This window comes from Triticum urartu, chromosome 7A, assembly GCF_056163025.1.
Source record: "Triticum urartu cultivar PI428250 chromosome 7A, HENAU_Tu73, whole genome shotgun sequence".
Lineage (NCBI taxonomy): Eukaryota > Viridiplantae > Streptophyta > Magnoliopsida > Poales > Poaceae > Triticum > Triticum urartu.
The window spans coordinates 83,455,803-83,526,567 of NC_141879.1; the positions used below are offsets into that span (position 1 = coordinate 83,455,803).

At 42.9% G+C, this 70,765-nt stretch overlaps 5 protein-coding genes and 1 non-coding gene across 9 annotated transcripts; 2 read left to right on the plus strand and 4 right to left on the minus strand.

Moving 5' to 3' along the window:
• The first annotated feature begins 5,020 nt into the window (after positions 1-5,020).
• LOC147958044 (uncharacterized) lies at positions 5,021-6,704 on the plus strand. Its single transcript, XM_087536788.1, has 3 exons — positions 5,021-5,532; positions 5,732-5,961; positions 6,060-6,704. Exons 1-3 carry the CDS (start codon positions 5,220-5,222, stop codon positions 6,702-6,704), a joined length of 1,188 nt encoding a protein of 395 aa, XP_087392914.1. The 5' UTR covers positions 5,021-5,219.
• A 3,296-nt stretch (positions 6,705-10,000) lies between these two features.
• Positions 10,001-18,642, minus strand: LOC125532101 (ABC transporter G family member 45). Its single transcript, XM_087531931.1, has 22 exons — positions 18,569-18,642; positions 18,325-18,424; positions 16,938-17,026; positions 16,637-16,721; positions 16,372-16,528; positions 16,140-16,198; positions 16,008-16,058; positions 15,844-15,934; positions 14,751-15,052; positions 13,563-14,161; positions 13,306-13,466; positions 13,104-13,207; positions 12,821-12,980; positions 12,575-12,741; positions 12,153-12,485; positions 11,771-12,061; positions 11,500-11,583; positions 11,299-11,432; positions 10,955-11,182; positions 10,690-10,861; positions 10,362-10,616; positions 10,001-10,270 (listed from the first exon to the last, which is right to left on the minus strand). Exons 1-22 carry the CDS (start codon positions 18,640-18,642, stop codon positions 10,001-10,003), a joined length of 3,966 nt encoding a protein of 1,321 aa, XP_087388057.1.
• A 6,682-nt stretch (positions 18,643-25,324) lies between these two features.
• LOC125518715 (DNA repair protein RadA-like protein) lies at positions 25,325-34,973 on the plus strand. 4 transcript variants are annotated; one of them, XM_048683544.2, is made up of 16 exons: positions 25,325-26,166; positions 26,295-26,350; positions 27,611-27,669; positions 27,861-27,932; positions 28,086-28,169; positions 28,400-28,507; positions 28,857-28,919; positions 29,014-29,094; positions 30,307-30,372; positions 31,332-31,487; positions 32,030-32,107; positions 32,344-32,382; positions 32,763-32,845; positions 33,059-33,131; positions 33,376-33,463; positions 34,507-34,645. In XM_048683544.2, exons 1-15 carry the CDS (start codon positions 25,439-25,441, stop codon positions 33,457-33,459), a joined length of 1,830 nt encoding a protein of 609 aa, XP_048539501.2. In that variant the 5' UTR covers positions 25,325-25,438; the 3' UTR covers positions 33,460-33,463; positions 34,507-34,645. The 4 variants fall into 4 exon arrangements, 3 of the variants coding, with proteins under 3 accessions (XP_048539501.2, XP_048539502.2, XP_048539500.2); XR_015611416.1 differs by having other exon boundaries at positions 25,326-26,166; positions 33,373-33,463; positions 34,507-34,541; XM_048683545.2 differs by lacking the exons at positions 33,376-33,463; positions 34,507-34,645 and adding an exon at positions 33,209-33,366 and having other exon boundaries at positions 25,326-26,166.
• Positions 34,974-35,818: 845 nt separating this feature from the next.
• Positions 35,819-35,972, minus strand: LOC125526070 (U4 spliceosomal RNA). The gene has a single exon (XR_007291538.2). It is a non-coding gene; the product is annotated as a U4 spliceosomal RNA (small nuclear RNA).
• A 545-nt stretch (positions 35,973-36,517) lies between these two features.
• LOC125518716 (ATP-dependent 6-phosphofructokinase 6-like) lies at positions 36,518-41,211 on the minus strand. Its single transcript, XM_087536471.1, has 14 exons — positions 40,795-41,211; positions 40,278-40,324; positions 40,147-40,186; positions 39,968-40,030; positions 39,750-39,887; positions 39,145-39,303; positions 38,942-38,995; positions 38,646-38,714; positions 38,427-38,556; positions 37,832-37,872; positions 37,497-37,718; positions 37,321-37,366; positions 37,092-37,246; positions 36,518-37,000 (listed from the first exon to the last, which is right to left on the minus strand). The coding sequence occupies exons 1-14, from the start codon at positions 40,900-40,902 to the stop codon at positions 36,788-36,790; spliced, it is 1,485 nt and encodes a 494-aa protein (XP_087392597.1). The 5' UTR covers positions 40,903-41,211; the 3' UTR covers positions 36,518-36,787.
• A 2,383-nt stretch (positions 41,212-43,594) lies between these two features.
• LOC125522701 (uncharacterized) lies at positions 43,595-44,512 on the minus strand. The gene has a single exon (XM_048687742.2). The coding sequence runs from the start codon at positions 44,464-44,466 to the stop codon at positions 43,714-43,716; it is 753 nt and encodes a 250-aa protein (XP_048543699.2). The 5' UTR covers positions 44,467-44,512; the 3' UTR covers positions 43,595-43,713.
• Positions 44,513-70,765: the final 26,253 nt, after the last annotated feature.

Sequence of the window (70,765 nt, forward strand, 5' to 3'; positions counted from 1 at the left end):
CCACCGCGCACCGCCCCGCCCCGGCCCCGTGCCTGAGCCGCCGCCGCCCCGCGCCACCCCCGTCACGGGCGGCCCCGCACCGCCCCGACCCCGTCCCGAGCCGTCGCCGCACCGCCGCCCGCGCCGCCCCCATCCCGAGTCGCTGGCCGTCCCACACCGCCCCGCCCCCGTCTCGAGCCGCCGCCGCCCGACCGCACTGCACCGCCCGGCCCTACCCCGCCGCCGCCCTGCCCCTCATCGTCGTGAGTTTTTTTTTCTTATGTTTTTTAGATTTAGTTTACGTTTGTTTAGGTTAGGTTAATTAGGTTAATTTAGTTTAGGTTAGTTTAGGTTATTTAGGTTAGTTTAGTTTATTTTAGGTTACATTTAGTTTATAGTTTTGTTTAGGGTTTTTTCCTGTTTTTAAGAATAATCAAGAAAGATGAAAGAAAAAGAAAAAGAAGAAGAAGAAGAAGAAGGAGAAGAAAAAAGAACAATAAGTAGTAAAAGAAGAAGATGATGAAAAAAAGAAGTAGAAGTTGAATATGAAAAAAAGAAGTAGGAAAAGGGGGCGCCCGGGGACGAGCGGGTTAATTAGGGGGTTCCTCGGTGTCGATGGAACCCTAAATAGCAAGTATATCGTCGGTGCGAGATACATGTGGCCGTCGGTGTCGAACACTACATTCATGTCCCACAAGTGACGCCGACGTCCGACGTCTCAAAGCAACTGTTCTCGGCGTCGATGGCGGTCGAACACCATCGCGAATTTGTATGGCAGCCTCTGCGATGACGATTGAAAGGCAATTGTTGAAACTTGAAACACCTAAACTGAATCAGGTTGGTTTGGTTGTTTGAAATTTCAAAACTTGGCTTTAATCCTCATCGCAGAGGCTGCAAGACAAATTCGCGATGGTGTTCGACCGTCATCGGCAACCAGAACTATTGTTGCGGGACGCCGGGCGCCGACTTCACTTGTGGAATGTGGATCTAGTGTTCAACGTCGAGTGCCACATGTATCTCGCACCGATGATACTTGCTATTTAGGGTTCCATCGACGCCAAGGACCCCCTAACCTGCTCGTCCTGTTGTCAATATTTAGTTAGGTCAACTGAAGAAACAAAATTGCTATGTTACTCATCTTTGGATTTAAATGTGCAGTTATTTCGTCGCTGCGAGGGTCTAGTGTTCGACGAGCTTCGCCCCTGCGTTCGTTGGTGAGCATAAATGACATCTCCTGATGAAACTTGCTAGCTATATGTGTCAATCATCAGTATGCGTAACCACTATGCGTCTCCCGTTCGAAAGGGTTCCATCTATAAATATGCATGCATTTGCATATTTATAATCATGATTCTTTCGAATTGTCCAACATTATCCATGGACAGCCCGAGTATGTGTAGATTGGGTTCTTTTTCCCATATGCTCTGCTCCGGATCCGATGCAGAATTTCGTCAGTGCCTCCCTGTTGTTCTCCGGGTACACATCCTCTCTGCTTATTGCCGAGGCGTGTATCAGGAGAACAGCGGGGAGGTGCTGCCAAAATTTTGCGTCGGATCCGGAGTAGAGCATGGGAAAACAAACTCAATCTACACATACTCGGATGGGATTAGGACCTATCTTTACCTATTAGCGTGTAGGTTGCATGGACGTAATAAAACTGACAAACTCCATTAACTGATGGATATGGTTTGCTTAATTATGTATATATTTCTTGTGTGCCCAGTAGGAAGTCAATATGAGTGATCGTGCATGGATGTACACCGGTTACACTAGTCAGAAAGTTTGGACCGAGGAATGGTTAACAAAAACCAAGGGGTTTGTTAGAGCCGCATTTGCAAATGGCCAGGAATTAAGCTGGTGCCCCTGTGCCTGTTGCGACAACTATAAAAAGAGGGACAAGCTTGAAATGAGTAAAGACCTGCAGAAGTTTGGTTTTACGCCTGGTTACACGGTCTGGACATTACATGGTGAGTCTGCCTAACATGCCAGAGCCGAGGTGGTTCATCGTCGCACCGACGAGCATGGTACCGGGACCGCAGACATGGTGCAAGACTTTGACGATGCTTGGGACTCGGACGAGGAGATGGAGGAATCTGCAAAGGCCTTCACTGAAATGTTGGAGTCCTCAAAACATCCTCTCCACGAGCACACTGAGCTTTGTCAGCTGGATGCCATCTCACAAATAATGGCTTTGAAGGCTCAATTCAACTTTGGCAGAGAATGCTACGACGCGATGATGACAATATTGACGATTTCTACCCAAAGGCCATGTGCTACCTCCATACCTATACCAGTCAGACAAAATCCTTCGTGCTCTTAATATGCCCTATGAGAAGATACATGCCTGTGAGAAAGGACGTGTCTTATTTAGGCTTCAGTATGAGGACTTGAACTATTTATATTTCCTTATATCATGATAAATGTTTGTTATTCATGCTAGAATTGTATTAACCGGAAACTTAGTACATGTGTGAATACATAGACAAACAAAGTGTCACTAGTTTGCCTCTACTTGACTAGCTCGTTGAATCAATTATGGTTATGTTTCCTGACCATAGACATGAGTTATCATTTGATTAACAGGATCACATCATTAGAGAATGATGTGATTGACTTGACCCATCCATTAGCTTAGCACGATGATCGTTTAGTTTGTTGCTTTTGTTTTCTCCATAACTATACATGTTCCTATGACTATGAGATCATGCAACTCCCGAATACCGGAGGAACACTTTGTGTGCTACCAAACGTCACAACGTAACTGGGTGATTATAAAGGTGTTGTACAAGTGTCTCCGATGGTATTTGTTGAGTTGACATGGATCAAGATTGGGATTTGTCACTTCGATTGTCGGAGATGTATCTCTGGGCCCTCTCGGTAATGTACATCACTATAAGCCTTGCAAGCAATGTAGCTAATGAGTTAGTTACGGGATGTAGCATTACGGAACGAGTAAAGAGACTTGACGGTAACGAGATTGAACTAGGTATTGAGATACCGATGATCGAATCTCGGGCAAGTAACATACCGATGACAAAGGGAACAACGTATACCGTTATGCGGTTTGACCGATAAAGATCTTCATAGAATATGTAGGAACCAAGATGAGCATCCAGGTTTTGCTATTGGTTATTGACCGGAGACATGTCTCGGTCATGTCTACATAGTTATCGAACCCGTAGGGTCCGCACGCTTAATGTTCGGTGACGATCGGTATTACGTGTTTATGTGTTTTGATGTACCGAAGGTAGTTCGGAGTCCCGGATTTGATCACGGACATAACGAGGAGTCTAGAAATGGTCGAGACGTAAAGATCGATATATTGGAAGCCTATGTTTGGACATCGGAATGGTTCCGAGTGAAAATGGGAGTATACCGGAGCGCATGGAGGTTACCGGAACCCCCCGGGGGGTATATGGGCCTTATTGGGGGGAAAGAGCAAAGGAGGGGGCGCCCCCCCCCCCCCAAGCCCAATCTGAATTGGGAGCCCCCCCTTTCCTTCCTCCTCCCTCCTCCTTCCTTCTCTCCTAAATCCAACAAGGCAAGAGGGGAATCCTACTCCCGGTGGGAGTAGGACTCCCCTTGGGGCGCGCCTAGGAGGCCGCCCCCTCCCCTTCCTCCACTCCTTTATATACAGGGGAGGGGGGCACCCCATAGACACACAATTGATCATTGATCTTTTAGCCGTGTGCGGTGCCCCCCTTCACCATAATCCACCTCGGTAATATCGTAGCGGTGCTTAGGCGAAACCCTGTTTCCGTAGAAACATCATCACCGTCCTCACGCCGTCGTGCTGACGAAACTCTCTCTCGAAGCTCTACTAGATCATGAGTTCGCGGAACGTCACCAAGCCGAACGTGTGCAGATCGCGGAGGTGTCGTACCTTCGGTGCTAGATCGGTCGATCGTGAAGACGTACAACTACGTCAACCGCGTTGTCATAACGCTTCCGCTTACGGTCTACGAGGGTACGTAGACAGTACTCTCCCCTCTCGTTGCTATGCATCACCATGATTTTGCGTGTGCGTAGGAATTTTTTTGAAATTACTGCGTTCCCCAACAGTACTTGACATTGGTTTTTCCGAGGACCAAAATGCTCTCTCTCTCTCTCTCTCTCTCTCTTTCTCTTCTCCTTAATTGTTGTGTCATGCCATTTTTTCGCTTATGTGGCATGATTAGCACATGTACATCATGAAGCACTGGTAAGCTATAACCCTTCCCTCTCTCTTATTAATTATTACTCCCTCCGTTTCATAATATAAGAGTGTTTTGGACACCAACACGAAGAAGTGAGTGTAACACATCAGCAAAACATCTATGAAACCGTGCTAAGAAATCTGCATACAAAAATTCCCTCGATGAAGTGAGCCTTTCCATTAGCGCTTACAAAATTCCCTAATAATCTCACCGTAGCCCTCGGTCCCGCCTACATCACTCGCACCCAAACTCCATCTCGCCTTGAACTGTGAGAAGAACACAATGATCATTGGTTAATCTCATTTCAGGGCTCAGCCAAAAGAAGAGGACGAAGAAATTGGTTTCAAACAGCTTTTTTTTCGTGTATATATAAAAATTCAATTCACGGCAGCTCAACCTATCAGGCCAAAGGTTTGCCAAATTCTAACCGGGCTCTGTTTCCCGAGGCTCCCGAATCACAGGCCCAGCAGCCCACCTTTGTCGTCTTTGTCGGTTTGGATCTCTCTCCGCCTCCTTTCCTCTTCGCCGCCGAGTGTACGGGAGACTAGGCGAAGCCGCCACCGCCGCGTGGTGTATAAATACCCACCGAGCAGAACACGGCGGCGATCGAGGCGAGTACCAGAGCAAAGATCGCGGAGAGGAGATGGCGATGGAGGGAGGCGAATCGAGCTCCACTCCCGAGCAGCAGCAGATCGAGGTCCTGTGCGTGGAGATGGAGGAGCTGGCGTCTTTCCTGAGGGCCAAGATCGAACCAGCAGCAGCCGCGCTCCGCCGCCGCAGCAGCAACGAGCCGGCGGCGGCGCCGGGGACGGACATCTCGGATCGCATCTCGGAGGCGCGGTACGCCGTATCCAAGGTCAGATCGGGGATGGCCACGCTCCTGCGGGGACCAGCAGCTGCATGCGAGTTCGTTCCGAACCCCGCTGGCGCTGACCATCAACCGGAGGAGGGGGAGGAGGAGGACATGACCCCCGAGACGACCAAGTATTAAAGGATGCTCGAGAGCGAGGTCGAGCTGGAGGAGAACGGGCGGAGGACATAGCGATGTATGCCCGGTTCTGCAAGGAGCTGCTAGAGATGGAGTACGGCCTTCGAGAGCTCCGGGAGCAGAATGAGAGGGACGACATTAAAAGGCAGCGCGAAGTGGACGCCACCATCCGCTTGTCGCGTCGGGGCCAACAGGAAGAGGAGGATGAAGAGGAAGCTGAGGAGGAGGAGGAAGAGGAAGAGGATGAAGACCTCACGGAATCAGCCGAGGAGATGGCCATGGAGATGGAGGCGGAGGAGAAGTTGTTTGCTTTGGAACGTAAAGGCTGGGAGTCTGCATGGGGAGACGAAAACGACTTCGAAGACGCGAGTAAGTAAAACATATTCCCTCTGAGACACTTACTTTGGAACGGAGAGAATATATTCCTTTGCTTTCTTCATTCAATCCTCCATTGTACTTCTTATGTAAACTAATATAAGATCTTTTAGATCACTAAAGATGGTATAAAGTAATTCATGTTGGAACATGTCTAACGCTTGGATTGATTTGGTTGCTTTATGTCCTGCAGCCGTGCTGAGTCCTATGCACTTTACACACTGCACGCCAGGATTGATCCCATATGCTGCTAGGACCGCGAGCACCCTGCAGATCTACTCCGTCAAGATTATCGGAGCAGGTAGGAAGTTGGAGTGGCCACTCAATGTGTATGGGGTCGTCGCTGCCCGAGACGCCGTGGACTACAACCGCAACATCCTCTTCTCTCGGTGGAGGGACGACTACCAAAAACTCACTCCAGAGGTGTGCACCGTGTCCCTGTTTTTTCTCTTCGTTCCACCTTTCTTTTTCTTTTTCATTGTGCTCAACTATACACATGATTATGATGATGATCCCTGCAGGATCCATTTTTGTGCTTGACTGGTCCGTCCCATGCGATTGTGGCCATGGAATGTGCCGATTTGGAAGTCCAGCTGAAAGTAAAGGGTGAAACAAGGTCTAGTGATAGAGCATTGATCACCCGTCGGTCCACTTACTCCAGTGGTTACCATCAAGGTTTAGAGACCATGCTCTTCAGCAACTGCTTTTGCACGGTAGAGTTAAGCTTAGAGCGGCTTACGGAAACTGTCCAGGCTACTATCTTGAGTGTCCGTGTTGACGAAGAGGGGCCATGGCCTTTTGAACATGGCGGACGGATTATGTGCTCCTCACCACCACACGAAGTTAAGGACCCCCTATCCAAGCAAGTTGTTCTGGTTGATTCTCATAGTTGTGAAGGTGGAGAAATGCCAATGGGCACAGCTAGTTACATTGATCTGTCAAGGCGTGTTGTTTCTATAAAATTGGAAGAGAGCCTGCAATTTGCCATACAAGCCTACTCGCAGTCTGGCGCTATTGCTAGACAAAGTAGTGTCACGTTCAGGACCAAATATTGCAATGTTAGCCGAGGTATATGCAAGATTGGTGACTCGGTGGTGGAGATTACTATTGCTTGGTCCCATATTGTTAGGCGCAAGAGGGGAATCCACTTAGCAGGTCATGTTTGATGCTTCCTGTATTGTGTTGATGTTTTTTTTTCGAAAGGGTATTGTGTTGATGTTATGGACTATGATACCCTTTACCCAGTTGTATCTGTTTTTGCCTCACATGTGGTTTACGAAGCTGCGGAAACTTCTTTTTTGTAGTAGTAGTATCGATTAGCTAAATGACCAATGTTACCTGAATATTTTTGTGTATGTGTATTATAATTTCTTACTATGCTGTGTGAAGTAGATTCAGCAGCCATGTTGTACAAATAGTCTGTGTTTTGTACTTTTCTTATTATATGTCACTCATGCTATATTCTGTCTACCATAATACTTGATTTCCCATAACATCCATCCATTCTTGTAAAGCCAAAACCAAATAAATGGCTATGGTCGAACCTGAGCTCCATCAAGGTGCTCTCAATGTTTTACAACTCCCCAGCCACCCGAAACATTGTCTCCGACATCAACTTTTCCAGGGCTTTCAGTGGTCAACTTGTTTCACTTGTCCTTCGCAGCAGAAAGGAACCTGTTTGACTTGTCCCTGCCTGAAAAGATATACTAAGAAAAGGGCCCATGAGTAAGAGTTGATAGACCAAGGAAACAGCATGAACATGGAGCCACGAGATCAGCTTGTTCCATGTCTGACCTGGCCTCCATGATGAATTATACCTGGTTTCTAGCGTAAGATGCAGGAGCATCCCTACCAGCTGTTTCCTCTATCTCATCAGCTGACATTTGATCAACACGGTTGCCCAACACATGCTGACAGAGAATCTCTAGTCCTGGTTGTTTTGCTCAATCTCTTCAATTGCTTAAGTTCTGCGAATTATAGAGTCACAAAGCGGAGTAGAAGATATCATTTTTTTTAGGGAAAAGTATATTTCTCATCCCTCAACTCTTACAAAAGTTTAGAAATAGTCTCTAAACTTCAAAACCAGCAAAATATAGTCCCTCAACTTTCAAAAGCAGATAAGTTCTCTTGAAATGGGCTTTCGCCCCGCTTTATAAATAAAGCAATGATCCCGAAAATCCAAATCCGAACATCACCATACAAATGACGGATGGGGCCATAGCACAATCATGCCCAAGTAAATAAAAGAGAAATAAGAAAAAAGCCACCTAATGGCGAGTGCCAACGGGCACTATGCCGATGATAAGCGACGCACCGAAGCCAGGATTCAAAAGCAGATAAGTTTAGTCGCTGGTGTCACCTCATGTGGTTTCTTTGCTGACCAGGAGTGGTTTTTGATTAAAACAGGACATGCCATGTGCGGGTCCCACTTGTCATTGCCAGGGAGAAAGAAATAATAGCTAAACATAAAAGTAAGGTGGGTGGGCTGCTAGCCCTTGCGTATTCCTGTCGCCGTGGTGCGGGTTCGACCCTGTGTCTCACACTTCTCTCTTAACTAGCTAGTATGATGCCCGTGCATTGCACGGAACATCAAGATGCATATTTTTATAAAACACCTATTGTGATTGACCCATGCGGAAGTAATCCCATGTGTAAAAACTAATGACATCTCGAGAAAGATGAGAGATAAGGTGAGGAGGAGTGAGGTGTGGTGGTGATCGGTGGTCGGACTGAGCGGAGGCATGGGGATGGACGACACTGACAGCGGCCACCATGCCAGATTGTTCCAGAGGCTTCCTTTTTTAATTGCTCAACAATTAGGTTGTGGGAGATAAGGATGAACGAGGAAATGCCTTATCTGTAAATATGGAGAGAGGTGCGAGTATCTTTTTGCAAAATTGTCATAGTTTGCTTTCTATCCGTCAGTTATAGATCGGACGGTCTATATTGTAAGATGGCAGGCACACCATTATCATCAACTCGGTTTTTTTATAAGAAATAAAGACTAAAAAGCCACAGGGGTAAATGAATGGATTATGATGAGCTGCAAAACATATACTATTGTGAATAAAGTAAGGACCAAATAAATTGTATGACTTGTCTGGTTGTCCCTGCCTGGATAAATATATACTCAAAAAGGAACAATGACTAGAGCTGACGACCAAGGAAAACACATTTGATGGACCGCCGAGGCACGGCATGAACGTGGAGCCATGCAATTTAAGCGTCACTGGTAAAGTTAGGATACTCGCACGGAGTACATCAACAGACGACAACACAGCTAGCCGTCAGTGTTTTCACAAAGAAATTAAAATTTCACACGGTGCAAAGTTCTAGGGTTATGAGAAGTCGGCTTTTCCCCGGGTCAAGTCAGAATTGTGATGGTTTCGTACAATTCACTAAGATCAAGTGAACGCTCTGAACCGTGGTCATGAAATTCTCCTCTCCTATAGAATATAATTTGTAATTTGCAATTAGATTAAAGCCTCAAACAGATCTTCAGCCATTTGTTGTATACATTAAAATTGAGGTCTCGAGGCCAATAAGCTAACAGTTTTTTGGTTTTCGAGATAGCCGACCGCTCTTTTTTTTTGCCAAGCAGTCAATAAGCTAACAGTATACTTCTATTATTTAAAGAAAAACAGTATACTTCTACTTGTGGATTAGAGATTTTGCAATTTGTTTTTATGAAGTGCTCTCATTTCTTCCTCTTGCCCTTGGTGTATACATCCCAGAAAACGACGAAACATGAGGGTGGTGGAGAGCGATGGATGCCGGCGGCCAAACCCTAACAACGGTGCACTGCCCCCGAGTATGAGAGCAAAGATGTGAATAATGGGTTGAACCAACCACTTGCTCGCGTTCAAACTAGTAACTCTTCCGATCATGTCCGTTGCCCTGTGGGATTTGTTTGGTCCCTTTGACCAAAAAAATACTAGCACTCACGTGTGGGAGTAGTATCGATTGATCAGGTTCCTCGGATCAGCTCAATGAATGCCTCATACCGATCTGCTCGTATCTTAAAAGTTATCTTTTTCTAGGAGGCCTATTTTCTGCTATTATTTCTCTAAATACATGCATGTTTGATTGACTTTCATTCACGCTTTTATCACTCCATATTTGCTATCGTTGATATTATGTCTAGAAATTCCAATTTCCCTCATTTATATCAGGGAGGTGCTCCACTGTTTTTCCTACTTTGGTATGATGTTCTATTTTATCTTATAGACGTTTCTCCGAGACCCAAGTTAAATCCAACCATTTCTTTAGTTCTTCAAATAATCCTTTCAGTTCGATTCACATGTCCACTCTGATCATTTAATCTACAAATATTAGCTACAAGCAGAATACACAAACATATCACCCAAAAAAATTTCTATAGATATTAATAATTATGTACCATCTATATACAGTACATACACTTTTAATGGTGCCCCATAATGATCCACAAATTTTAAAACGACTATCTTTTTTGAAACTTGATATACTTGATGCCAACACAGAAGATAAAACAGAAGAACATGCTTAGCACAAAGTGAAGAGCTGTGACTAGGGGAAAGTAGCCATTTTCAAGGCCTAAGTACTCCTCCAAAAACTTCATCACTGGTTGGTCTGGCTGGCCCAACACACGGATTAGTTCCGTGTGGTCGCCGAGCTGTGAAGACACAAGCCCATATAGGGTCCATGCTGCTGGATCGGCCCAGTACATCCACCTCCACCACATGGGCATCGCCTGTAAAAGTGAGTGGCAATGCGTCATATACGCTAACATCCATTCTTCTATCAAAATTTCTAAGAGAGAAAGAATTGAAGGAATCAATTACCTTCCGTGTAATGATGAAGCCCGAGAAGAAATTCCATATCATGAAGATGAGGAAGGATAGCCCAGCAGCTATCTCTGGACTAGGTGTCAGTGCAACAGCCATCATCCCGTAGAGTGTGTAGTCCATGAAGCTTAGTATCATGTACATGACAAACCATATGAATTTTTCAAATGTCATCTGGAACCCTACCATTGGGTACACAATTGCTGAGAAAATGAGTGGTTGAATAACAATGTAAGGAATTTCAGCTGCTACCTGTGCAAGAAGATCCATTATGTGTGTTAGTTACATTCCCAAGTGATGGAAGGTGTTTTACCAATTGACTTACCTGACCAATTACAAACGCCATTGAGGAGTACATGCCAGAAGCTTTTTCTCTATAGAAAACAACTCTCTCCATCGCCACGACTGGTTGTAAACTATTGCAGTTCATGAAACCGAGAAATAGGGCTGATCCATATCCAATTCCCAGTATGTTGAACACATCTTGCTCCACCTTACTGTTGTGAAGAAGATAGCTGGTAAATATTCTATGTCTGGTGAACTTTTCATTTTAGATTTGACACAACTAGTGACCATGCATGCGTACTTACATTGTTGACCCAATTTGCCAGAACACAACGCCAAACATGATTGAGATTGCAAATGTATTTAGAAAGCGAAATATATTTAGCTCTGAGTTTTTTCTGTAAGAGCAATATTGTTTCCATATACATGTCATGCATTGAGTTTTAGTGTCTCGCCAATATTTGGATGTGAATTGTAGATCTTCCTGGTTTGTATTTGGTTTGCTCAGCTCATCAACCAAAGCCATGTTCTCCCTGTGGATAGATACACAAGCCAGAGAAATACAATGTGATCATTTGCCTTCAAAATTTCCAGATGACAAATACAATATTTAAACAGCAAATTTATAGGCATGCATGTAATAGCTTACTTATATAAGTTGGAGTTCTCATAAATTTGTACGTAGTCCACTCCAATTGTACACTCCATGGCATGTGAGCTAATGTCTAACACCCATGAAGCTGGATTTTGACCATCCTTGATTCTAGGAACAGCGGGAATAACCTAAAAAGAGGCCATTTAGTTTTTCTCTCTATCTTATGAATGATAAGTTCGTCTCAACCTATCTCACCTCGAAATATTTTGTCAAATTTCTAGATAGTGATCCTAGAGAACCGCTATAAATGAGTTGACCTCCTTGTTTCATAAGTAGCAGCTGTGATTAGTGAGAAAAAATCAATCATTGTACTAAATAAATTTTTGCATGGAATAAATGATTAGCTTAATTTTAAGAAATGTTTTGTCCAATGAACCCCTATAAAAGAGACATCCCTACTCTATATATTGGGTGTGGTTGTCATTCTTTCTGGTAGCACTAGACATGTGCACAACAACTAACATACCTCGTCAAAAGATTCGAATAAATGAATGTTCGGTTGATGAATTGTGCAAACAATAGTGCGCCCAGTGTCCACCAACTTTCGTACTGTATGCAAGACAATTGCTGCAGCACGAGCATCTAAACCAGTTGTTGGCTCATCCATGAACATAATAGAAGGGCTTGCCACAAGCTCCACCGCTATTGTAAGTCTTTTTCGTTGCTCGGCTGATAGACCTGTCACCCCAGGAATGCCCACCATTGCATTCCTCAAGCTGTTTAGCTCTACTAGTTCCATAATTTCTTCCACAAACATCTAGCAAAGTTTAAAACATGAAACTGTGAGAACATGTTTGCAAATCATGGTGCTAGTTTTTCTGTAATAATAAAAGTAATAAATATCTTACATCTCGTTGATAAGGTTTCACATATGAAGGTAGGCGAAGGTATGCAGAGAATAGAAGTGACTCATAGACTGTCAAGTGAGGAGAGTGTATGTCGGTTTGCTCACAATAACCAGTAATCCTTGAGCATGTATCTCGCTGTTTTTGGTAGCCGCCTATGTTAATAGTACCTTCGATGTAACCTCCGGTTTTTCTTCCTGCCAAAACATCAAGTAATGTTGTTTTCCCAGCACCAGTGATCCCCATCAACGCTGTTAGGACTCCTGGTCTGAATGAGCCACTAACATCTCGTAACAGCTGAAGCCTTGTTTCGGTTGCTCCATATTTTTTCATCTCCTGTCATAAAATTGGCATATCTAAGATAAAAAGAGAGCAAAATAAGTTTTCATAACTAACATAAAATTGACATACAAGGGAGGGATTACTTTAGGCATGTCAACAAAATAGTTGATTTTTTTAAATACAAAACACAGCGGTTGGAACGGGATGCTAGCTTGATCAGTTGAAGCCTTCCCACCAACTATTACTTGACCGTCGTACTCCAAAGATTGTCTCCCTTGTGACTTGATATTACCTTGGTGCTTGTGTGGAGCTGCAAATAGTTTGATGAGATATTTATCCTTGTTTTTTCTCCGTGAAGCATAAGATGTAACTTTGTTCAATGTACTTACAGTTTAAGAACTCTAATGCCAATATGCTCAGGATGTTGAAGATTAGTGCAAATCCAAATAAAACTACTACACAAATCCAATACCATTGCCATTCACCGAGCAAACCCCTGACCTTCAGAATAGCTTCTCCAATAGTCTTAGCATTTTCAAAATGGAACTCCTGTAATAAGACATGATTTAGAAAAATAGTAGACAGTGGAACACAGAGATATTGTGTCTCATGACATACAATAATTGTTTATGTTGTAGTGTTATATGCTGCTAGTATATCGTTCCTTCTTACCTTAGCCCATCTTTTGTCAAGATATTCGTTCAAAGCTAGAGCATTGAGGGCGTAGGTGAATGGGGAAGCCCAATAACCCCAACTCAACCATGGTTGGAGGTCATCTGCGTTTTGAATGGAAAATAGGTAAATTCCATCTCTGGCCTTGAAATGATGAGAATGTTATTACGTTGTTGCGCTATTCAGTGGTAGATAATCTAACCTTTTGATATGATGAAGCCTCCAAGTATGAAGATTGCAACTAGAGCTTGCGTCCCTAGTATATTTGATACTATTGGTGTTCTTCCAATGGTCGCTAAAAAGCGATAAAGACCTAGTGACATTTGATGCATCGCAAAAAACACTAGTAATTGCTGAAATAACCTGCCACAAAATTGAAGGCCTCAGTTAGTGAGTAGTTATTTCCTTATTGGATAGCATTTGAATGATGATGAATGATGTTGAAATTTTTGTATATACCTAATGGGAGAAGGTGCATAGCCAATTGCATAGTAGGTTGGGAAGGTCCAAAGACTTGACTCCATTAGTGATATAGGTAGACTGATAAGGAAAACTGAGCAAACAACAGCCCATCCTGGTAATGCTAATGACTCCCTTTGTTTATAGAATATCGGGAGTCTCTTTGTGGTCATTGCAAGTTCGATCATGCTGTTGAAGTTTATGACAGCTATACCCATAAAGAGAGCACCCAAGTACTTTACTCCCTCAAAAACTGTATCTGGGCTCGTTTCTGTCCGAAGGAAAAGTGTTGCAATGACAAAAGCTAGAAAAATGATTTGTATAGCCTTGAACATATGAACCGGACAATTTCTTTTAAATAGGAGTACTTCCCTTGAGAGGCAAGCTCTGAAAACATTCCGCTTTGATATGCCTGGATTGTTATATGCTTGAAATTCTTCCTTGCCCTGTTCGATGTCGTAATTCTTGCACTGCTTATCTTCCAGAGATTGAGGAAGGTCATATGCTTTGAAGCAATTTACGAAATTTTCAATGGTATGATTTTGATATTCACTCACATCACCGCTCCAGTACTGCTTTTGATACTTTTTTAAGGTAACCTATCCAATGCAAATAGTACATTATTTATCATGTTGAGTAGTTGGAGAAATTGATCTCGTGCTTACTCTAAATGATACATTAGACTATAAAGTGCTTTACTATTGATTCCAATCACCGTGTGTGAACAAGCGGACAAGACTTCTTGTGCATTAGAATTCGGTAAATAAAAAACACTGGCATGCAGTTCAACTTAATAAATGTCACTCTACTATTTCCCTATGCTAAAGAAACAATCTAGTGCTCTTCCTAATATTGTTTCGTCTTTTTGTATGTTTCTTTCAATGGAACACCATGTCAACTAAATTATCTTCGCTTCATTTTTTCGTGCGATGTTTGGTTATGTTAATCACATAACAATGCTTAATCCATACACGTCTATACTCATAGTATATTTATTTTCTATTGATGACCTTATGGCTATATAATTAGAAATGGCAAGATATTTGTACTATGTGTTTTCTCTACCTAGTGAACTAATGGTCTACGATACAATTCCAATATAGCTTTCCGATCATTTGAAGCTCATGCAAGGCAAGTACTTGTAACGAATATGATTTATAACCAGTTATGAAATGTATCATGATTTACCTCTTGAAGGAAGTCAGCTACATTCTTCCTGCTAGGGCAGGTAAATCCAATGTTGTTGAAAAAGTCAATAACATTTTGTCGAGCGCCATGGTAAACAATATCACCCTCACAGAGAAGGATTATGTCATCAAACAATTCTAATATCTCTGGAGATGGTTGTAACAAGGAGATAACCATTGTAAGATCCATGAGATGTGCCATTTGTCCAAGAAATGTCATAATCTCAAATGTGGTAGAGCTATCCAGGCCTGTTGATATGTCATCCATAAAGAAGCACCTTGCACGACCAACTAGCATCTCTCCTGGATCATTAAAAGGAAGGTAATTAGAAAGATTGCTAGTGAGATACATATATATAATGAATTACAATATGTACATGCAACCTACTTAACCCGAGCATACCCAGGACCAGGCTTTTGCAAAGCCTACCATGGTAATCATGTGGCCCAAAAACAGACGTTTGCATTGTAAAAGGCACTCAAACCATTTTTTGGAATAAACATGAGTTAATGTGCCTATTTAAAAATATTTTTTCACAACTTTTGGTATTTTGGGGCCGGTTTTGGCAGAAATCATAGCTCAAGCCCATGCACACCCCCTCGAAATTTCAGGTCGGGCTGCCCATGACCAGGCATAGTACAAACCATGTGGCACAATATAATTTTCCAACGATTGTAGACATGTAAATTTTATCTCTGCAATGTTCTTTCCTTCATCAACATAATAGAGTTAAATGTACCTTTAATTATATTATTCTCTTTGCAATATTTTGGGCCATGTTGTCCCACAACATAGGTAGGGTATGCAATTCTTCATGTCATTTTTGCAACAAGCACCTAATGTGCTAAATATCGCTTACTTTTTAGTGTGTTGTACAATTGATTGCAAACAACTATATTATATTTCATTAGTAGAAATAAATCTTCTAGGATCACAATCTCCGAGGACAAGAATAATATTGCCATATTGGTCAGACAAAAGATCCTTTAGACTGAAGTTACTCAATTGCATAGAGTGGTATGGAAGTTAAAGCAAATAGTTTATCAGAGTGGAACAGAAGATCATGTGTGTATTTAAAAAAAGTAAGACTTGCCTAATGTGGTTCTCTTCTTTTGCCCCCCAGAAATCCCTCTTCGGAGCTCATCCCCTATTATGGTGTCAGCACAGTTCGACAATCCAAGAATCTATGTGTAGTATAATTTTTAAGTTATTGTTAGATAATATAATTCTAAATATCATAAGATGAAATAAATATACCTTCATAATATAGTTTGTTTTCAGGTTGCTTCCTTCTCCAAACTTGGTTGCCTATGCAAAAGACACCTTGTATGTTATTCAATAAAATGATGACAACTTCACAAATATTTTAGTCATAAAAGTGAGTGATACCTTAGAAAATAGCTCATCATCCACTGGAGCAGTCCTTCGCACTTCATCTTGTAGCATCTCTAAATTGATGGGCATGTCAAGTAGGAGCAATGAATTTGTGCGTATTTCGCATGGAAATTGATATTATTTATTATTGAAACATGGCTACTGCCTGATGGTGTCAGTTAAATCAAGAGATTATTTGTTTTTGCCTAATTTAGCGTAAGCAATAGAAGAAACACAAGGGGCACACCAAAGTCGTTGCTGGAACCCATCATGTTGGAAGAGAAATTAAGTGTCTCTCTCACTGTCATCTCAGCATGGTGAAGATCATACTGGCTAACATAAGCACGCATGTAGTGAGGTGTAGAGGAAATTGATTCTCCATTGTACATTACTTTCCCTTGGAACTGCCAAAATGATATTAAAACATGATATTATTTAAAACCTTGCTTGCAAACCATTTGCAACAGATGTAACATAGCATAATATATTATGTACTTTTTTTAGCCTGATACCTTCAAAGAGGGGTCTAATTTTCCAGCCAGTGCTCTTAAAAAGGTTGTTTTTCCTGATCCAGGTGCTCCCACAACAAGAGTCATCCTAAATATAAATAGAAAGGAAAGCTTCAGGTATAATGAAATAATGTACTTCCCTTCATAGATATTCAATAGGACCTCAGGACATCGCCTCCTCGATGACGCAAAAGGTTGTCCACGGCTCAATGAGAATGAGTGCACTATGCTTACTCCTTCTAGCCATGATGAAACTTATTTGTAACATAAAATGTGCCATGGAAAAAGAATTATGTAGCTTTACCTTGATGATCTTATTGTGCCACTTGCCGTGTTGAGAATTTTGATTCCCGTCCTCTGTGTGCCACAAAGGTATGCAGATTCTAGAATTTCCTACGCAAGAAAGAGATTTTCGCCCATACATAAACTTTTCAATGAGGATACAAGAGGATATTGTCATTAACTAGTGAGCACCATACAAACCAGCAATAGGAAAATACATTTGTGAACATAGCTGCAAGCGCACCCGGCTAGCTATTTGATAAAATCCGCAGAACATTATTGTACATACTTTTGTGTTTTCTATGGCCCTTTTTCACTGACAATGGGCTTCGTAAGCTATATTTTTTTGGCGCTGTTGTTTATGTTCTTCAATTTGGTATGCTTGCTGTTCTCTTCTAGATTCTGGTCAAGCTCATGTGACTGGGTGTATGTTGTGGAATATGCGATACATTCGTTGCCATGCAATGATGGCAATGAACAATTTCTATCAAATCCACGTCACACTGTATAGCTATAGATGAATAACAGAACACATATATGGTGTATATAATTATGAATTTTAGCACTTCGGTGGTTGGGTTACGAGCCAACTTGACATGTACATATAGGAATAGGAATCGGCAAGCAGATACAACCACTACGCCATTGCCATTCGACTAGTCTATCAGAGTATCATACGGAGTCAGGTCCAGTAGGCGCAGGATGCGCTAAGCCATTCGATCTTCCTACTGGTGGTCCACCATAGAGCTCCTATGTAGCCATTTGTTTTCTCTCTTAAATAATTTGTTTCTTTTTATCTCATGACTTTTTATGCGATCGGAAAACGAATGAGATCAGAAAGATAGGCGGACGACTTGACCATAAGGTGGGATGTTTCCCTGAGCAGTAAGCAACGGATCTCCCTTAAGAGGATTTATGCGGGTGCCTGGGTACCGACCCCATTGTTTTGGCTTTCAATTTTGAATCTTGTATATCTTTTGAACCAAAAGTCTAAATGAAATTTTGTTTGCACATTCATTTTCCTAGTGAAGAGGACTTTTAAATAAGATCACTTCTGAATACATTTTGACATGTTTTTAAAACTTCACCAAGTTTCAACTGGTAAAACTTTTTTTTGCGGGAGTGCAACTGGTGAAACTTGATATGAACGAACGAAAAAATTACCAAGTTTCAGGAACTAAAACTTAAAACTTGGTATTTCTCGTGTGGAATCCAATGATTTTGCGGATTCAGAAGCAATCGTGCTGCTGGGCACGGCTGAGCTGGTGTGTGCCCCTACACCCGTGTGCCTCTGCGAATTTCGGTGTACATATATGTATGCCATGTTGAGCTAAATTTGTAAATAAGCATATGGGGGTGGTTTGCCGGGCATGCATGCGTGCATCGTTAAAAGGCGTAACCGTACCCACCTTGGCAGCGCCGACGCCCGGCAGTGCAGGCACGACGGCGTGGACACTGACGTCGTCGAACTGGACCTCCACCTTCCCCGGAGCTCCGCCGCATCCCGACCTACGCACGCACACAGCTCCGCTTTCATTAATCTGCATGCATTATACGTAGGAAGTACGGAGTACACACTAGCATATACTGTATGTACATGCAAATGCAACCATGCATGCAAGCACATAAAATCGTAAAAGAGCGTATATGTACCGTAGCCTGGCCTCCCGGAGAATGCGAAGGAACTCTCGGTTCTCTGCATGCGTCAATGGAGGCACCTCCGCCATTGTTGCCGCCCGCAAGTATGTGACTGTGCGTATACCGAGCAACCATGATGTGTATATATACACATTTAAAACGGACGCTTCCACTTTGAGCGTAAACCTCAGGAAATGCTAGCGAGTAGTACGTAAAAATATACTTATAATAAACACGCATGACTCGCATTGCTCTGTATTCTAAGCGCCCAACCAACCATGCATATGGGCTAATATTTAAGAAGCAAAGACCTCTACCTACACGATCAACAAAATGATTCAGTCGAATGTTAGTGGTGCTTATGATACGTATAAAATGGGTATGGGTTGATGTATTTCAGTATTTGTGCTGAAGTAATGGGTGCATGTACTATTTAAAACATACAGTTACATGAATTCACGTAAAAAACGATAGTTATAGGTATATCAACGATCGACCCACGTTGTACAACCTACACATAGTGCTAATACGTTCGCTAGAAAAATCTTAATCGGTTGGCTAAGAGATTCTGCAAGCGACGTGCGTTGAGGAGCCATACTAACCGGCCTGGTGATCGCGTCTACTTTTTTTAACACAGTAGAGATGTAAGCGCTCATATAAACGCGCATACACTCACTCCAATGAACGCACACATGCACACCCTATTCCTATGAACACCTTCGTCGACAGGAACGCCTTCTCCCACTGAATGCGCATCGCCGGAAATCCTGAAATAAATCCAGGAATAAATGCAAGTACCAGGACTTGAACCCTGATGGGCTGGAAATACCATAGTCCCTCTAACCATCCAACCACAGGTTGGTTCGCCGCGTCTACTTTAATTATTAGCTGATGCATGCGCCACATGGGCTATACGCTGTGCAATTGTTCTCCGCGGGACACTGCGATCTAGACAAACCTGCATAACAAAACGCCAGACCTGAAGAACCAAATCTGGGGACACGCCATCTTTCACACACCTCCCGGCGATACAAAGAAGCATCACCGGAACGAGGGCGAGGTGGGTGTACCTTATTGCATGCCGATAGTGACACCATTGTCTCGCCACCGCCAACGGAGACAACTCTAAATTTATTCCTAACCCTACCATCACTCGAACAAAGCCCCGGTGTCCCCCTCTCTTCATCTAGCGGCAGATGGAGGGAGAGGTGGCCCTCAGACTCGTGGGGAGCAGTGGCGGAGCTACACTCAAAAGCTTGGGCGGGCCAGTCTGAAGAGAAACCTAATATTTTTGATAATTATGACCCACATCTACCCTTACCCCAGCCTGGTGCAGCAAAATTTGGACGGGCCATGGCCCTTTTTGCTACAATGTAGCTCCGCCAGTGGTGGGGAGTATGGTCAATCGGGCTCACCGCTCTCCTAAGTGAGGGGGAGAGGAGAAAAGAATGACCCAACACTTTAACATCCTAACAAATTAAAGAATTTAACGTCCATTTGATTTTCCTTGCTCCACCATGCAAACCAGTTCATCATTTTCATTAACAATACGTACCTCCTCATAAATCTCTGGCCTTACGAGAACATTCGTGTTTGGGGTTGATTTTGCCACATTCGCAAGTTGACCAGAATTTGTTATGTCTATAACTTGTTGCAAGCAAGTTGCATTAATCGTATCAGCCTTTGTTACGATCAATGAATCGTCAATGAAATGTAAATGAGGTACTCCCTCTGAATGAGAATACACTGATTTTTAAGTCTTCGATTTGACTAGTGGAACATGAGTTTTATTCCATAAAAACTATATCTATAGATACATTGTCAAATGAAGTTTCTAAACATATATTTGTTGTCGCATATCATACATATTTTATTAGTTAAACTGATTATCTAAAACCCCGTGTCCAGCTTATATTCCCATCTAGAGGGAGTACTGAGTGTGCATTTCTGCAGACTCTGATACCTTCAAAGCCACCAACTTCTTCTTCCTGCATTAACAAACTAGACAAGCCTTCCGCATATGGCAACGAAGTGACAAGGGATGGCAAAATCCCCTAGTTGGATGGAAACCATCTGCCACCTGAGAATTGAGCCAAATTAAGTTTAACCTTACCATTCCTGCTAAAGGAGCCAGCTGATCAGAACATCTTTACCCTTCCAAGAATAGAACCCGCGTTTGTTGCACTGGAGCTTGCCTCGTCCAATGCTATCAAGTCGCCATGCAAACCCTAGTCCACAACGGGACATGTCACCCAGCTCAAGCCTATCACATGAGACGAGAGCCAAATGATCGTCATGAACAAGGAGAAAACCCATGGTCGCGATACCACTGAGAGGAGGGAAAACCTTAGACTTACGTCGGGGAAAACAAATATGTAAACTCTTTTTTATGATGCATACTAATATGGGTTTATATACCTTTTTTAGAAAACTCCACTCGAACTTATGGGTTTATATACCTAGATCCGCCAATACATCTATCGTACTCAATTCAGCGTAAGCTAGTTTCTTCTTTCTTTGAAAGCCTATTGGCGCTTTAGCCCGGGCGCAGCTATGCCTCACTTTATGCGAGACGGTACCTTGGCTCGCCTATAGGGAGCTAGTAGTGGATCGGCCCAGCAACCATGTGGGATTGTCATGCCGATGTCACGCACGTTTCCTTTTTCTGTTTTACACTTGTTTATATTTTGGAAATATTAAATACATATATTACAGAAAATTAGTTTTGTTAGTTTTTTACAATGTTCATCATACGTTAAAACATGCACATGCATTGTAAAACAATGCTCAACTTTTAGAAAATATCTGTACCATCAAAAAAATGTATGCGACTATCAGTAAATGTTCCAAGTTCTAAAAATGTGTTTGACATTTTTCTAAATGTTATACAGTGTAAATTAATTTTCATGTAATTCAATATAAAATCATACCATTCAAAAAAATCATTACATTCAACGTTTGAATTTTTTTAGCATGCATTCAAGAAATACTTAACAACATTAATCATGTGTTTAAAAAATATTAAACATGTACATAAGATGTTTTAGATGTATAGAAAAAACATACAATGTGTATGAAAAAAGTAGATATCAAAACATATATTTAAAAAACTATTAATCATGTCCTTAAAAAATGGTAAACGTGTACAAAAAATGTTTGTGATGTATATGAAAAATGTATGATGTGTATGAAAGACATGTGTTAAAAAATTTAAACAAGAAAAATAAGAAGATGAAAAATACCAAAAAACACAGACAAAAAAAAAATAAATCCGATGCAAAATAGTGAAACCCCAATAAAGAAAACCACAAACATAAAACTCACGCGACAGCTACCGTCCGGTTCCAGCCCAGTAAGTCCGCGCCAGAAGCGAGACCTCGCAGCGGGCGAGAAATAACTCTGGCGCTTCAGGTCGAAAAGATACACGTTCTGCGGGCCCAACCAACCGACGGCAGGTGTAAGAGCCGAAACCCCCCGTCGGGACCTCCTACATTTTTCTTTCCAAATAATAACATTCACGCGCGTGGCATTTTTACACATCGCTCACACGCCTTAATCCATGTTGCTTCTGTTTTTGCACGAATCCTAAATAAATCTGTTAAAATATGAGTGCCACGTGGCATCATCGTGTGCGTGGGAGTTGGAAAATTCGCCCACACGTCCCGCAGCATGCGGTTTGCCAGCTGCGCTGACCTAGTCCACGTGCGCGTGGGCGAACTGCTTTTCGTTCACACAATACTCATATGTTGTTGGATGGCAACTGCAGTTGCATGTAGGTGGCAACTAGGTAAACACACATGGTAACTATGATTCGTTGCTAGACGGCAACTGCAGTTGCGTGTACATGGCAACCAGATAAACACACATGATAACTGTGATTAACCATACATAACAACTATGATTGGACCACACGTGACAACTAGATAAACACACGTGGCAACTATTGTTTAACCATGTGTGGCAAGTAGTTAATCAGACACGGTAACTATGGTTTGATTACACACGGCAACTAACATAAATTCGACATAGCAACTATAGTTAACCAAAACAGAAAGAGTTGTCATACTTTTACAACTACATTTGCCATCCCTGACAACTACATTTGTCATTCCGGATGGCAACTAAATCGTCATCCTGCGGGTACCTAACGTAGCTGCCTAGAACGTGGAGGCACATTTACTTCATGCCACACATGTGGGGTGGGAATGAATAGTATTTGTTGGACGTATGGCACGAAATAGCTTCGTCTAAATGTGTGAACAATTCTAATACTCGCCCACACATAACCCGTGTAGGTTGCCTCCTACTCACACCACACATGATATGTGAGCGAATATTTAGTATACCACACATGTAGTTTTTTTTTTGTGGCGATAGACGCGGCGGAAACCAGTGAAGTGGGCACCCCCTCCCCATGTGCGAGGCAGCGCATGTGCTGGGCGGGAAGCTACCTTGTTTTTCTATTTTCTTATTTTTTTCTGTTTTAACTTTTTTCCTTTATAAAATAATTCAGGATTTAAAAAAGTTATGATTTTGGAAAAGATGTTCATGGATTCAAAAAATGTCCATGACTTAAAAAATATTCCGGAAATGATAAATGCTCATAGATTCAAAAAAACATGAGTTTCTAGAAAATGTTGACAATATTCAAAAATTGTTCGAAAATTTCAGAAAAAAATCTTCACAAACTTATAAAAATGTTTCCAATTCTCTAAATATTCATGAACAGAAATAATATTAGTAAAAAATGATTCTGAATTTCAAAAATTGATCCTAAACATATATGGAATTTCAAAAAATGATCCTAAACATATATGGAATTTCAAAAATTGTTCGTGAATTTGAAAATGTTGAAGATTTTTTAAAAAATTCACAGTTCATACAATGTTCATGAATTTAAAAATACTCATGATTTCAATACAATGTTCATGATTGCAAAATATGTTCACAAGTTTGAAATATGTTCGCAAAAATTTAAAAAAGAAAAAGCAAAAGAAAAATAAAAGAATAAAAAGGAAAATAAAAAGGAAAGGAAAAAACAAAAAAAGGGAAAAAGAAAGAAAAAGATGAAAGGAAGACAAAAACCCGGTCCAGGGTTGGTTCTAGAACCTTCCAACTACCGGTCAAGATAAAATTCAGAAATGGGCTGGCCCATACGAATAGCGGGTGAGGGGTTACGCGCTAGGTCACTAGAACCGGCGGAATAGAAGTGGACGGGTCGGGTCGTAAGGATATCTTCAACGACAACCTAACCAGACACCGCATTTGTGATTTGTCCCCTATAAAAAAATTGCGGAGAAGGGGGATCAGTCCACGTTCCTCATCTCTGGCCCGTCGTGAGCCCCGAAAAATGAAGCTTTGCCTCCTCTGCAGTCATAAGCGTCAAGAAGTCAAGTTATCCGCCTCCGTGTCACCGACCAGCGGCTAATCGGCCGACGATGTTGAGGCCGCCAAGATTAGCTTCAACAGGAAGGGAGGAACGGTGGCCTTCATGTGATACAAGCTTAGGAGACCTCTTGTGCGTTACTCTTCCTTATTGCCGACGACGCTCGTGGACGTGCCGACTTCTTGGTCGTGGCGGTGGGACGCGGCCGAGCTGGCGACCTAGTCTTCGTCCTCACTCTTGCCAAACACTTTTATCTACTGCCTCGTCCATCTCCTTGTAGGCGGCCTCTAAATCCGCCTGGTATTGGTGGTAGCGCCAGCGCTCACGGCGGATGTCGTAGGCAAAGTGATAGGACTCGAGCAGAGCCTCCTGCTCGGGCACGTCCACGTCCGGCGCAAATAGGCGTGCCGACAGTGAGTAGCTCCTCCGTCCGTCGCTGCTCGTCGAGGAGGCAGAGGTTGTAGGCATGGTCGGCCTGCGCTTGCCACAATGTGACCTTCAGGTCCTCCAGCACGATGTCCATGTAGCGAGCACGGGCCTTGCCCATGGTGATGCCGACATTGGCCGGCGCAGACAGTGGCACCGGCTCGTCGTCAACCGCCTCTGCCATTGGCGCGTCCGCAACGCCGGCCTCTGGTGAGCTCGTCCGTCTAGCGCCCTGCCAACCAGCAGTAATGGCGACGATCTCCTTCTTCTGTTCGAACGAGAGGCCGTCCCATAGGGCTTTGGAGCTCGAGGAGGTCATGGCGGGTATGGCGCGGTGAGGGATAAAGAGCGGAGGAGGGTGGATGGATGCGGTTGTGTTTGCCGACCTGTGGGGGTTAAATAGCGGGCATAGGGCATGCCAGATGGCGAGGTCCTTAATGGTGGGCGGCAGACGGACGGACGAGTGGCACCGGAGTAGGTTTCTCGGCAACCACGCACGCTTAATGGAGGGAGGTGGACGAACTGGTGCTGTTTGAATGCAAAGAGACGGAGTGTGCATCAGGACGCAACAACACTTAGTCGGCGCGACACTTCAATGCCGGCTCTAGTGATAGGTCACCTCCGCTCTGGGCCGGCATGGATGTGATGCTGACCAAAGTCGGGCGAAACGTAGCCGGGGAGAGAGAGAGGGTTTTTTGGTGCGCCAGGTTAGTTAGACGCGCGCGTGGCAGTTGTCCGGAAGCCCGTAAAGCCCCCTAGTTTGTCTCCGATTTGCGAGAAAAGGTTTATCTGGACCTTCGAGCGGACCGATGCAGAACCGCATAGTAAAACACGTCTAAACCGCGCGGTGAGACGGTTGCGGGCGTTTTCGTGGATCGGCGTTCGAGATGTCCTAAGTAGTTATACGAAAGTAAAATGAAATTACGGGGAATATAATAGTGTTCCCCTTTGTGAAATTTCTTTCCCTTCGCCCGCCGCTCCCCCTCCTCCACTTTCCCCGCCGGCGCGCCGTGTTTCCGCCCCCAAACCCCCTCAAAACCCTGCGAAAACCTCCTACGTCCCCTTCCCCTTCCATGCTCCGCACCACCGCCGCGATGCTCCCGTCCCCCTCCTCCCTCCGCGCGTTCCTGCGCCTCTCCAGCCGCGGCCCCCTCCCCCTCCCCCGCTTCCGCCCGCTCCCGAGCCCCGCGCTCCTCCCCCACCTCCGCCCCCTCTCCTCCTCGCCCAAGCCCGCCCGCGACCCCCTCGCCCCGCCGGAGCCGCTCTCCTCGGCCTTCGCCGCCGCCGCCGCCAACCCCGAGGCCCCCGCCGACTCCGACCCCGACTCCGACTCCTCCTGGGGCGTCTTCGACCCCGTCGCCGGCCGCATCGTCCTGCAGGCGCACCCGCCCCCTACCCCTCCCCCTTCCAGCTCCGACCGGGAGGAGGACGAGGATGAGGAGGAGGTGGTGGAGGTGAAGCGGAAGGCGAGGCCGAGCGGCGGGAGGCGCGAGCCCAGGTGGGCGGACGTGGCCACCGCGAGGAGGGCCGCGGGGAAGGGCGGCAAGGCGCCGAGGGTCTCGTACGTCTGCAGCAACTGCGGGGACGGCTTCTCGCAGTGGTGGGGCACCTGCCGCGGCTGCCAGGCCGTGGGGACCCTCACCAAGTTCTTCCCGGGGGCCGCCGACTCCGCCGACGCCGACGCCGAGGGGTCGCACCACGCCGGCCGCTCCTGGATTCGGCAGAAGAGCAAGGAGATGGTGCCCAAGAAGCTCCGGGAAGTCACCAAGGGGTTTGACCAGGCGGGCTGGCGCATACCGCTGTAAGGTTCCTCGCCCTCAGTCTGAATTTGGAGGAATGCTGGCTTCCTTGTTTTTAGTTCTCTGAACTGCCGTGTAGATAAATTGTGTCAAAATGTTCAGATTGATGAATTATTTGTTTACTCACCAGGCCAGGGACCTTTGGAAATGAAATTTCTCGGGTGCTTGGAGGTGGCGTCGTTCCTGGTAAAACATCACTCTAACGTCTTTGGTACTGGTTGAAAGGAAACTTGGTGTAGGATCAGTCAAGGGATCGTATCTGTATAGATTCAGAACTGTGACATACTGACATCCATCATGCAGTTCTACCAAAACTTTCAGATTGCTTAGGATACCCATGTCTCATCAAATACGGTGTCAGTCAGATAATGCTTTTCAATATACATGTTATTTTGCCTCTCAAAATTGGCCTCAGAGTGAAGCTGACCGTAACACATAGTGAAAATAGACTACCGAGCACTGCCATGTGCTCATAAGCTCTTAGCTCTCTACTTTTACATTCTTTCCATTCCGAGACTATTTTTATCTTGCAATATTGCTTGATTTGGCTTGGAACGCGCATCTTCTGCCTACATGTTGCACCTGGTCTAGATTCTTGCTGTTCCATTCTTCTTACTCAGTTTGTCTGCTGAAATAAGTTTCAAGTTTCAGATAACATGTTGGACATGAATATTCAGTAGTTACTGATAGACATAACCCTATATTTTGCCCCTGCTTGCTCTAAGCCTCTAACCTGGACGCTGTCTGCATACACGATGTGCCACATTGGCACATCCCCATGGGTCCTCCAAACCAGCCACAGCCTCCCCTTTCCTTCCACTCCCTGTATATTTCAGCCACAACCCCTCAACTGAATCTCCTCCCCATCTTTTTGAGTCCAGAATCAGGTACCTACCTCTGCTCCTGCACATTTTCATTCATACGAGAATGCAAATTAATGGTTCATGTGTGTTTGCAAACGATGGCTACCAGCCTACCACTACAATTATATTTAAATCTTGGGAAAACAATGAAACTTTATGTTTCAACTCAGTTTGTAGCTAATGCCCTGACTTTTTCCATGGATCAGATGCTGGCTTTAGTCGTTCCAATTTGTGGTTTTCGTCATGGTCTGAATTGAATATAAGCACTAGGGGTTGGTAATTTATTACCAGAAGGATGTTGTAGTTCTATGTGATTTTTGGTTGTAGATCGCCAGATTGTAACTAATGAAAGATTGTTGTGAAACCCAAGCAACATAAAAGTTCCATACGGTTTTTGTGTGAGCTTGAGCCCACTACATTTGCTTCCGATCTCGTGTCATTCCATTTTTATATTACATTGAATCATTGACCATGTCCAGGAAAAACTGCACCTCATGTGTTGCATGAAGCTTTCTGTGTTTCATGGCATCACTGCATTACCTACTGTTTTTCATTGTTGGCCATCACACATGTGCTTTTGCAGGCTCCTTGGTTTTAGTAGGTGGGGATCCAGGTGTTGGCAAAAGTACATTGATGCTACAGGTAAAGATACACATCTGGCTATTAATTGTTACATTGGCATGCCTTTTCCTGTGTTTTCAACCCATTAATTCCCTGCATGCGGTTATCTACTTATACTTGTGAATTTTAAAGTTGATGTAATTACTCTACATTTTGGGATTTCTGCACCTAATTATTTAACTTTGGAATCTGACAACATTTTTTCTATGTAGCTTGCTTCTATTGTATCTGAAGGTTCCGAGGACCATGGGTCTTCTCCTGTTGTGTATGTGTCCGGTGAGGAGGTTGGTTATAGCCTTGTCCAATCTCCATCATCTGCACGTTCTAACTGTTTTGTGTTATTGTTGACAAAAACTCCATGGACTGATCCATATGACACTCTTATGATTAGCTATTATCCTGAACATTTTTTGATTAAATTGTGACTTTATCCGCAGAGCATTGAGCAAATTGCAAATAGGGCTGACCGGATGAGTATCAAGTCTAAAGATTTGTATCTATACTCTAGTACAGATATTGAGGTAATATTATTTATCTGGCATCATTTATGTACTCATTTTCTTAGGTTCATTGACCTTTGTTTTAAGGAAACACAAACATGCTAGAATAAGACGTTTCATATTTCATATCTTGTGATTTGAGATTTTTTACCAGCTGAAAATCAAATAATTTTTATCTTGGCCTCTTGGGAGAATCTTAGGAGACAGATTCATAATTGATGAGCTATTGATGTCTCTCACTTGTTCAACAGGATATCTTGGACAAAATCCAGCCATTATCTCCAAAAGCTCTTGTTGTTGATTCAATTCAGACAGTTTATCTATCAGCGTTTGCTGGAAGTGCTGGGAATCAAGTGCAGGTGTTTCAACCAGTACATTTAAGATTATTTTCTTACTACATTTTGAGTTCATTGAGAGTGGCATTTATAGTAGTTTTTCCTATCTTGTTGACTCTCCAATTGTCCAATTCAGCTCAACCAACTTCATGAGTACATATCATGGTAGCTGATCCTGGAGAACTTGACCCATTTTCTGAATTTTGGTATTGAATCTAGTAACAAATTATTTTTATGAACTAGGTTACAGATTGCAAACCAAATATTATTTAACATAAATTGTGGTACTGAGCGTGATATATAAGTCTTACAAATGCTCATATTCATATCTTCGCTTGCTGAAAATATCTCCTATTTTCCGTGTGGAGCATAGGTCAAGGAATGCACATCTGCCTTGTTAAGTTTTGCAAAAATGACAAATATCCCTGTTTTCCTGGTGAGTGACACACTGCGATATATTTATTCTATGTCCTGCAAAAATGGGCGATTATGTTTCCTTGATTATGTTTTCTCTCTTTCTCTTCCTCTAGATTGGACACGTCACAAAAACTGGTGATATTGCTGGCCCTCGTGTTCTAGAGCACATAGTAGATGTTGTTTTGTATATGGAGGTTGGTAAATACTGATTTATCATACATGTTTTTGCTTGGTAATATTGGAAGATTGTTTTAGAATTTTCATATAACTTTGTAGATTATACATGTGTATGCATCAATTTTTTTGTTCTGCCTGGGAATGTGTCTCTTTTGGCGATACATGCTGGGGAATGCCTTAAATATAATTGTTTTATTATGAAGGATCTTTAAGCTCACAATTCCTGTTAAAAAGTTACTAAGAGCAGTAATTGTCTACCAAAAAAATCCTTTGTCCACATTATTAACACCCAGGTGATAATTGATGAAATTTTCTTTAAAGAAAATTCAAACAATCATGAATTGGCTGAAAGAAATTAATCATATACCAACAAGAGTTTTCCTCCCTTTTTTCAGAGTTGCGCAGTTGACATAGCATGGCAAATCACAAAAACCACATTGTGTTCTCTTTATCGTTGAAACACAACTTGTTCTAGAATCTTGAGTCTTCTATATGGGTGTTGAAATGAGATAGGGATCCTATGCAGTGGTGAGTAAAATCAATGGAATTGCATCATAGTGAATTTTCTTCACTGATGCAGGAACTGATTCCCAAGTAGGAGATATTGGCTGAGACCTTGTAATTATTTATATGTGCACCACCGTAACACTAAATGCATTGAGCTGTGATCCGAATTTGTTTCCTTTTGCGCTAGGAGGTGTGCTTGTACATGAAGTTCTTTTTTGTCCCCTATACATTTGCCTGCCGTAGACCGTGAGGTCAACAAGTAGATAATATAGGAAGAGACTCATTGTAAGATCCTACTTTAATATCCTCACATATTGTTTCCCCCCTTTGCACGATCGTGATTTGTCCTTGCAAGGGTTTCCACATTAAATGGTGTCTCGCCTATTCTTCGGACCATCTTCCATTCTCTGCATATTTCACTAACAAAAACATCAATCTTCATTTTTGTCATTGCCTCCATACAATGTTCCAGGTCATTCAGCCTTTGAGAAATGTAATACTCCCTCCGATCCATATTAGTTGTAGCTCAAACGGATGTATCTAAAACTGAAATACATCCAGCCTTTGAGCGACAACTAATATGGATCAGAGGGAGCACTATTGTTTATCACTAATAAGGTGTAAAATGTGTATATTTCTAAAAACCGTGCAACTTTACTCTTTTTATGCAAGTTCATGTATTATACAGTGCAAGCCTAACAAGCTTGCTGCTCTTCTTTCAGGGAGAGAGATGCTTATCTCATCGACTGTTACGGTCGGTGAAGAATCGTTTCGGCTCAACAGACGAGGTATATGTAATCCCCCCCACCCACACACATACTTGTCAAATGCAATGCATTTCTTATCTTATTGTATTGTATAAAAAGCATCTGTGTTGGATTTATCTGTCCTGTTATTCTTAAGGTATTGCTTTCTTTGTTGCCTATTATCTTCCGATGTGATATTCTAGTTCTGACGGCTAGTAATATTTCGTCTGCATGGTTAGGATTTTTTTTCTGTAACACTTCCTCCAGCCAAAAAGGTGTTGCTCTAGATAAAAATAAGATCGTGGAAGATCAGCAAAATGGCCCCTTCCTGATTCTGAGTGGATGCAACATGTTTATTCAGCAAATCCTAGAAGATAGTATTCACGGACCTGTCTAATGAAATTGACTTTACTTTTTTATGACGACAGCAAAATCTACTATTGTTACTGCTATGCATTTTGAAAGCACTTCTCAATTTTGGATGTACGGTTAGTTAAAGGGAAATAGTTCGTTAGCAGCATCTTTGTTCAAGCCATAACAGCATCTAACTGGGATCTTTTATGTCTAAATAGCCGCCCCCACTAACTATTTTAAAGCACATGCAACTATGCCACCTCATTCTCTCTCTCTTTCTCAAAAAAAAAAAAACCATGACACCTCATCACCTGAATAAGCTTCAGAAATTAAGTGCATGCATGCATGTGTCCTTCATACTCGTTTTCTTCTCCCACACGTATGTTTTTTTAACTCTCTACCGGTAACTGAGTGCACATCTGATGTGATCAAACATATGCAATAGATTACTAATTGGAATATTCATGTTCATATAATCAAATCTTGTGGAAATTTATTGCAACCAATTCCCGTGGCAACACGTGGGGTGTCGTCTAGTCACGAGTTAGTAAAGATTCTTGCAACAAACTGGATTCTACTGCACCGCACATCAGCCGCAAACTGACCCTAAAGCAAATGTGTGCCACTTATGCCTTTTTTTTGGCCAGCTTGGTGTATTTGAAATGTCAGAACACGGTCTGCAAGCTGTTCTGAATCCCAGTGAGATGTTCTTAACTGAGCATGACTCTGATTCTGAAATACTGGCTGGGCTTGCTGTAGCTGTTGTTTTGGATGGATCCAGAACCTTCGCTATTGAAGTTCAGGTACTCGATATGATATCATTCTTGAGTTGTGATTTATTTTCTTTCCAACAATTCATATTGTTTATTTTGTTCTCATAGCATAATGTTGTGTTGAACTTAATTTTGTCAAAATGGAACTTGTCGTTTGCTGTTAAGGTTTTTTGGTATAGGATGTAATAACAGTAAGGAAACTTAAGAAATAATTGTGTTATCAACTAGACTCGCTGTTTTGGAACTTGTATCAGTCTTTTAAATTGGGCATGTGGTACTGCAGCTTTGCTCATAAGCTAGCTAGTTGCATGAAGCTTGAATCAATCTGTTAAATAGGCCGCATACTCCCTACAAAAGCTTTGTTTATAACGTTTTTGTCATTTCACTCTATGTTGGACCTTGTGAGGACCATTTGGACCATCTGGGTACTCTGGATATTGCAGCTGAGTTGAGACCATGGAATGTAAAATTAATTTGCTCGAGACTTCCTTCAGCGTTGCTTCGAATAAAATTTCACCTTTCTTTTGCACATTTTAGATTGCAGTTCAAGAATTACAAGTGTTGTTTTTCAGGCACTGTCTGTTCCTGGTTCTCTTGGTCAAGGAAAAGTTGTTGGCACAAAGTCAAAAAGGGTTGAGATGATAATATCAGTAAGCACTTAGTAGTTTCCATAGTACTTCCATCCTATAAAGCATTCTGCCCTATAGTGTATGTCTAAAGTAAATATACATATAAGATCCAGCTGGATCGGCAGTATTCCCAGATTAGATAAGGCAGATGGATAGTGTTGCAAGCTTATTCTAGCTCCGCTAACCCAGCATTTTGGTGATAGAGCTGCAGAAATAAAACAAATAATGCCAACTAACCTCTTTTCTCAACCCTACAGGTTCTTATGAAGCAGGCAGGTCTAAAACTTCAGGATAATGTAAGCTCAGTTCCTGAATCTTAGCTCTTTCTAGTTGCATGCAAGGTTTCCTTGTTAATTTAGAGACACAATCAGTAAGCTGGTGTCATGTGTAGGCTGGTTAGTTGCTTGATTGGCCTTTAAAAGACTTGATGAGCTAATTTGCACCAACATTCTGCCAAGCCACATATGTGCTCTGGTAGGGGCATTGAGACAAATGCTGGTGTGCTCTAAATTATTACATGGATGACAGTGGCCTATCTGTAGCAAATTTTATTGACACTTTCCGTACTGTGCCAGGATTTGGGTCAATCTTGACTATAAATCAATCTTTTAGACGTTCTGTTTCCAGCTTTGTTCCCAGATTCTGATTCTGGTACTATTTTCTGTTTGCCATGCAGGTTATTTATCTGAATGTGGTCAGTGGGTTCGAGCTGACGGAGACTGCAGGAGATCTGGCCATAGCAGCTTCGATTTGCAGCAGGTCATTCCTTTTGTGGTTTATGTTTTAGAGGTCTTAAGTACTCCCTCCGTCCCATAATATAAGATGGTATTACATCCAATATGCTCAGTTGGTATAAGTACTGGACCTCCCTCCTTAAATACCTCTTTGCACATGCCCCTTGTGTTAGGGTCATGATGCAGATCTGTTTATCGAAGTAACTGTCGAAGTAACCCGTTTCCTCCTTGTTTTCAGTTTCTTGGAATTCCCTATCCCAAATGATATTGCATTTATTGGAGAGATTGGCCTTGGTGGTGAACTTAGAACTGTAAGTTTATACGTTTTTCTGCTTTGTGTGACCCTTGTTGGCTGTGAATATTCTTAGTTGGTACTTGCGGCTTATAGGAAAGAGCTTGTGTTTGACGAGGAAAATGTGCCTTTGGAAGATAATAAGGAAGATGTTAATTGGGAAACAGATCACCTATGTTATTTCCCCAAGCCTATAACAGTGCTTAGCAATTGTTATCTCCGACCATTTTACTGAAGCCAATAAATATTACTACCACCAGTAGATTTTGCAGAGCCATGGAGCTATTAACAGGTTCATAGGAGAAGTATGCCCCACTAACCATGTTCCAGCAACTACAGTGCCCTGACCCGGTAAACAACTTAATTAGCATTTTCCCCCCTATATTGTGATAAGATATGGTTCCCGTGAAGAATTTGCAACGCTATTGAGTACCTGTAAGCCATTTATTGGCTTGTATGCTTCTCCTAATTATGCAAATGCATGTTACAATGGCTAACCTTTTGCTATACCTGATTATGTACTTTTCACTTATGGATTTCATACATGGCAGAAGTGCAAAATAAATCTTTTGGGCCAGGCAATTTACCATAAATTGTTTAAATGGATATTGGTTTGTAAACGCCGCAGGGGGGAGAAACCCCTGGGTCTTTAATTAAGCAGAGTGTGTGACAACCTGCCGTTGCGAGCATGGAGGCACGAACACGGGTGGGCAGGGGCGCATCAGCCCGCCTGTGTCAGCCGGGCTATGCCTCGGTCCACAATGCACAAGAAAACAATCTGTCCGTCATCATTTTGGACATTATTTTTGCTAGATGCATTTCATAGATACATTCCAAATAAATGCTAGTGAACTTCTGACCACCCATCAAATACTAGTATTGCTTGTTGTGTCAAGTGGTCATGCATAAACGAGGAACTCAAACTTTTGGAAGACTAATCTGCAATGTATGTGGACAACCTATGTTTTTAAGGCGACGCCTTACTGCCTTAGGGAGGGGGGGCGCTTTGGCGCCTAGGCGACGCCTAGGCGGGCGCTTTGGACGCCTAGGCGCCCAAAGCGGTCGATTTTCCAAAGCGGAGGGGGAGCGCTTCGACGCCTAGGCGTCGCCTTAGGGACGCTTTAAAAACATAGTGGACAACATGCATTAGTTTTATCACTGTCGCTCGGCCTGCAGAGAAATAAATCTATTTACTATTGGAAGTACACTCCTATGTGGCAACAATCCCCTATCACTTTGTTCATCTTTCAGTTTGCCCCATACACTCCAATTTTGCAGAAATTACAGAGAAATAATTTGCATTTGCTTATCCAATTTTATTGTCATGGTTGCTTGTTTATTATTTTTGCCTGATCTCTCCGTGTTCAAGTTTCTTTCATTTTTCCCTCTTTAAGGTGCCAAGAATGGATAAGCGGGTGATGGCTATCGCGAAGTTGGGCTACAGGAAATGCGTCGTCCCCAAGACTTCAGAGAAGCTGCTCAAACCTCTCGATCTCGATATCCAGATCTTGCCCTGCAACAACCTGAAGGAGTTCATAAACACAGTGTTCAGGCCCGAAGTATGATGTTACATTCTGACAGGGTGTGCTCTGCGTACAACTAGCTGATTGAATGACTGTAGGTTTTTAGCGTGCCTAGGTCCATTGGTCAAGGAACCACGGCTCACCATGCTTGCTGGTCACCACTCTATGCATGCTTGATGTAAATCTTTTTCATCCCATCCTGGTTATGTATATACTCCCTCCTTCCATCTATATAGGGTCTAATGCGTTTTTCAAGACCGCCTTTGACTATTGATAAAATTAATACTACATGACATGTATAATGTGAAAATTATATCATTGAAAGCTCCTTTCACATACGAATTTGATGATGTGCTTTGTGTAAGTTGCATGTCATATATTATTGTTCTAACATTTGGTCAAAGTTAGCCTCGAAAAATGCATTAGGCCCTATATAGATAGAAGGAGGGAGTAGTTCTGTTTGCCTTTGTGGCATGGGCTCAGGTTCCATGATGGTTGATAATGAAAGGTAAGGTAAGGAATCTTTTGTATTCCCTCTGTAAACTAATATAAAAGTGTTTAGATTAAATAGTGATCTAAACAGTCTTATATTAGTTTACGGAGGGTATATTAACCAGTGCCCTTGTTCTTGTCATTTTTGGGGCTTCTTTAGTTAACAGGATTTTACATACTTCGTGATGTGATGGAAAAGGAGTAGGAGTTAGATGTCATGATATGTAGAAAACCTACAGGACTGAAAACACAAGAATATGTGATAGGAAAAAGTTGTTTGATGGCGTTATAGGAACGAAACATGAAATTGCGTGAAGATTTGGATTTAGAGGAAAATCGTCGGAATTACATGCAAATGTAAAGGATCAAACTTGCTCAAGTGAACAGTAAATATGTACATGAAGCTTTATGATTTAACTGCTGACAAAGTAATAGAACAGGGCCCACATTGCTAAGTACCACTACCAAGAAGAACATCAACGAACTTCTGAAAAACATAAAACATTAGAAAATTCCCAATTCTGGTTTAAGCCAGAGGACTTATAAACACAAAAATAGTGTAAGTGCTAACTTGAACACAAAAGAATTTGTAAGTTGGCTAATTTAGTAAAAGCGAGCAAAGACAGACTACAAAGGGAATTAAGAATGTTTTTCTTAGCCACAAAATAAACATTTGATATTGAATTTGTAGGGCCTTGCCCTCTCCGAGGAGGAGAGGGAGCCCTTTCAGAAATTCTCAGTGACCCATGAGGGCCAAAGAGGGGGTTTGGAAATAGTTTTCAACCAGCAATTGACGCGCCTCGGTATTACCTCACTAGCTGCGTCATTGCCCCAAGCGCAAAGATGCCTTTTAACGTGCGCCCAAGGACCCTTCTTATACCCAGCTCCATCCCTGTCACCTCCCTTCCTGAGCGAGGTGGGACTAATCAGACAGGCAGCATCAACCAGCATACCTCACGGACGACCACCCTCGCCTGGGCCGCTTCTCTACTCGAGCCTCTTTCTATTGCACTGCACGGGAAGAGCATCGGCCCATGATGGTCCGATTAGATGAAAGGAATCGTATTCTCTCAACAACAAAAAAAAGGAATCGTATCGCTCAAAAACAATAGGAAGGAAATAGTCTGCATACGAGGAGGGTCCTTGCCAACGGTTTGCTTTTCGCTTCGTTTTACAAACAAAAAAAATCATTCAAAAATCATGCAACTCTACCTTTACATTTTCCATCTGTTCATCGCATGTTAGTGCATTTATTCTGCCTTGTATAAATAATGACCTTCATATATTGTTATTTTTTTGCAGGAGAATTATTATTTGTGCTTTACTTATTATAAACGGCAACAAAGGGAGCACCGTCTTTTGACATAAATGAGCAGAATAATGCCACTCATGTCACAAAGAAATCCGAAGTTGACGGGTATAATATTTGCCTGGTCAAGTTTCCATGAATGGTGGAGTTTTAAACCCGTAAAAATACCGACCATACCCTACCGGTAACTGGTCGAAATCGAGAGACTGAACCCTGTGCGACACAAACTGTGCATATTTATTTACCACTGGAAGAACTAACTAAAGCGTGACTTGGCAATTGGAAGAACCAACAAATACCACTGGCGGGTACTAATCGATGCGCACATAGCTATCAACCTGCATGGCGGCCTCACTTCACGCCATTGGGATTGGAAGGCAGGACCTTATCTTCGACCTTGGGGTTGGAAGGAGAGCCGTCCAATAGCTTGGCCGTCCTCTCGTCTTCGACCTTGGCATCATCGACGTCTTGCTTGCTGAGGAAGCTTGGCTGGTTGGTGGAGGAGAGAAGCCTTGCCCACATCCTGTCGGTTATCGAGACCTTGTTCTGCTTCTCCGTGATCCTCTGGAGTCGGCGGGTGAAGCGAAAAAACTGGTTATGGACGGCACTGGAAAAGTTTTAAATGCAACATTGTATTTCTGAATGCGGCGCTTACGTAGAAGGGAATGTAGCAGTGTCTGCCGTTTACTTGGCCGACGGTGAAACCAGTGTATCCAGCCATGGCTCCATGGACCACGCTGTGAGCCAGTAGTGTGCAATAGACATTATCCGATGCGTTGCTAGGGATGGCACGTATCATGTATGTAGGATCTGCAAAAGGCATGGTTGTCTGAAATTAAGCACCGATTTACTGTCAGACCAAGAAAGTTAGAGAAACAACTGACCTATGTACTTCAGATTTATGGTTGTCTTGTTTTTCTTGAAATGCTCCTGAATTTGCAAAATAAAAAATAGAACAAAACGGTGTCAGCTAGCGCGGAAAGGAGACACAAGAAGCGAAATGTCGAACCACACAAAGTAGACAAATGGAGGATGCAAAGTGAATTTCCAAGAGTCTCACATTTATCTTCTGAGACAACCAAAGACCAACATCAAGAAGCAGTGCGTTGCCAGAAGCATCTTGCCCCATTTCCTTCATGTTTTCGGCAATAAGTTTCTGTCCTGCACCCTCCGCAACGACAATGACCATATGGCCATTCTCCTTCAGCCGCTTTTCTATATATTTAAAGAGTCCACCTTCACCTTCCAGATAGAAAGGTGACTCCGGAATCAAGCAACAATCCTGATACACAGAAAATGTCAAAATGTGTGTTAGCTCAGTTGACATAATCAAGCCCTCATCTTGAGTGGAAAGGTACAATTAAAAGTTTCCACTTGCTGGAGAAGTTAATATACCACATCTCTGCTTGCTAGGGTGGCATAATGTGCGATGAAACCTGCATCAATAAAAATAGTAGTGGATCAAAATTATGGTATAGGAAAAAGAGTAAATGGGCAAACTTACATTATTACTGTCAAAGTTGCTACAGCACATAGGTATGTTCGGTTTTAAAAGTTGAAGTGTTGCATCCACAAACAGGGGGAACAAGCCAAATGCTACCCAAAAGAATGTGGAACACCCACAACCAGATAAGGTTACATATGCCAGCTACTGCCATGTGTTTTACTTGCAACAGCACGGAAAGTAGCACAAGACATGCATATGAATTAACAACAAAACTGAACAAGTTTTGTTTAGATTTCTTAAGAGTGGTAGATAACACTTAGGTTGTTAACATCAATAAGTAATACTAGTAGAACTTTACAGGAAACTGTTAATAACGACAATATATCTAAGAGTTCCAAAAGAAGCACTGGAATTTCTTTAAAGATGCTTATTTCAGAATATGTATTAAGAGGCAACTTTTTAAGCTAAATGTGTCAAAGGAGACAATTGGCTGATAGCATATCATATTGTGTCCAAGTATACAGTTGGCTACTATAAACTTACCACTGTATCGTCCCATGAGCTTTACAAGGCCTATTCCATTGTCAGCACTTCCAGCCTCTACATGAGCGGCATTTATGGCACGTTGAGCTTCCTCAACTGCGCTGTCGAAACCAAATGACTTATCAATTACCTGAAATAAGGGTAGCAATCCATTCAGGGATACAAAGAGAAGAATGCATTTTCACCATAATATCATTATAGCATGGAGCAGAGTATTACCGGGATGTCATTATCAATAGTCTTAGGAATGCCAGCAACAGCAACTTTGAGACCACGCTTTCTGACCTCCTGAGTTATGATTCATGTAAACAGTACACTTACAAACTTGTTTCAGCAAAAAAAATGTACGGTTGATTTAATATCAGCAGAAAAAAGTTACAATATACAGCTGATTTATATGCCATTTGATTCACTATAAGCTATAAAGGATATTATAACCGACAAAATGTTGAGAGTAAAAGCTCTAACTCAATCAGCTTAAAGAGAGCTTTCTTCTGGTTTATAGTTGAGCTTACTTCAAAAATCACTCCTGCGCCCCTTTGACTACCATCACCACCAATAACATACACCTGGAGAAAAAATGAGAGAGTGAAACCAACGCACAAGCTTACGATGTCTAGGTTTGAAATAACTTTTACTACTATAATGCATGGGAGGAACAAAGTGACCTTAAAACACAAAGAGGGAAAATAGTATAAATGGTGTTTCTTTACTTCACCTGATTTATACCACGGTACTGAATGCTATCAACAATCTTCATGGTGTCATGGCCTCCTCGTGATGAGCCAAGAATAGTTCCGCCCCTTTTGTGAATGTCATTTACACTCTTTGGAGTCAAGTCGATGGTATTGCGAGCGTAGAAACCTCTATACCCACCCTACACAAAAATAATAATAATATTAGAAGACAGAGAACCAATGTAATATCGATGTCTCTGCTTCTTGTGAGGCCATTGTTATTGTTTTTCTTATGATTCCTAATCCCACACGTCAAAAACGTACTGTAATCCGGTTTATAAGTGAAAATAATCTGCTACAGATGTACAGCATAATCAACATGACAAATTTGGTAGATTTTTTTCCGGCACTAGGTCTAATTATTGAATCCTCAAACTGGATAGATATCCATTATCCATACTTGGCTTTTGCATGATGCATCTTCCTGGATATCAGGTTGATGTGATTGGACAGTTGTAACAGAAATAATGAATGTGTATACCAGTTATTCCAGGATACAGAAAGAAGCAATAGAATCCAGGGGGGGGGGGGGGGGGGGATAGCTTCTTGGTACTGGACTTTGTGATGCAAATGAGAAGCAACTTACCTGAATCCCAAGTATCTTGGTGACACCGTACATGTCAGATAAGCCGCATACAATTTCCCTAATTACAGTATTAAGTCCAGGGCAAAGTCCTCCACAGGTGACAATGCATGCATGGACCTCGTCAGGTTCAAAATAGACCTGATGGAGACAAAGGCGAGGTTAGGGAAAACGATTTCTCGCTGTAGTCACTATGTGAGCATAAACACGGCATGCTATACCCTTTGGCGAGGTCCAGCACGACGGAAGTGGTTTCCTCTTGGGCCATCCTTGTGGACAACAATCTGCATTGAGCCATGCAAGACACCGAATCAAAATGAAGACCGTCTAAACCAAAGCACCTGTCATTTTGTTGACAGAAAGGAAACACGAGTTCACGGCGAATCTCCCAAGAACTCACCTTCTGGCAGACGGTGTCATCCGGGTTAACGAAGTACTGCCTGCAAACAACATATTTCATCTTGCAGTCAACAACAATGTGCAAAGGAGAACCAGGAGTGAGAACCCAGTTAGCAGCGAGTTCAGCCTTACTTGACAACAGAGTATGCAGTGTTATCTTGCAGTGGATTTGGGTAGGTCTGCCACATCAAACAACAAAACGGTCATCATCGAAGTAACATTGAGCTCAAAGATTCAACATATTTTCGTGTTTCCTCTGTGATTAATCAGAGGACACCTAAAACGGTGTCACAAGATAAGAAACAGAGGACAGAGGGAAAAGTTCAGCTGGGCGACCACTTTCAATGGCCATCGCTGTTCCAATCCCCAAACGAAAGTGCCCACGCCACGACGCAAATAGAAGTAACCAACAAAAGGTGGTACAGTATTTAATGACAAAAGGTAGATCGCGGAGAATCTTGATGAGATTCCACGTTCTGCCGCTTGGCAGCGTGATCCCGCGGCCGGCCAACTGCTCTGCTCCAACTGCTCCACATGCCGGCGATCCAGCGAGGCGGCGACCGGTCTGACCCCCCGGATCGATCCACGCACGCAGGAACACACACACTCCTCGCGGGACGGCCGGGCCGGGGCGGGGCGGGCGACTCACCGGGAGATCGGGGAGGTAGTCGGAGACGTGCGGCACGTCCTCGAGGACGTACCCGGCCTCGCCGGCCGCCAGCTTCGCCCCCGTCTTGGGCGGCGGAGTCCCGTCCATCGCGGGCGTCGCCCTCTGGCTCTGGGGCTCCCGCGCGGCGGTCGAGCAGGCGGTGCAGGTGCGGGTGCGGAGGTTCCCGCGGGCTGGGGACGGCGATTGGGGCGGGGCCGTTGCTGGGCCGGCCGGGGTCGGGGTCGGGGGTCCGGTGGGGATCAGCAGCGGCGGCGTCGGTCAGCGACGACGGCGCCATGGGGGGAAGCGGCCGCGGGGGAGGGCTCCATTGCGTTCGGATTGGGGCTGCTGTCTGGCGTGGCGGCGACGGCGACGGTGGCGACGAACGACGGGAGGGGGGGTAGGGGTGGGGAGGCGAGACTGGTTCTGTTTCTGTAGAGGCCGAAGAGTAGGGCGCAGGGCAAAGCGTTGGAGGACGAGGGGTGGACCGGCGGAGTGACACTTGTTGGTGGGGCCAGGCCGCGGGCGTGTGGGCCCGGCCGGATCGGTTCCAGCCGGGACTCGTCTGCCGCTTGTATCCTCCACCTTGCCCGACGCACGTAGACCCACAATCGTTTTTTCTTCTTCTTCTTCTTGCCCGTGATGAAGACCAACGGCATCTCCTTTCTGTGCGTTTCACGAATAAAACGGTACACGTACGAACGGAGGAGCTCATGTTCGACCTACGTCGCCGTCTCCAATCTCCATGTCCGGTCGGCACTACCAAAATGTACATAGTCCCTCCATTATTTATCCATTTTTTTTCTTTGACTAAAGTCAAACTTTGTAAACCTTAACCAAGTTTATAAAGAAGCGTATAAAGATTTACAATAACAAATTTATATGATGTGAAAATACACTCAATGAAGAATCTAATGGCATTGATGTGACGGTATCGTACTCTTTCGTTCCTAAATACTCCCTCCGTTCTAAAATAGATGATTCAACTTTGTATAAAGTTGAGTCACTTATTTTGGAACGGAGGGAGTATAAGCCTTTTTTTTATAAGGTTCTAATATGTACTGCACACGGAGTAAAATGAGTGAATCTACCCTCCAAATTATGTCTATATACATCCATATATAGTCTGTATTGAAGTCTCTAAAAGATCTTATATTTAGAAACAGAGAGACTATATGTTAATGTTTTTTTCTATAAACTTGATCAATTTTGTATAGTTTGACTTCGAAAAAAGATTATACGCGGAGTAAACAAGAACAGAAAAGCAAAACGCTACCGCACAAAGCCGCAAACCGCTCCGCCGAAACTTCCCCGTTGCACGACCACCGCCATCCCACGCTGATTCTGACCGATTCACTGCCACCATTTTGTCGGCCACCTCAAGCCTCGCCGTCACACCATCGAGCGAAATGACCACCACGACCCCCTCCGCCACCGCCAAAGCTCAAAATGCCGCCACAGATTCCCGTCGTTCCTCCGCTCATCCACCGGGCGAAATGGTCGCCGCACCAACATCAGCCGATGAGGTCGATTAAAGGACGGGGGCATCCAATCGATCGGGCGGCCACCGCCAAGCCGCGGCTCCATTCGACTCTCGGGTTGTGCAGCACCGCCGAAGTTGGTCGCACCCTGGGCTCCACTCAGGCCCCTTGTCCCTCCTGACACCATTCCTATGCGTCCGGGTGAGCTACGCTAGCCGGAGTTGAGCTCGGTGCCTCGACGACTGTCAGATCCGCCTCCCGGCCTCCCCACCATTGGATCCCTATGAGAAGTTGAATTTTAGGGGCACCAATTTTAGAGCATCTGTCACAGCATAAATTTTCTAGTGCCCAAAAATCTTCTCTCTCCTACCATACAATCATTTTAAGGTATTGACCGACGTTTACATCATCTGTTATAGATGTTCTTAGAGAATACCCCTTGAAACCTCCATGCATAGGTCGCTTTGGTGGAGCGCGGGGAACATGAGAGCGTGCTATTTGTCGTTTCCTAGTGTCGCGACACAGCACACAGCACAGATGCGCTTCATGCGAAGCATGGGCACGCGGGTGGAGCACAATGGTGATTTCCGTGAAGCATAAGTGTGCTTTGTTGCGAAGTACATGCTCCCACATAGTGAAGCACGTGCAACTAAAAATAAACAAAAATTATGCTCTAGATGTGCTACATCAGGTAGAACACGAGTGTGTTTGAAAATATGTTTAAGGCCTTATACAATGTAAAGTGCTTAAGGAGTGTTCGGTAAAATAAATTAATTTTTTCTTAAGCACCAGGGCTTATCTCTATAGAAAGGGTGCCTAATTAAGTGTATATCCTCCACAAATAAGCACTGTTTTATTTTTCTGAGTACCTCGCTAAGCACTTTGCACCGTGCAACGAAGTATATAAAAAAAGGGGAAAAAGGATAAAAGGAAAATATCAGCGTGATCCCCTCTCCATCTACCACATGTCAAACGCGAAGCGCATCAAAGATTGATCTCAGGCGTGCAACATCGCGTGCAAGTGATGCGGTGGATATCCTTAACTCTGTGATTTCAAACATCCGAGGCTGCTTTCTAAGCCGGTAATCGAGGCCAGAACTGCCGACCAACATCGCGTGGAAGTGATGGATCCGGCTCCTATCCGTGCTATCACTTCATTCTACGGCTGTTTTTTTTTTCTTTTTAATTTAATCATCTCCCTCTCTGATTTTAAGGAGGTGGGGCCGGGCTTTATTTTGTTCCAATTAAAATCAAGCCACATAGACGGGAGTACGGATGGGCGCACGGCGGGGGAATCTCTCAACCTACCTGACAGTGAACTCCTTTCCAACCCAAGTTCGTTTAAGTAGGTCATCCACAATTCCACTTCCACATACACACAACTCGAGTACTCGACAGTGAAAGCACCAACGCTGCCACCTCAACGAAGCAATCACATTCACAGGTAAGGGGACTCCTCCAGGTGCTGCACCCGGCACCTCCGCCCCAGCGGGATCGGCCGGTCGTAGAACAGCTCCGCCTTGCCATCATTGGCACCGCCGACACGGCGACCGGCTGCCAGCCTGCCGTACGAGCCCTTCAGCGCCCTGGAGCGCGCCCCCAGCGACGCGAGGACGACCACCAGCCTCCCCACGTTCACCAGCGCCTTCGGCGACATCATGGCGCCGCCGGCGTCGAGCTCCTCCGCGGGCTCCTTCACGTCGCCGGGGCAGGTCATGGCGCCGTGCTGGTCTTCTGAGACGGCCAGCGGCGCCTCGTCATTCTCGTCCTCGATGCGGCGGTTCTTGTCGCCGCCTTCGCTTAGATCGAACACCACGATGGCGCTCTTCTTCCAGGAGCCGTCGTCGTCGTCGTCGTACGGGTCGACCATCTCGGCAGGTTCGTTGGGCTGCTTGACGTCTAGGAGATCGGACGACGACGCTTCCATCCGCAGGAGCTCCTCGAGGCTCGGCCTTCTCGTCGCCCGGTCGACGTCGTTCGCAGCTGCGCCGGCGGAGCACGCGGTTCCGAAGACGGCGGCGAAGGGGGAGCAGATGAGCCTGACGACGGCGTGCCTCCTCCTTCCCGCAAACCTCGCCTTGGCGTGGTTGGGTGCCGGTAGCAGCGGCGAAGGGGACGACGCGCCGGAGAGAGGCGGGGACGGGCCGAACCCGAACGGCGACGCAGCCCCATCGTGCTCCGGCCTTCCCATTTCCGCGGCGTACGTGGCTTGCTATCACCCTGTGCGTACGTGCGCACTCTTCACACGATCCCAAGCTTCGGAGAGGTATTTATGCTGCTGATGATGCGTGAGGTGGGTGTGGAGTTTGTTCCGAGTAGATAGGCTTTCGGGGTGAGCTCTCCAAGTGTAGTAGCACTCGTTTGTTCAGCTACCGTGGTTAGGATGAGTGTTTGGTCTGGGAGGTTTCGAAATGTGGCAGAGTTTTGGGGAAGGGGCAAAGGATGGATGGGGAAATCGTGTGGGACTGTGCGAGGGAAAAAAAGGGACATGTTGTGGATGCGTTGGTTCATAGTATGTATGCGGTTGTTTGAACAACAAGTTTAAGTTCATGGTTAAGTGAAAACCGACTAGCAACTCAGCCGGAGGAGAATCCCAGTGCCTCAGCTCCGGTTAGTAATTTGTGTTAGGGGTTTTTTAGTCTTCACAAGTACGGCGCTCGAGCGGATGGTGACGCTTTTTCTTCGCGTTTATCTTCCAGGCTTTGATCTTCCTCGTGTTCGTCCGTTTGTATGTAGTCGACGGAGCTTCAGCGTAGATTCATGCCATCTCCTTGGGAAGGTAAGGTTAGGGCTTTTCGTCATGTGACGAGATTTGGTGTCAGATGTTTTAGATCTATGTAAGGGTTCAACGACGACGATTGCGGTTCCAAGGCAATGGTCTTTAGGGGCACGTGCACGAAGACTTCCATATTGTCATCGAGAGGGTCAAGCCGGTTCCGGTAGGAGAGCAACGACAACGGCGTGTCAGCAGCTCGTTCTGGCGATAGTAGTGGTCATTCGATGGTCTCGAAATCCCAATGTAATTCTTATTATGTTCGAGATATTTTGTACTTTCGATAAACTTTTATAACATATCTGATCCTCTGCTAGCAGTGAAGGTTTCAAAGGAAACATGGCTCGGTGGTGCCCGAACAAAAATGAGCGATAGTTCCGACATTGGGAAACTGAGTTTGTTGGGAAGCTTTAGGGGATTGGTACAAGCGAGTGAAAATACACAGTGGTGTCCTGGCTTCAGAAAAGCATGTGGATGCTTCTGGAAACTTTGGTTAAGGATCTTATCTTGGATTTCAAACCAAAGTACTTTTGCCTTTGCTTATGCTCACCTTGATAGTACAGTTGTTCTAAATTCAATGTAAATCTTGAATTCAACAAAAGCATATAAATTACATTCAACAAGCTTGAGGTAGACTTCATTTTGAGAAGTTTGAAGCTAGGGTTCACATTAGACCTATTTTCTGAATAAAACTTGATAAAACGGTAGTCGTATAAACTGGATGACATCATTAATCGCCAAAAGCTAATGGGAGCATCTAAGAGATCGCGACACTTTTTTATTTTTGTGGGATCAGAGAGATTTCATTGCTCAACTAGCAAGAAGGTCCTCCATACAAAGTCGTGGTACATTAGCAGGGGCCGATCCAGAAAGCCGTACGGGCTTCAACACAACCAAAAGTAGCTAATCTATTACTTAACTTGAAGGATCATGAGAGGCTAAACTTTAGATCGTCAACTGACATAATTCATCACATAATCACAGCTAATTTAGAACACAAAAACAATTGACAATGAGAATGGAAAAAAACACGTAGTAGGGCGGGCAGAGATCGAGCATGGGACAGTGTGCTACAATAGAGGGTGCCGACGGAGGAGAGTGCCAGACGGAGGCAAATCACCTTCGCCGCGGCCGAATGGGTCAACGGGGTATCTCAGCAGCGGCATCAGAAATAGCCGACGGGGGTTGGGGGAGACCACAAGGGCCAGAGCACAGCTTGCGGGCGCAACGCAATGGAGGGTCGCAGCAGCCGGGAACTCTAGAAACAAGTTCAGGACAGGGTCAATGTAGGTGGCTGTTGTGGAATAGTTCAGCAGCGCTTTGCTGTGGAGATCGGCACAGTGGTGCAGATCGCCGCCAGGAGGAGCTCACCTCTGGAGCATACCCTAGCACCGTCGTCAAATCACCAGGCGATGGGGCGATGTACATTCTTGGTGAAACACGGTATCTTTGATTTTGTCTGTAGACACACATCTTACTGCAAAGTTCGGTACAGATTTTACAGTATGCTGTCACGGTTCATAAGTTCTATATATCAAACCTCTGTCTATAGCTTAACACTCATCAACACCTGCCCCTTCAAATCTACATCGCCCGATCCAAAATTGCATGACTGGAAAATGCAGTTAACATTTCTCCGCTCGATTAGAACAAGCAGAGGCTATATCGACTGGAATCGCTAACTCTGTCAGAAGGGACGCAAACAATGGTATCTGATTTGGGTTTCCAACGCACTGTTTGAGCCGGATCCGCGCGAGGTCAAGATGAGTTTAGGGCATCAAGTTGCCGCTGGAGCTCCTCGAGATCGTCGTCGATGGCACCGGAGCTGGCTGGTGCAGCAGGTGGCTCCACGTAGGTGTCTTCATCTGGAAGTTCACGGACGAGGCCTTCCGGAAGGATGTCTATAGATTTCCAAACGAGGTAAACACGTCAGGAGTGGTAAATCAGGAAATAATGCTTCGTTCTTCGAATTTGATTTTACCTGTTGCAGCCCTTTGAACGCTTGACGTTGCTGTGTCACTATCATCAAGAACACTGCAGAAGGGGAAAACATTGCAAGTAAGAAACTCGGTGCAACCTCTGCGATGGATATTCAGTTCACCAAGAAAATAATTCTGTACTCCTAGGGAGTATGTGCGTACTCACATTCCTCATATACCATATAGATGAATCGACTATACCTCTTTACCATTTTAATACGCTTCATTAGCAATTGCTAGGTACCGCAAAGGCGCAAAGTGAGTTCTACGAAAAATTCCTTCCAACTCAATACATTTTGCGTAGTTCGCGTATATTGCTTATTTGTACATAAAAATGGTATATTGCAAAAACTAGAGGCCCCGGTGATGTTTTCTTTAATACTTGTATTGAGATTATCTTAGTATGGTATATATCGAGAATGATAAAGAGGTATAATAGATTCATTTAAGAGGTATACTGAATGTGGGAGTACATACTCTGGAAGTATATAAAGGAGTCCTTGTATTATGTACATAGAAAAGCAAAATCATGAAAATACAGCAAGCATCAAACTGCAAATAGTGGCTGGGTACTTCTGAATGTCGAGGGTGCCAAGTTGCATGTCGATAACCGACTCGCAACTAGGTGTGTGTGTGTGTCATTTTGTCAAGGGTTTCCAATTGCATGTCAACCATCGACTCGCAACTAGGGGGTGTGTGGTTGTTGAGGACCCCTAGTTGCAAGTTGACCATCGACTCACAACCATAGTTTAAAAAACCGAACCGGAAAAGTTGTCGGTTCAGGTTTTTACCGGTTGGACCGCCGGTTCACTGATAATCCACAAGTATAGGGATCGCAACAGCTTTGAGGATAGAGTATTCAACCCAAATTTATTGATTCGACACAACGAGAGCCAAAGAATATTCTCAAGTATTAGCAGCTGAGTTGTCAATTTAACCACACCTGGAAACTTAGTATCTGCAGCAAAGTGTTTAGTAGCAAAGTAATATGATAGTGATGGTAACGGCAACAAAAGAGTAACGAAAGCAAAGTAATGTTTTTGGTATTTTGTAGTGATTGTAACAATAGCAACGGGAAAGTAAATAAGCGTAAACCAGTATATGGAAAGCTCATAGGCATCGGATCAATGATGGATAATTATGCCGGATGTGGTTCATCATGTAACAGTCATAACATAGGGTGACATAGAACTAGCTCCAGTTCATCAATGTAATGTAGGCATGTATTCTGAATATAGTCATACGTGCTTATGGAAAAGAACTTGCATGACATCTTTTGTCCTACCCTCCTGTGGCAGCGGGGTCCTAATGGAAACTAAGGGGTATTAAGGCCTCCTTTTAATAGAGAACCGGAACAAAGCATTAGCACATAGTGAATACATGAACTCCTCAAACTATGGTCATCACCGATAAGTATCCCGATTATTGTCATTTCAGGGTTAACGGATCATAACACATAATAGGTGACTATAGACTTGCAAGATAGGATCTAGAACTCTTATATATTGATGAAAACATAATAGGTTCAGATCTGAAATCATGGAACTCGGGCCCTAGTGACAAGCATTAAGCATAGCAAAGTCATAGCAACATCAATCTCAGAACATAGTGGATACTAGGGATCAAACCCTAACAAAACTAACTCGATTACATGGTGAATCTCATCCAACCCATCACCGTCCAGCAAGCCTACGATGGAATTACTCATGCACGGCGGTGAGCATCATGAAATTGGTGATGGAGGATGGTTGATGATGATGACGGCAACGAATCCCCCTCTCCGGAGCCCCGAACGGACTCCAGATCAGCCATCCCGAGAGGTTTTAGGGCTTGGCGGCGGCTCCATATCGTAAAACGCGATGATTTCTTCTCTCCTATTTTTTTCTCCCCGAAAGCAGTTATATGGAGGTGGAGTTGGAGTCGGAGACGCAACAGGGGGCCCACGAGGTAGGGGGGCGCGCCCCCACCCTCGTGAGAAGGGTGTGGTCCCCCTGGTCTTCATCTTTGGCGAATTTTTTTTTTATTTATTGTAAGGTATTCCGTGGAGTTTCAGGTCATTCCGAGAACTTTTGTTTTCTGCACATAAAAGAACATCATGGCAATTCTGCTGAAAACAGCGTCAGTCCGGATTAGTTCCATTCAGATCATACAAGTTAGAGTCCAAAACAAGGGCAAAAGTGTTTGGAAAAGTAGATACGTTGGAGACGTATCAACTCCCCCAAGCTTAAACCCTTGCTTGTACTCAAGCAATTCAGTTGACAAACTGAAAGAAATAAAGAAAAACTTTTACAAACTCTGTTTGCTCTTGTTGTTGTAAATATGTCAAGCTAGCATTCAAGTTTTCAGCAAAGATTATAACTAACCACATTTGCAATAATTCTTAGGTCTCATGATTACACATATCAATAGCATAACTATCAAGCCATAATAATAAATCTCGGATGACAACATTTTCTCAAAACAATCATAATATGATATAACAAGATGGTATCTCGCTAGCCCTTTCTGAGACCGCAAAAAATAAATGTAGAGCACCTTTAAAGATCAAGGGCTGACTAGACATTGTAATTCATGGTAAAAGAGATCCAATCATAGTCACACCCAATATAAATTAACAGTAATGAATGCAAATGACAGCTGCGCTCTCCAGCTAGTGCTTTTTAATAAGAGGGTGATGACTCAACATAAAAATAAATAGATAAGCCCTTCGCAGAGAGAAGCAGGGATTTGTAGAGGTGCCAGAGCTCGGTTTTGAAATAGAGGTGAATATCATTTTGAGCAGTATACTTTCATTGTCAACATAACAACCAAGAGATGACGATATCTTCCATGCTACACACATTATAGGCAGTTCTCAAACAGAATGGTAAAGTTTATACTTCCCCTCCACCAACAAACATCAATCCATGGCTTGCTCAAAACAACGAGTGCCTCCAACATACATCAGGTCCTAGGGGGAGTTTTGTTTGCAATTATTTTGATTTAGTTGGCATAAAGCATGAGACTGGGCATCCCGGTGATCAGCCCTTTATCTCGTGAGTGAGGAGCGGAGTCCACTCCTCTTGAAATAACCCGCCTAACATGGAAGATACAGACAGCCCTAGTTGATATATGAGCTATTCGAGCATACAAAACAGGATAATTATTTGAAGGTTTAGAGTTTGACACATACAAATTTACTTGGAACAGCAGGTAGATACCGCATATAGGAAGGTATAGTGGACTCATGTGGAATAACTTTGGGGTTTAAGGAGGTTGGATGCACAAGCAGTATTCCCGCTTAGTACAGGTGAAGGCTAGCAAAAAACTGGGAAGCGACCAACTAGAGAGCGACAACAGCCATGTACATGCATTAAAATTAATAAACATTGAATGCAAGCATGAATAGGATATAATCCACCATGAACATAAATATCGTGAAGGCTATGTTGATTTTGTTTCAACTACATGCGTGAACATGCGCCAAGTCAAGTCACTTAAATCATTCAGAGGAGGATACCACCTATCATACCACATCATAACCATTTTAATAGCATGTTGGCACGCAAGGTAAACTATTATAACTCATAGCTAATCAAGCATGGCACAAGCAACTATGATCTCTAATTGTCATTGTAAACATGTTTATTCATAACAAGCTGAATCAAGAACGATGAACTCATCATATTCACAAAAACAAAAAGGTCGAGTTCATATCAGCTTTTCTCATCTCAGTCAGTCCATCATATATCATCATAATTTTCTTTCACTTGCACGACCGAACGATGTGAATAATAATAAGAGTGCACGTGCATTGGACTAAGCTGGAATCTGCGGGCATTCAATAAACAGGAGAAGACAAAGTAATACGGGCTCTTTTGTGAGATCAACAATAATGCATATAAGAGCCACTTCAACAATTTAATCATGATCTTCTCCTACTGACCCCCAAAGAAAGAAAAGAGATAAAACTATTTACACAGGAAAGCTCCCAACAAGCAAAAGAAGAACAGGAAATATTTTTGGGTTTTCCTTTTAATTACTACTACAGGCATGGAAAGTAAATTAATTAAAAACTACAACTATTTTTTTTGGTTTTCTTAAGGTTTATTAAAGACATAAGAAGAAAGCATAAAAGGAAATAAACTAGCATGGATAATACAATGAAAAAGTATGAGCACCGACATCTAGCAATGAGTGTGTGTGAACATAAATGTAATGTCGGTGGGAAATACATACTCCCCCAAGCTTAGGCTTTTGGCCTAAGTTCGTCTATGGCCACGGCTGGCCTGGCGGATATCCATAATAATAGTTGTTGGGGTCGTACTGTGATGCAGCAGCTATCGCCTCCTGAGCTGCAGCGTGGCAACGAGCGGCCTCCGCCCTCCTCTCGTACTCATCTGCCTCCCCTCTGGTAATAGTATATCCTCCTCTTGCCTGATAATCAAAGAAAGCAGGAGCAGGAAGAGTAATATGGACAGCACGACGTCTGTCAAAGATTAGTCGGTACTGGAGAGGTGATTCGTTCCTCTCGACAAAATGGTGGGACACCATAGAATCAAAATCTAAATAAGCAGGAGGCAACTCCATGTCTCCTTCACGAACGTCTATCTCAAGAAATTTAGCTAAGCGGGTTGCATAAATTCCTCCAAAGAAGTCTCCATTATGTCTATTATGATGCAACCTACGAGCTACAATGGCTTCCATATGATAAGATTGGTCTCCTGACACAGCACTCCTGAGAATGCTAAGGTCAGGGACACACATGTGACATGCTTCATCCTTAGCATTTATGCACCTACCTATGAAGAGAGCAAAAAAAAAGTATAGCAGGAAAGTGAATGCTCCATATGGTAGCTTGCGTTATATCTCTAGATTCCCCTACAATTATACTAACAAGAAAGTTTCTAAATTCAGATTTAGGGGGATCCCTAACACTACCCCATTGTGGAAGTTTGCAAGAAAAAGTGAAATCCTCTAGGTCCATGGTATAAGATTTGTTATAAAGATCAAACATGACTGAAGGAGAATTACGCGAAGATGAATACTCAAATCTCCTCACAAAAGAGCTTGTGAGCTCATGATACTGGGGGCATTTGTCTGCCTCAAAGTCCTCAAGATCGGCATTACGCAAATATGCGTTAAATTCTTCTTTAATTCCCGCTCGATCCATAAAATTTTCAGAAGGCCACTCACAAGGACGCACTGAAGCGTCTCTTGGTGGCTCTTCGTCAGCATCAGGCATTGCAAGCCTGGGTCCTTGCTTCTTTGAAGAACCACCTTGGAACATTTTCCTAAGCATATTTCTTCCTCTGAAAAATTCTGAAAATTTTCGGTAACTTCAAAATAAAAGTAAACCAAACTCAACAATATTGATAGCAACTACTCCTACAAGTGCCTAGAGCCTATATCATGCATCAAAACTACTTTTGACCATATAAATATGACATGCAAGCTCAAGAACAGGGTCACCTAAGAAACACAAATTTGCAATGAATAAAGCACTAGAACAAAAACTAATTGGACCAATGGAGGAGTCACATACCAAGGAACAATCTCCCCAAGCAGTTTTGTGAGAGGTGCTTTGAGCAAGGAGATCGAAAATGGCAGCAAAACGAGCTTGGACTCGGGTTTGAGTTGGTTTTTCGTGTTTGGGGGAGGAAGATGAAGTGTGTGGCTGGAAGAATAAGTGGAGGAGGGCCACCATGGGCCCACGAGGCAGGGGGCGCGCCTTAGGGGGGTGGGCGCGCCCTCCACCCTCGTGGCAAGGTGGTTGGCCCCCCTAGTGTGTTCTTTGTTCCATAAATCCTCAAATATTCTATAAAAAACATATTTATTTTTCAGGGCATTTGGAGAACTTTTATTTTCGAGGTATTTTTATATTGCACGGATAATCAGATAATAGGCAGAAAAATATTTGTTTTTACTTTATTTAATATAAATAACAGAAAGTATAGAGAGGGTACAGAAGGTTGTGCTTCTAGTTTCATCCATCTCATGCTCGTCAAAAGGAATCCACTAACAAGGTTGATCAAGTCTTGTTAACAAACTCATTCCGATTAACATGAAACCGGAGAAATTTCGAATAACACTAGGTTACCTCAACGGGGATATGCACATCCCCAATAGTAAATATATCAAATTTCTTCTTGACAGTAGGAAGAGGAAATTCAAAACCTCCAAATATAATCGATGGAAATTTTCCAATAGAGTTGATACTATGAACTTGAGGTTGTTTCCTCGGAAAGTGTACCGTATGCTCATTACCATTAACATGAAAAGTGACATTGCCTTTAGTGCAATCAATAACAGCCCCTGCAGTATTCAAAAAGGGTCTTCCAAGAATAATAGACATACTATCGTCCTCGGGAATATCAAGAATAACAAAGTTCGTTAAAATAGTAACGTTTGCAACTACAACAGGCACATCCTCACAAATACCGACAGGTATAGCAGTTGATTTATCAGCCATTTGCAAAGATATTTCAATAGGTGTCAACTTATTCAAATCAAGTCTACGATATAAAGGGAGGGGCATAACACTAACACTGGCTCCAAGATCACATAAAGAAGTTTTAACATAATTTCTTTTAATGGAACATGGTATAGTGAGTACACCGGGATCTCCAAGTTTTTTTGGTATTCCACCCTTAAAAGTATAATTAGCAAGCATGGTGGAAATTTCAGCTTCCGGTATATTTCTTTTATTTGTATTAATATCTTTCATGTACTTAGCATAAGGATTTGTTTTGAGTATATCAGTTAATCGCATACGCAAAAAGATAGGTCTAATCATTTCAGCAAAGCGCTCAAAATCCTCATCATCCTTTTTCTTGGATGGTTTGGGAGGAAAAGGCATGGGTTTCTGAACCCAAGGCTCTCTTTCTTTACCATGTTTCCTAGCAACAAAGTCTTTCTTATCATAATGTTGATTCTTTGATTGTGGGTTATCAAGATCAACAGCAGGTTCAATTTCTACATCATTATCATTACTAGGTTGAGCATCATTATGAACATCATCATTAACATTTTCATTCGGTTCATGATCATTGCCAGATTGTGTTTCAGCATCAGACATAGAGATATCATTTGGATTATCAGGTGGTTCAGCAATAGGTTCACTAGAAGTTTGCACAGTTCTATCATTTTTCTTCTTCTTCTTTTTCTAAGAACTAGATGCATCAACATTATTTATTTGAGAATCTTGCTCAATTCTCTTAGGGTGGCCTTCAGGATACAAAGGTTCCTGAGTCATTCTACCAGTTCTAGTAGCCACTTTAACATCATAATCATTTTTCTTACTATTCATCTCATTGAGCAATTCCTTTTGAGCTTTAAGTACTTCTTCTACTTGAGTGGTAACCATAGAGGCATGTTTGCTAACAAGTTTAAGTTCACCTCTAATATTAGCCATATAATCACCCAAGTATTTAATCATATCAGCATCTTGTTTTAATTGTCTACCAAAATAAGCATTGAAGTCTTCTTGCTTAATCATAAAATTATCAAACTCATCCAAACACTGACTAGCAATTTTAGTAGGAGGGATTTCAGCTTTATCATATCTATAGAGAGAATTTACCTTGACTACCTGTGTCGGGTCATCGAGGTCTGGAGGTTCTTCAATAAATTAAGGATTAAGATCATATGTTTCTTCAATAGGTGATAAATTAAGACCATGTATTTCTTCAATAGGAGGTAAATTCTTAGCATCTTTAGCTTTAATACCTTTTTCTTTCATAGATTTCTTTGCCTCTTGCATATCTTCCGGACTGAGAAATAGAATACCTCTCTTCTTCGGAGTTGGTTTAGGAATAGGATCATTAATTGGAGCAGGAGCTGGCTCCGGAGGTGTCCAATTATTTTCATTTGTCAACATATTATTCAATAAGATTCCAGCTTCATCCGGTGTTCTTTCCCTGAAAAGAGAACCAGCACAACTATCCAGGTAATCTCTGGGAGCATCAGTTAGTCCATTGTAAAAGATATCAAGTATTTCATTTTTCTTAAGAGGATGATCAGGCAAAGCATTAAGTAACTTGAGAAGCCTCCCCCAAGCTTGTGGGAGACTCTCTTCTTTAATTTGCACAAAGTTGTATATTTCCTTTAAAGCAACTTGTTTCTTATGAGCAGGGAAATATTTAGCAGAGAAGTAATAGATCATATCCTGGGGACTACACACACAACCAGGATCAAGAGAATTAAACCATATCTTAGAATCACCCTTTAATAAGAACGGAAATATTTTAAGGATATAAAAGTAGCGAGATCTCTCATCATTAGTGAACAGGGTGGCTATATCATTTAATTTAGTAAGATGTGCTACAATAGTTTCAGATTCATAACCATGAAAAGGATCAGATTCAACCAAAGTAATTATATCAGGATCAACAGAGAATTCATAATCCTTATCAGCAACACAGATAGGTGAAGTAGCAAAAGCAGGGTCGGGTCTCATCCTAGCATTTAGAGATTGCTTATTCCATTTAGCTAATAACCTTTTGAGTTCATATCTATCTTTGCATGCTAAAATAGCTAAAGAAGCATCTTGATCAAATAAATAACCCTCAGGAATAACAAGTGATTCTTCATCATCACTTTCATCTTCATAATCAGATTCAATATTTTCAATCTCTCTAGCCCTAGCAAGTCGTTCCTCGAGAAAATCACTAAGTGGCATAGTAGTATCAGGCATAGAGGTAGTTTCATCATAAGTATCATGCATAGCAGAAGTAGCATCATCAATAACATGCGACATATCAGAACGAATAGCAGAAGTAGGTTTAGGTGTCGCAAGATTACTCATAACAGAAGGTGAATCAAGAGCAGAGCTAGATGGCAGTTCTTTACCTCCCCTCATAGTTGAGGGATAGATCTTGGTTTTTGGATCTCTCAAGTTCTTCATAGTGATAAACAGATATAAATCCCAAGTGACTCAAAGAATAGAGCTATGCTTGTTGGGGAACGTAGTAATTTTAAAAAATTTCCTACGCACACGCAAGATCATGGTGATGCATAGCGACGGGAGGGGAGAGTGTGATCTACGTACCCTTGTAGATCGACAGCGGAAGCATTAGCACAACGCGGTTGATGTAGTCTTACGTCTTCACGGCCCGACCGATCAAGCACCGAAACTACGGCACCTCCGAGTTCTAGCACACGTTCAGCTCGATGACGATCCCCGGACTCCGATCCAGCAAAGTGTCGGGGAAGAGTTCTGTCAGCACGACGGCGTGGTGACTATCTTGATGTACTATCGTCGCAGGGCTTCGCCTAAGCACCGCTACAATATTATCGAGGATTATGGTGGAAGGGGGCACCGCACACGGCTAAGAATATGATCACGTGGATCAACTTGTGTGTCTAGGGGTGCCCCTGCCCCCGTATATAAAGGATCAAGGGGGGTGCGGCCGGCCAGGAGGAGGGCGCGCCAGGAGGAGTCCTACTCCCACCGGGAGTAGGATTCCCCCCTTTCCTAGTTGGAATAGGATTCGGGAGGGGGAAAGAGGAGAGAGAGAAGGAAGGGGGGCGCCGCCCCCCTCTCCTTGTCCTATTCGGACTAGGGGGGAGGGGCGCGCGGCCCAGCCCTGGCCACCTCTCCTCTCTTCCACTAAAGCCCACTAAGGCCCATATACCTCCCGGGGGGTTCCGGTAACCTCCCGGTACTCCGGTAAAATCCCGATTTCACCCGGAACACTTCCGACATCCAAATATAGGCTTCTAATATATCAATCTTTATGTCTCGACCATTTCGAGACTCCTCGTCATGTCCGTGATCACATCCGGGACTCCGAACAAATCTTCGGTACATCAAAATGCATAAACTCATAATATAACTGTCATCGAAACCTTAAGCGTGCGGACCCTACGGGTTCGAGAACAATGTAGACATGACTGAGACACGTCTCCGGTCAATAACCAATAGCGGAACCTGGATGCTCATATTGGCTCCCACATATTCTACGAAGATCTTTATCGGTCAGACCGCATAACAACATACGTTGTTCCCTTTGTCATCGGTATGTTACTTGCCCGAGATTCGATCGTCGGTATCTCAATACCTAGTTCAATCTCGTTACCGGCAAGTCTCTTTACTCGTTTCGTAATACATCATCTCGCAACTAACTCATTAGTTGCAATGCTTGCAAGGCTTATGTGATGTGCATTACCGAGAGGGCCCAGAGATACCTCTCCGACAATCGGAGTGACAAATCCTAATCTCGAAATACGCCAACCCAACATGTACCTTTGGAGACACCTGTAGAGCTCCTTTATAATCACCCAGTTACGTTGTGACGTTTGGTAGCACACAAAGTGTTCCTCCGGTAAACGGGAGTTGCATAATCTCATAGTCATAGGAACATGTATAAGTCATGAAGAAAGCAATAGCAACATACTAAACGATCGGGTGCTAAGCTAATGGAATGGGTCATGTCAATCACATCATTCTCCTAATGATGTGATCCCATTAATCAAATGACAACACATGTCTATGGTTAGGAAACATAACCATCTTTGATTAACGAGCTAGTCAAGTAGAGGCATACTAGTGACGTTTGGTTTGTCTATGTATTCACACAAGTATTATGTTTCCGGATAATACAATTCTACCATGAATAATAAACATTTATCATGATATAAGGAAATAAAATAATAACATTATTATTGCCTCTAGGGCATATTTCCTTCAGTCTCCCACTTGCACTAGAGTCAATAATCTAGATTACACAGTAATGATTCTAACACCCATGGAGCTTTGGTGCTGATCATGTTTTGCTCGTGGAAGAGGCTTAGTCAACGGGTCTGCTATGTTCAGATCCGTATGTATCTTGCAAATCTCTATGTCTCCCACCTGGACTAGATCCCGGATGGAATTGAAGCGTCTCTTGATGTGCTTGGTTCTCTTGTGAAATCTGGATTCCTTTGCCAAGGCAATTGCACCAGTATTGTCACAAAAGATTTTCATTGGACCCAATGCACTAGGTATGACACCTAGATCGGATATGAACTCCTTCATCCAGACTCCTTCGTTTGCTGCTTCCGAAGCAGCTATGTACTCCGCTTCACATGTAGATCCCGCCACAACACTTTGTTTAGAACTGCACCAACTGACAGCTCCACCGTTTAATGTAAACACGTATCCGGTTTGCGATTTAGAATCGTCCGGATCAGTGTCAAAGCTTGCATCAACGTAACCATTTACGATGAGCTCTTTGTCACCTCCATATATGAGAAACATATCCTTAGTCCTTTTCAGGTATTTCAGGATGTTCTTGACCGCTGTCCAGTGATCCACTCCTGGATTACTTTGGTACCTCCCTGCTAGACTTATAGCAAGACACACATCAGGTCTGGTACACAGCATTGCATACATGATAGAGCCTATGGCTGAAGCATAGGGAACATCTTTCATTTTCTCTCTATCTTCTGCATTGGTCGGGGATTGAGTCTTACTCAATTTCACACCTTGTAACACAGGCAAGAATCCTTTCTTTGCTTGATCCATTTTGAACTTCTTCAAAACTTTGTCAAGGTATGTGCTTTGTGAAAGTCCAATTAAGCATCTTGATCTATCTCTATAGATCTTAATGCCCAATATGTAAGCAGCTTCACCGAGGTCTTTCATTGAAAAACTCTTATTCAAGTATCCTTTTATGCTATCCAGAAATTCTATATCATTTCCGATTAGCAATATGTCATCTACATATAATATCAGAAATGCTACAGAGCTCCCACTCACTTTCTTGTAAATACAGGCTTCTCCAAAAGTCTGTACAAAACCAACTGCTTTGATCACACTATCAAAGCGTTTATTCCAACTCCGAGAGGCTTGCACCAGTCCATAAATGGATCGCTGGAGCTTGCACACTTTGTTAGCTCCCTTTGGATCGACAAAACCTTCCGGCTGCATCATATACAACTCTTCTTGCATAAATCCATTCAGGAATGCAGTTTTGACATCCATTTGCCAAATTTCATAATCATAAAATGCGGCAATTGCTAACATGATTCGGACAGACTTAAGCATCGCTATGGGTGAGAAGGTCTCATCGTAGTCAATCCCTTGAACTTGCCGAAAACCTTTTGCGACAAGTCGAGCTTTGTAGATAGTAACATTACCGTCAGCGTCAGTCTTCTTCTTGAAGATCCATTTATTCTCAATTTCTTCCCGATCATTGGGCAAGTCAACCAAAGTCCATACTTTGTTCTCATACATGGATCCCATCTTAGATTTCATGGCTTCAAGCCATTTTGCGGAATCTGGGCTCACCATCGCTTCTTCATAGTTCGTAGGTTCATCATGATCTAGTAGCATGACTTCCAGAACAGGATTACCGTACCACTCTGGCGCGGATCTTACTCTGGTTGATCTACGAGGTTCAGTAGTATCTTGTTCTGAAGTTTCGTGATCATTATCATTAACTTCCTCACTAATTTGTGTAGGTGTCACAGAAACAGGTTTCTGTGATGTACTACTTTCCAATAAGGGAGCAGGTACAGTTACCTCGTCAAGTTCTACTTTCCTCCCACTCACTTCTTTCGAGAGAAACTCCTTCTCTAGAAAGTTTCCGAATTTAGCAAAAAAATCTTGCCTTCGGATCTGTGATAGAAGGTGTATCCAATAGTTTCCTTTGGATATCCTATGAAGACACATTTCTCCGATTTGGGTTCGAGCTTATCAGGTTGAAGTTTTTTCACATAAGCATCGCAGCCCCAAACTTTCAGAAATGACAACTTTGGTTTCTTGCCAAACCACAGTTCATATGGCGTCGTCTCAACGGATTTTGATGGTGCCCTATTTAACGTGAATGCGGCCGTCTCTAGAGCATAACCCCAAAATGATAGCGGTAAATCAGTAAGAGACATCATAGATCGCACCATATCTAGTAAAGTACGATTACGACGTTCGGACACACCATTACGCTGTGGTGTTCCGGGTGGCGTGAGTTGTGAAACTATTCCACATTATTTTAAATGTACACCAAACTCGTAACTCAAATATTCTCCTCCACGATCAGATCGTAGGAATTTTATTTTCTTGTTACGATGATTTTCAACTTCACTCTGAAATTCTTTGAACTTTTCAAATGTTTCAGATTTATGTTTCATTAAGTAGATATACCCATATCTGCTTAAGTCATCTGTGAAGGTGAGAAAATAACGATATCCGCCATGAGCCTCAACATTCATCGGACCACATACATCTGTATGTATGATTTCCAATAAATCTGTTGCTCTCTCCATAGTATCGGAGAACGGTGTTTTTGTCATCTTACCCATAAGGCACGGTTCGCAAGTACCAAGTGATTCATAATCAAGTGGTTCCAAAAGCCCATCAGTATGGAGTTTCTTCATGCGCTTTATACCGATATGACCCAAACGGCAGTGCCACAAATAAGTTGCACTATCATTATCAACTCCGCATCTTTTGGTTTCAACACTATGAATATGTGTGTCACTACTATCGAGATTTAATAAAAATAGACCACCCTTTAAGGGTGCATGACCATAAAAGATATTACTCATGTAAATAGAACAACCATTATTCTCTGATTTAAATGAATAACCGTCTCGCATCAAACAAGATCCAGATATAATGTTCATGCTTAACGCTGGCACTAAATAACAATTATTTAGGTCTAATACTAATCCCGAAGGTAGATGTAGAGGTAGCGTGCCGACTGCGATCACATCGACTTTGGAACCATTTCCCACGCGCATCGTCACCTCGTCCTTAGCCAATCTTCGCTTAATCTGTAGTCCCTGTTTCGAGTTGCAAATATTAGCAACAGAACCAATATCAAATACCCAGGTGCTACTGCGAGCATTAGTAAGGTAGACATCAATAACATGTATATCACATATACCTTTGTTCACCTTGCCATCCTTCTTATCCGCCAAATACTTGGGGCAGTTCCGCTTCCAGTGACCAGTCTGCTTGCAGTAGAAGCACTCAGTTTCAGGCTTAGGTCCAGGTTTGGGTTTCTTCTCTTGAGTAGAAACTTGCTTGTTGTTCTTTTTGAAGTTCCCCTTCTTCTTCCCTTTGCCCTTTTTCTTGAAACTAGTGGTCTTGTTGACCATCAACACTTGATGCTCCTTCTTGATTTCTACCTCCGCAGCTTTCAGCATTGCGAAGAGCTCGGGAATAGTCTTATTCATCCCTTGCATATTATAGTTCATCACGAAGCTCTTGTAGCTTGGTGGCAGTGATTGGAGAATTCTGTCAATGACGCAATCATCTGGAAGATTAACTCCCAATTGAATCAAGTGATTATTATACCCATACATTTTCAGTATGTTCTCACTGACAGAACTGTTCTCCTCCATCTTGCAGCTATAGAACTTATTGGAGACTTCATATCTCTCAATACGGGCATTTTCTTGAAATATTAACTTCAACTCCTGGAACATCTCATATGCTCCATGATGTTCAAAACGTCGTTGAAGTCCCGATTCTAAGCCGTAAAGCATGGCACACTGAACTATCGAGTAGTCATCAGCTTTGCTCTGCCAGACGTTCATAACATCTGGTGTTGCTCCAGCAGCAGGCCTGGCACCTAGCGGTGCTTCCAGGACGTAATTCTTCTGTGCAGCAATGAGGGTAATCCTCAAGTTACGGACCCAGTCCGTGTAATTGCTACCATCATCTTTCAACTTTGCTTTCTCAAAGAACACATTAAAATTCAACGGAACAACAGCACGGGACATCTATCTACAATCAAACATAAACAAGCAAGATACTATCAGGTACTAAGTTTCATGATAAATTTAGGTTCAATTAATCATATTACTTAAAGAACTCCCACTTAGATAGACATCCCTCTAATCCTCTAAGTGATTACGTGATCCAAATCAACTAAACCATGTCCGATCATCACGTGAGATGGAGTAGTTTCATTGGTGAACATCACTATGTTGATCATATCTACCATATGATTCACGCTCGACCTTTCGGTCTTCATGTTCCGAGGACATATCTGTATATGCTTGGCTCGTCAAGTATAACCTGAGTATTCCGCGTGTGCAACTGTTTTGCACCCGTTGTATTTGAATGTAGAGCCTATCACACCCGATCATCATGTGGTGTCTCAGCACGAAGAACTTTCGCAACGGTGCATACTCAGGGAGAACACTTCTTGATAATTAGTGAGAGATCATCTTATAATACTGCCGTCAATCAAAGCAAGATAAGATGCATAGAAGATAAACATCACATGCAATCAATATAAGTGATATGATATGGCCATCATCATCTTGTGCTTGTGATCTCCATCTTTGAAGCACCGTCGTGATCACCATCGTCACCGGCGCGACACCTTGATCTCCATCGTAGCATCGTTGTCGTCTCGCCGATCTTATGCTTCCACGACTATCGCTACCGCTTAGTGATAAAGTAAAGCATTACAGCACGATTGCATTGCATACAATAAAGCGACAACCATGTGGCTCCTGCCAGTTGCCGATAACTCAATTACAAAACATGATCATCTCATACAATAAAATTTAGCATCATGTCTTGACCATATTACATCACAACATGCCCTGCAAAAACAAGTTAGACGTCCTCTACTTTGTTGTTGCAAGTTTTACGTGGCTGCTATGGGCTTAAGTAAGAACCAATCTTACCTACGCATCAAAATCACAACGATAGTTTGTCAAGTTGGTGCTGTTTTAACCTTCGCAAGGACCGGGTGTAGCCACACTCGGTTCAACTAAAGTTGGAGAAACTGTCACCCGCTAGCCACCTTTGTGCAAAGCATGTCGGGAGAACCGGTCTCACGTAAGCGTACGCGTAATGTCGGTCCGGGCCGCTTCGTCCAACAATACCGCCGAACCAAAGTATGACATGCTGGTAAGCAGTATGACTTATATCGCCCACAACTCACTTGTGTTCTACTCGTGCATATAACATCAACACATAAAACCTAGGCTCGGATGCCACTGTTGGGGAACGTAGTAATTTTAAAAAAATTCCTATGCACACGCAAGATCATGGTGATGCATTGCAATGGGAGGGGAGAGTGTGATCTACGTACCCTTGTAGATCGACAGCGGAAGCGTTAGCGACACCTCCGAGTTCTAGCACACGTTCAGCTCGATGACGATCCCCGGACTCCGATCCAGCAAAGTGTCAGGGAAGAGTTCCGTCAGCACGACGGCGTGGTGACGATCTTGATGTACTATCGTCGCAGGGCTTCGCCTAAGCACCGCTACAATATTATCAAGGATTATGGTGGAAGGGGGCACCGCACACGGCTAAGAATATGATCACGTGGATCAACTTGTGTGTCTAGGGGTGCCCCCTACCCCTGTATATAAAGGATCAAGGGGGGTGCGGCCGGCCAAGAGGAGGGCGCGCCAGGAGGAGTCCTACTCCCACCGGGAGTAGGATTCCCCCCCTTTCCTAGTTGGAATAGGATTCGGGAGGGGGAAAGAGGAGAGAGAGAAGGAAGGGGGGGGGGGCGCCGCCCCCCTCTCCTTGTCCTATTCGGACTAGGGGGGGAGGGGCGCGCGGCCCAGCCCTGGCCACCTCTCCTCTCTTCCACTAAAGCCCACTAAGGCCCATATACCTCCCGGGGGGTTCCGGTAACCTCCCGGTACTCCGGTAAAATCCTGATTTCACCCGGAACACTTCCGATATCCAAATATAGGCTTCCAATATATCAATCTTTATGTCTCGACCATTTCGAGACTCCTCGTCATGTCCGTGATCACATCCAGGACTCCGAACAAATCTTCGGTACATCAAAATGCATAAACTCATAATATAACTGTCATCGAAACCTTAAGCGTGCGGACCCTACGGGTTCGAGAACAATGTAGACATGACCAAGACACGTCTCCGGTCAATAACCAATAGCGGAACCTGGATGCTCATATTGGCTCCCACATATTCTACGAAGATCTTTATCGGTCAGACCGCATAACAACATACGTTGTTCCCTTTGTCATCGGTATGTTACTTGCCCGAGATTCGATCGTCGGTATCTCAATACCTAGTTCAATCTCGTTACCGGCAAGTCTCTTTACTCGTTTCGTAATACATCATCTCGCAACTAACTCATTAGTTGCAATGCTTGCAAGGCTTATGTGATGTGCATTACCGAGAGGGCCCAGAGATACCTCTCCGACAATCAGAGTGACAAATCCTAATCTCGAAATACGCCAACCCAACATGTACCTTTGGAGACACCTGTAGAGCTCCTTTATAATCACCCAGTTACGTTGTGACGTTTGGTAGCACACAAAGTGTTCCTCCGGTAAACGGGAGTTGCATAATCTCATAGTCATACGAACATGTATAAGTCATGAAGAAAGCAATAGCAACATACTAAACGATCGGGTGCTAAGCTAATGGAATGGGTCATGTCAATCACATCATTCTCCTAATGATGTGATCCCATTAATCAAATGACAACACATGTCTATGGTTAGGAAACATAACCATCTTTGATTAACGAGCTAGTCAAGTAGAGACATACTAGTGACGTTTGGTTTGTCTATGTATTCACACAAGTATTATGTTTCCGGATAATACAATTCTAGCATGAATAATAAACATTTATCATGATATAAGGAAATAAAATAATAACATTATTATTGCCTCTAGGGCATATTTCCTTCAATGCTCCCCGGCAACGACACCAGAAATTAGTCTTGATAACCCACAAGTATAGGGGATCGCAATAGCTTTCGAGGGTAGAGTATTCAACCCAAATTTATTGATTCGACACAAGGGGATCCAAAGAATATTCTCAAGTATTAGCAGCTGAGTTGTCAATTCAACCACACCTGGAAACTTAGTATCTATAGCAAATTGTTTACTAGCAAAGTAATATGATAGTGATGGTAACGGTAACAAAAGAGTAACGAAAGCAAAGTAATGTTTTTGGTATTTTGTAGTGATTGTAACAATAGCAACGGGAAAGTAAATAAGCGTAAACCAGTATATGGAAAGCTCGTAGGCATCGGATCAATGATGGATAATTATGCCGGATGTGGTTCATCATGTAACAGTCATAACATAGGGTGACATAGAACTAGCTCCAGTTCATCAATGTAATGTAGGCATGTATTCCGAATATAGTCATACGTGCTTATGGAAAAGAACTTGCATGACATCTTTTGTCTTACCCTCCCGTGGCAGCGGGGTCCTAATGGAAACTAAGGGGTATTAAGGCCTCCTTTTAATAGAGAACCGGAACAAAGCATTAGCACATAGTGAATACATGAACTCCTCAAACTATGGTCATCACCGGTAAGTATCCCGATTATTGTCACTTCGGGGTTAACAGATCATAACACATAATAGGTGACTATAGACTTGCAAGATAGGATCTAGAACTCTCATATATTGATGAAAACATAATAGGTTCAGATCTGAAATCATGGCACTCGGGCCCTAGTGACAAGCATTAAGCATAGCAAAGTCATAGCAACATCAATCTCAGAACATAGTGGATACTGATAACCCACAAGTATAGGGGATCACAACAGTTTTCGATAAGTAAGAGTGTCGAACCCAACGAGGAGCTAAAGGTAGAACAAATATTCCCTCAAGTTCTATCGACCACCGATACAACCCTACGCACGCTTGACGTTCGCTTTACCTAGAACAAGTATGAAACTAGAAGTACTTTGTAGGTGTTGTTGGATAGGTTTGCAAGATAATAAAGAGCACAAAAATAAAACTAGGGGTTGTTAAGGTAAAGAAGCAACTAAAGTAAATATAGCGAGTGTGGAAAAGTGGTTGTAGGAGTTGCGAAATTGCCCCTAAGCAATTGACTACCTTACTAGACCGATAGCAAGTATTATGTGGGAGAGGCCACTGCTAGCATGTCATCCCTTACTTGAAATTCTATGCACTTATGATTGGAACTATTAGCAAGCATCTGAAACTACTAATGTTCATTAAGGTAAAACCCAACCATAGCATTAAGATATATTGGTCCCCCTTCAATCTCGTATGCATCAATTTCTATGCTAGGTTGAAGCTTCTGTCACTCTTGCCCTCCAATACATAGTCCTATCAACATACAAATAACCCTATGGTGTGATCCATGCGCGCGCTCATATGATGGGCACCAAAGTACAGCAACATAACCACAAGCAAATTAAATCAATCATAGCAATTCATCAACCACCGATAGGACAACGAAAATCTACCCATACATCATAGGATGGCAACACATCATTGGATAATAATATGAAGCATAAAGCATCATGTTCAAGTAGAGGGTACAGCGGGTTGCGGGAGAGTGGACCGCTGTAGATAGAGGGGGGAAGGTGATGGAGATGTTGGTGAAGATGGCGGAGGTGTTGGTGTAGATCGCGGTGATGATGATGGCCCCCGGTGGCACTCCGGTGCCACCGGAAGTGAGGGGGAGAGAGCCCCCCTCCTTCTTATTCTTCCTTGACCTCCTCCCTAGATGGGAGAAGGATTTCCCCTCTGGTCCATGGCCTCCATGGCACGGGAGGGGCGAGAGCCCCTCCGAGATTGGACCTGTCTATCTGTCTCTCTCTGTTTCTGTGTTCTCAGATTCTTCCCTTTCACTGTTTCTTATATTCCCGGAGATCCGTAACTCCGATTGGGCTGAAATTTTAACACGATCTCTATCCGGATATTGGCTTTCTTGCGGCGAAAGAAGGGCTCCAACCGCCTTACGGGGTGGCCACGAGGGTCAGGGGCGCACCCCCCTACCTCGTGGGCCCCTTGAGCATCGTCTCGCGTGGATTCTTCTTCCCAAAAATCATATATATTCCAAAAAAATCTCCGTCGGTTTTTATTCCGTTTGGACACCGTTTGATATGGATATTCTGCGAAACAAAAAACATGCAACAAACAGGAACTGGCACTGGGCACTGGATCAATATGTTAGTCCCAAAAATAGTATAAAAAGTTGCCAAAAGTATATGAAAGTTGAATAATATTGGCATGGAACAATCAAAAATTATAGATACGACGGAGACGTATCAGCATCCCCAAGCTTAATTCCTGCTCGTCCTTGAGTAGGTAAATGATAAAAAAAATAATTTTTGATGTGGAATGCTACCTAGCATAATCTTGATCACATATCTAATCATGGCATGAATATTTAGACACGAGTGATTCAAAGCAATAGTCTATCATTTGACATAAAAACAATAATACTTCAAGCCCACTAATAAAGCAATCATGTCTTCTCAAAATATCATGGCCAAAGAAAGTTATCCCTACAAAATCATATAGTCTGGCTATGCTCCATCTTCACCACACAAAATATTCACATCATGCACAACCCCGATGACAAGCCAAGCAATTGTTTCATACTTTTGACGTTCTCAAACCTTTTCAACTTTCACGCAATACATGAGCGTGAGCCATGGACATAGCACTATAGGTGGAATATAATATGATGGTGGAGAAGACAAAAAGGAGAAGATAGTCTCACATCAACTAGGCTTATCAACGGGCTATGGAGATGCCCATCAATAGATATCAATGTGAGTGAGTAGGGATTGCCATGCAACTGATGCACTAAAGCTATAAGTGTATGAAAGCTCCAAATGAAACTAAGTGGGTGTGCATCCAACTTGCTTGCTCATGAAGACCTCGGGCATTTGAGGAAGCCCATCATCGGAATATACAAGCCAAGTTCTATAATGAAAATTCCCACTAGTATATGAAAGTGATAACTCAAGAGACTCTCTATATGAAGAACATGGTGCTACTTTGAAGCACAAGTGTGGTAAAAGGATAGCAACATTGCCCCTTCTCTCTTTTTCTCTCATTTTTTGTTTTATTTTGTTTTGGGCCTTCTCTTTTTTTTGGCCTTTCTCCTTTTATATATATATATATTAATTTTTTCGTCCGGAGTCTCATCCCGACTTGTGGGGGAATCATAGTCTCCATCATCCTTTCCTCACTGGGGCAATGTCCTAATAATGATGATCATCACAATTTTATTTACTTACAACTCAATATTACAACTTGATATCTAGAACAAAGATATGACTCTATATGAATGCCTCCGGCGGTGTACCGGGATGTGCAATGATCTAGCGTAGCGATGACATCATGCTAGCTATCTTACGATCATGCAAAGCAATATGACAATGAATACTCAAGTCATGTATATGATGATGATGGAAGTTGCATGGCAATATATCTCGGAATGGCTATGGAAATGCCATAATAGGTAGGTATGGTGGCTGTTTTGAGGAAGGTATATGGTGGGTTTATGGTACCGGCGAAAATTGCGCGGTACTAGAGAGGCTAGCAATGGTGGAAGGGTGAGAGTGCGTATGATCCATGGACTCAACATTAGTCATAAAGAACTCACATACTTATTGCAAAAATCTATTACTCATCGAAACAAAGTACTACACGCATGCTCCTAGGGGGATAGATTGGTAGGAAAAGACCATCGCTCGTCCCCGACCGCCACTCATAAGGAAGACAATCAATAAATAAATCATGCTCCGACTTCATCACATAACAGTTCACCATACGTGCATGCTACGGGAATCACAAACTTCAACACAAGTATTTCTACAATCCACAACTACTCACTAGCATGACTCTAATATCACCATCTTTATATCGCAAAACTATTGCAAGGAATCAAACATATCATATTCAGTGATCTACAAGTTTTATGTAGGATTTTATGACTAACCATGTGAATGACCAATTCTTGTCATCTCTCTAAATAGATATAAGTGAAGCAAGAGAGTTTAATTCTTTCTACAAAAGATATGCCCGTGCTCTAACAAATCTAAGTGAAGCAAAAGAGCATTCTACAAATAGCGGTTTTCTATGTAAAGAGAAACAGGCAATCCAAACTTCAAATGATATAAGTGAAGCACATGAAGCATTCTATAAAGCCATACTCAAAAGATATAAGTGAAGTGCAAAGCATTATATAAATCAACCAAGGACTATCTCATACCAGCATGGTGCATAAAAAGAAAATGAGAACTAAATGCAAAAGACGCTCCAAGACTTGCACATATCGCATGAACGAAACGAATCCGAAAACATACCGATATTTGTTGAAGAAAGAGGGGATGCCTTCCCATCATCCCCAAGCTTAGACGCTTGAGTCTCCTTGAATATTTACTTGGGGTGCCTCGGGCATCCCCAAGCTTGAGCTCTTGCCTCTCTTCCTTCTTCTCACATCGAGACCTTCTCGATCATCGAACACTTCATCCACACAAAACTTCAACAGAAAACTCGGTAAGATCCGTTAGTATAATAAAGTAAATCACTACTCTAAGTATTGTTTCAAACCAATTAATATTTTTTTTTGCATTGTGTCTACTGTAATATAACTTTTTCATGGCTTAATCCACTGATATGAATCGATAGTTTCATCAAAACAAGCAAACTATGCATCAAAAACAGAATCTGTCTAAAACAGAACAGTCTGTAGCAATCTGAACATTCACCATACTTCTGATACTTGAAAAATTCTACCAAAATTAGGAAAAATAAAAAATTTGTATAGGAAGACAGTGCAAAAATAATCAGAACCATTTGACGTTCCAGCTAAAAATGTAAAATCGCGCACTACAGCCAAAGTTTATGTCCTGCACCGTACAAACCATCAAGCAAATGTAAACATCCTAAAGGCAAACCTTGGCACATTATTTTTATAATACAATGGAATTGTACAAGGGGGTAATTATTTTTGTTGAAAAGTTTCTGTAATCAAGATTCACAAAGTTGTCGTGAGCATGAACAAAGTTCAAGGAGCTCTCCCACTTCAACAGTGCTTGTCTTTCTCACTTTCACTTTCCTTTTTGAAAAGTTTTGGGTTCCCCTCTTTATTTTTGTTGTTTTTAAACTATATGAAAGCACTCAACAGAAATAAATGACTCTCTAAAACTTCCAGGTTGTCTCCCTGGGAGCGCTTTCTTTAAAGCCATTAAGCTAGGCATATAGTGCTCAAGTAGTGAATCCACCCGGATCCCAAGGTATATCAAAGCCAGTTTTAATTAACAATGATTTGCAATTTAATAGTGAGCAAAAAGCAACATATATCAAGCAATGACGAAGTCTAACTCTCTTCCTATGCATCGGCATGTCATAAAAGAACAATTCATGCACACCTAGTAAAGGCCAATGCATACTATAAACAGTTTCTTGCAATTTTATCATGTTGGAAACATAGAGAGGTGGAGATATAGTTCCTCTCTCATAATAATTGCAAGTAGGAGCAGCAAGCACATGCATATTATATTTATTGAAATCATCATGTGCAACGGTAAAAGGCAACCCATCAATATAATCCTTAATAAGTGCAAACTTTTCTGATATAGTGTAGTTGGGAGAATTCAAAAAGATAATAGGACTATCATGCGTGGGTGCAATAGCAACAACTTCATGTTTAACATAAGGAACTATAGCAAGTTCATCTCCATAAGCATCATTCATATTGGCATCTTGGCCACAAGCATAGCAAGCATCATCAAAAAGGGATATTTCAAGAGAATCAAAGGGATCATAACAGTCATCATAGCAATCATCCTTCGGTAAGCACGAAGGGGAATTAAACAATGTATGAGTTGAAGAGTTACTCTCATTAGAAGGTGGGCACGAGTGATCAATCCGCTCTTCCTCCTTTTGTTCTTTGCTCTCCTCCTCATCTTTTTCATCCAATGAGCTCACAGTGTCATCAACTTCTTCTTCCATAGACTCCTGCAAAATATTAGTCTCTTCTTGGACAGCGGAGTATTTCTCAATATATTGTTTAACATAGGTATTAGAAGCATAA

Excerpts from the sequence above, each read along its gene's own strand:
- LOC125532101 (XM_087531931.1), bottom strand. The coding sequence starts at position 18,642 with ATGGCGGAGGTGCCTCCATTGACGCATGCAGAGAACCGAGAGTTCCTT. Across the intron at positions 13,208-13,305 it reads AGGCTTCATCATATCAAAAG|ATGACCTCCAACCATGGTTG; the intron begins GTTAGATTATCT and ends TTCAAAACGCAG. Across the intron at positions 12,062-12,152 it reads TGAAACCTTATCAACGAGAT|ATGTTTGTGGAAGAAATTAT; the intron begins GTAAGATATTTA and ends AAACTTTGCTAG.
- LOC125522701 (XM_048687742.2), bottom strand. The coding sequence starts at position 44,466 with ATGGGAAGGCCGGAGCACGATGGGGCTGCGTCGCCGTTCGGGTTCGGC.
- LOC125518715 (XM_048683543.2), top strand. The coding sequence starts at position 25,439 with ATGCTCCGCACCACCGCCGCGATGCTCCCGTCCCCCTCCTCCCTCCGC. Across the intron at positions 32,108-32,343 it reads GGGTTGAGATGATAATATCA|GTTCTTATGAAGCAGGCAGG; the intron begins GTAAGCACTTAG and ends TCAACCCTACAG. Across the intron at positions 33,132-34,506 it reads TTGGTGGTGAACTTAGAACT|GTGCCAAGAATGGATAAGCG; the intron begins GTAAGTTTATAC and ends TCCCTCTTTAAG.
- LOC125518716 (XM_087536471.1), bottom strand. The coding sequence starts at position 40,902 with ATGGACGGGACTCCGCCGCCCAAGACGGGGGCGAAGCTGGCGGCCGGC. Across the intron at positions 37,873-38,426 it reads GCTCATGGGACGATACAGTG|GTTTCATCGCACATTATGCC; the intron begins GTAAGTTTATAG and ends TTATTGATGCAG. Across the intron at positions 37,001-37,091 it reads ACTGCTACATTCCCTTCTAC|AGGATCACGGAGAAGCAGAA; the intron begins GTAAGCGCCGCA and ends CGCCGACTCCAG.
- LOC147958044 (XM_087536788.1), top strand. The coding sequence starts at position 5,220 with ATGTATGCCCGGTTCTGCAAGGAGCTGCTAGAGATGGAGTACGGCCTT. Across the intron at positions 5,533-5,731 it reads AAACGACTTCGAAGACGCGA|CCGTGCTGAGTCCTATGCAC; the intron begins GTAAGTAAAACA and ends TATGTCCTGCAG. Across the intron at positions 5,962-6,059 it reads ACCAAAAACTCACTCCAGAG|GATCCATTTTTGTGCTTGAC; the intron begins GTGTGCACCGTG and ends TGATCCCTGCAG.